The sequence below is a fragment of the Podarcis filfolensis genome (genome assembly GCF_964270895.1).
Source record: "Podarcis filfolensis genome assembly, chromosome: 5".
In the NCBI taxonomy this organism is placed as follows: Eukaryota; Metazoa; Chordata; class Lepidosauria; order Squamata; family Lacertidae; genus Podarcis; species Podarcis filfolensis.
The window spans coordinates 51316150-51388238 of record NC_139608.1 but is presented as its reverse complement, the minus strand read 5'-3'; the positions used below and the strand labels follow the sequence as shown (position 1 = coordinate 51388238).

General features: G+C 45.7%; 1 protein-coding gene and 1 long non-coding RNA gene across 2 annotated transcripts; one reads left to right on the top strand and one right to left on the bottom strand.

Moving 5' to 3' along the window:
- Positions 1 to 51851: 51851 nt before the first annotated feature.
- On the top strand, positions 51852 to 54887 carry LOC310763902. Its single transcript, XR_014548902.1, has 3 exons — positions 51852 to 52207; positions 54489 to 54739; positions 54778 to 54887. It is a non-coding gene; the product is annotated as an uncharacterized lncRNA (long non-coding RNA).
- Positions 54888 to 59616: 4729 nt separating this feature from the next.
- Positions 59617 to 71031, bottom strand: EMX2 (empty spiracles homeobox 2). The gene is made up of 3 exons (XM_083616755.1): positions 69807 to 71031; positions 66813 to 66997; positions 59617 to 61215 (listed from the first exon to the last, which is right to left on the bottom strand). The coding sequence occupies exons 1-3, from the start codon at positions 70201 to 70203 to the stop codon at positions 61048 to 61050; spliced, it is 750 nt and encodes a 249-aa protein (XP_083472881.1). The 5' UTR covers positions 70204 to 71031; the 3' UTR covers positions 59617 to 61047.
- Positions 71032 to 72089: the final 1058 nt, after the last annotated feature.

Here is a 72089-nt window from a genome sequence, read left to right as displayed (position 1 = left end):
GGAATCAACCCAAACTCCCTGGTGAGAGTCTGATAGTACAAACTCAAGAGCACCTAAAATGTATTAGTTGCCACTTAACACCATTTTCACCTTCCTGTCATGGTCACACACAATCACGACACCATGTAAGGAGCTGCTAAATCAGATCAACAATCCCTCTAACTCAGGACTGTCAAGCATAATCAAGCAGCTGCTCTCCAAAGCTTGTATGCTTCCCCAGAGCCTTTCACCAGAGATGTTAGGAACTTAACCTGGGACCTCATCAACTTAAAATACAAGCTCATCTACTGAGCTGCAGCCTCCTGCCAATGCTCATCTTTGAAGGGTTAGTGATTTGCTTGTTCTGCTGCTGGCATCAAGTGTGCATGTTCTGCTGGTTTCAGATGAATGGATCTCTGCTATTGTCTTGCACCAGTACTGCATGCTGTGGCAACCACGCATGAGGCGACTTGAAGCCATTTGCCTCAGGTAGCAGATCTGCCCCCCCCATCCAGCTAGGGCTTCCTGCACCACCCAGCACCGTTGTCCTTGTGACTGCTGCACCCTTGAGGCTGTTGTGATGTCATGGGGGCAGCCACAGGTGAGGCTACAGTTGCAGTGATGGGGCTGGTGACAGCATTGGCATGATGGTGAGGACGGGGTGAGGACCTGGATCTGCAGGGGCCCTTCAGGGCTCACTGACCACCTTTTTCATGTCGTGTTAAATGCATACACACACACACATCCAGCTGAAGAAAATGGCAGGAGAGAGGCTGTAGAAGTAGCTTTTACATGTTCTGAAGAATTACCCTGTGGGGTAGCTACCTGAATGCGTGCGCGTGCACACACACACACAGCTCTTTTCCCTCCTCAAATAATGGCAGGCAGTAATTCAACCGATGGATCTAAGAAACCAAGCTGCTTCAGCCATCCCTATCACAAACCATGAAGCTGTCCCACAGGGATTTTGCTAAATTTAAGATGAACAGATTCCATAGGTGGTGTGGCAAGGTTCACACATGTGATACAACAGCCAAAGGACAATTCCCAGGGCAGCAAGACAAGAAAATGTGCACACATGGAGCACTATCGGCATACATGTTCCCACATGGATGTACCTGGAGAAAAATATTTAATTGGCAAAAAGAACCAGGATAACATTCAAATTGGAGACAAGTATGCCCCATCCTAGTTTTGGTATTTTTAAGTTGATGCCCTATTTTCAGAAAGAATGGTGCTAGCACATAGCAACACGAATATAGGCAGAGATGCATTCTGTGCCTTCCAAATCAGAGCAGCTGTAGAACAAAAGCAGGATAGTTTCATTGGTAAAAACTACAACTATAAATGCCTGGTATGCCCTCATCCTAATTATGATCCACTTTCTCCAGTTCTCTCCAGGGATGGGAGACTTGTTTGTTGCAGGAGACATATCTGTTATTAATCTTAAAGTAGCTAGTGGGATCATTTGCAATGTTCATTAACCAGTATCACCTTATGGATTACTAAACGGCATCTATGCTTTTGCTAATGAGCCCCAGTAGTGAAATATTTTACATATATTATAGTGAGACAATTAGGGAATGTCTTGCTTTTAAAGTAGATCTTAAAATAAATTGTTTCGGACATTAAGCAGATACAGAGACAGATAGCTAATATGTAAGTGGCTAACCCTCTAATGAGACATAGAATAAAGCACGTAAAAAATATGTCATTTCCTATTTTTCTTTCTAAATTCCTGTAAGCTACTATAATGGGAAACAGGGACCAGCCTGATGCTCTAAGGACACAGCTATCTTCCTGATGTATTACTCAATCACTTGGCTAGGCTTGCTGTAATATACTATGACATCATCCACTCACACTTGCTAGTTCCCAATTGGTAAATATGATCAGAGGCCTGCAGCTGATTGGTTGCAACATCGCCCACTCACTGTCTCACTCTCTATCTGTCTTCCTCTCTGGCCCCAGCATTAAATCATCACCTGGTCCTTTAATTCTTTCATGTTTCTTCAGTTTTGCTGTTAAGTCTGTGGACTGAGTGCAAGAGTCAGAATATGGACTGACTCATGATGTTTATTCCGAAGATGGTAAAGTGTCTGCACTACACAGTGATTTTACCACCTCATGTTTAGGTGGGCAGGTGTTTGTGTCAAACCAGAGATTTTCACATGAGAGCGATTTCTCGGAAACACCTCCCCCGTGTAAATAAAATAAAATAAAATGAGGCAATAAGATCACAGTTGTGCAATCTTTGCCACCTCAAAGTATAATGAGGCCTGAGACAAGATTGCCAAGGATAAACACAGCAAACTGCAAGAGCTCCATTTTTATTGCTCTGAGGGCACACGAACAAGAAGCAGAACTGTTTGTCCAAGAGAGAAACATGCACGGAGAGAGAACATTTAAACATATAACATCATACTGTCAAACATATGCAGCAAAAAGTTCCATTTGCAAAATAAAGGATGTCCACATTTTACCAATTTTTGGATACTTAAATAAACAGCCATAAATATTATCATATCAAGGACTGATTATATTAAGATTTAAGATGTGGTCCTAAGGTAGCGAGGGGTGGGAAACCAAAGGCACTTTATAACAGCAGGTAGGGAGAATCTAACATCAGTTAACCCTCACAGAGGGCAGATCTCTTTCTTTCTTTCTTTCTTTCTTTCTTTCTTTCTTTCTTTCTTTCTTTCTTTCTCTCTCTCTCTCTCTCTCTCTCTCTCTCTTTGCCCTTGGAGAAGGAGATCCCCTGTTTCTCTGGCTTCCCAGGGACCACAGCATACCCTCCAACACATTGAAAACAAAAACTGGGATGCCATCTTCTGGGACACGATCTACCTGTTTTTTCTCACAAGAGGACAGTGGCCATTTTGGATGCTATGATCTTGCATGATTTCGCACTGCAATTTCCCCCCCCCCCAAAAAAAAAAATAAATCACTTTTTTCAGGTATGGTGGCCAAAAACATACGTTTTGGGGCACCATGTGAGATTGCAGCCCCCAAAAGGCACTTTTTCAGGGGGGAATCACGGTGTAAAATCGTGTGAAATCAAGATGCCCAAAATGGCTGCCATCTTCTCACGAGAAAAAGCAGGATGTCCTCGTTTATCTGGGACACTTGTGGGGTATGCCACAGGATATGCAGGTTGGTTGAATTCTGTGGAAGAAGTTAGATAGGCCAACCCTTTACTAAGCTTGAAACCACGTGGCTTTCTAGAAAGTAAATCTGTGAATGGCTTTCTAGAGTTTATTTCCCCTGACAGCAGTTCAAATGTCAGTCAGCCTATTATGAATGGCCATAAGAACATTGATGCTTCTTCATAATTGAAGACAATAGCCTCTGCAGCAGCCAGATCGTGTTGAGCACTGAGAGCTCCATAAAGCTGTGCTGAATGAGCCACTTTGCAGGTTTGCATGTCCCACGTGCATATTAATTCATCATATTATCCCTTAAAATATGTTTTCAATGTTTGCTATAAATACAAAGTGTACTTGAGATTCACTTGACTGGCAGGCAGACAGAGAGGAGTAAGATTACCCTCTGAAGAACAATCTGCTTGATTCTTAACAGGATGCTTGAGCCGTTTCCAGTTTGGAATCCAAGCCTATTTTTGTTCGCTTTGCCATGTGGCAAGATGCCAAATGACCACAAACTGCTGAATCAGTATCAAGCTCGTAATTTCGGGTACAAAATTAACATAGATTTAGTTAATGGGAAGCAGTTTTGTAAAATGATGGCAAGGCTTTTCCAAAACCAGCAGTGTGGTTTTGAATTAAGAAATCGCTCTTCGCATCAAACATTATTTACCCAAATACTGGATGTTTTTCAGGGTTGAGATGTTTTGAGTGCTTGAAGTCAAGGACTCCAGCTTCATTTGCTGCTTGAAGTGCCTCCCCCATGGCTGCTCATTGTGTCTCTTTTATTATTGTTGTGTGGCGTTTCATGTTTTGGACTCAGTGCTTTGCTGAACAACCGCAATGCCAGATCAAACGCCTTACCTTTCCTCCTCAGTACTCCACCCCATGATGTTGCAAAGCAGCTCCAGAGAGATTACTTCAAGCCAGGAGGGAATCATTCATTCTCAATTCCCATTAAAATCCTCTTTCTCCCTAGCTAACAGGAGCTGCCAACAGGGGTACCAATTAATATTATCTCTAGTGATAACTGGGGTGGTAGGGAGGCTCCATCTCTCTCTCTTTTTTCCCAAGAAAAAAATATTATTTCGTAAACTCTTCGACAGGAACAAAAGACAAAAATCATGGACAATTTTGATACAATGGAATACATCAGAATTATTTAAGATATTACATCTGCTATACATCTAAAAGCCCAAACTATATTGCTATATGTTGAAATAACCCTGCCATGAAGATGACTGAATCGCTGGAGGACATCTAAACCTGCCCCCATCATTAATAAACATAAAAAGAAGTACCATTTTTTAATCAAACTAATTGAGTTCAGAGTCCCCTTGAATAACTTCATGGTAGTTAAGTTAGATCAGGGGTAGGCAACCTAAGACCCATGGGCTGGATGTGGCCCAATCGCTTTCTCAATCCGGCCTGCAGATGGTCCAGGAATCAGCGTGTTTTTACATGAGTAGAATGTGTCCATTTATTTAAAATGCATCTCTGGGTTATTTGTGGGGCATAAGAATTCATTCACTTTTTCCCCAAAATATAGTCTGGCCCATCACATGGTCTGAGGGACGGTGGACCAGCCCACGGCTGAAAAAGGTTGCTGACCCCTGAGTTAGATGTTCTAAAAGAGCTATATCCCATACACTGCTATACTACAACTCCCTCTCTGTAATGCAGGTTCCAGTATATAAACTGATAGCATTGCGTGTTAAGATCACCAAAACTGCCTAGAAATAAATTCACACATGACTCAAATTTTAGTTTGAGGTTTGGCATAATTTTGGCCTCAACTTTATTGATTACAGGCTGTGATTGGTTTGCTTAGGCATTGGTTCAGACTATCTGAACCTGTCCCAGACTATCCAGGACAGGAACAGAACTGACAACTGCCAGTTGCAGAGGTCAGTCAAGGTAAGCACCCCGGGAGATCGATTGGGATGGGTGCAGATCCCTAAGATCACACACAGAATGCTTCCAGGGGCTCTTGCGCGGCCCTATCCCCCTTTCAGGGGTCGGGCAAATGCATGGCGAGCCCCTGGATTCCTTTAATGGAATATCTACACAGCAACCATTGGAGGGACCTGTCACAGCCACGCCTCGTCCCCTCCACACACATTAACCAATGCCTGACCGCAAACCTTACAAAGTTGTGACGATTTGCTACACGGTAGGCAAAACCCAAAAGGCACCAGCCAATCAGCCAAGTGGGAAAAACTCCTACCGGGCCCCTGCCCCAAAAGCAAACGACCCATGACGGTATAGCAAGGACAACACAGACCCTAAATATAGGGAGGGTAGGCAGGTGATCCGGTGGACGAAGCGAAACAGAAGAATCTCAACGGAACATGCAGCGGTATATATGTATCCCTCAGAAGCAATTTCTGCAGCCCCACTGGCCGGAACAGGTCCCATGCTTCCGAGGGACCAATCGGGTAGCTGTGGCAATCCAAACTTATCCATCCCAGCAACAGAGAGTCAGTTGTGGTGACCTCACTGCAACACATGCTCTCTGGGAGGAGAACCTGACTTCCAGGAACTCTTCTGATGCTGCAGTATTAGGTGCAGCTGCTACACCAACACCCTAATCCAGTGATGATATAATTGTATTTCTTTTTTAAAAAAAGAAATCCTGGAACCCTAGAGGGCACATGGAGCGTTACCCTTCTCCAAAAGTTTATTATTATTGAATCATATAAGTGCTGGAGATGCAAAGAGGTGGAGGCAAGGTTCTTTCATATGTGTTGGACTTGCAAAAGGGTAAAAGAGTATTGGGAAATGATCCATAGTGAATTGGGGGGGGGGAAATGTTTAAAAGTAATTCTCTCCCCCCCCCAAAACCAGAATCCTTTCTGTTGGGGATAACTCAGACTGAAATTCCCAGGTGTCAAAAAAGGTTATTTATGTATGCTACTACTGCAGCCCGTGTTTGTTAGCCCAAAAATGAAAAACGAGCACGGTCCCAACTAAAGAAGAATGGCAACTTAAGTTGACGGAATATGCACAACTCACAGACTTAACATATAGAATAAGAGAACAAGAAGAACATACGTTTAAAGAAGATTGGAAAACGTTTATTGAATATAATTGTGTACAGCTGAAAATGCTGGCAGCATTAAGATACATTCAACAGTGTAAAAACGTTTTGAGGGATGCAATAACGGAATACAGAATGGTATAGTTTTTGTAAAATATGCAGGGATTTATGATATGTAAAATGAACCATGGAAAGAGAAGAATGGGAGTCACTGATATCTTAAGGATGTAAAATGAGTATCTTAGACTGTAAAACAGAAAACATAATAAAAATTATATACAAAAGTTTATTATTATTATTATTATTATTATTATTATTATTATTATTATTAATAATAATTTCAGTGGAGAGAGTAGTTCTCACCCATGAATCAACATCTGTAATTACATTGATTTAAATGTATACTCTGTATTGACTTTCTTTTTAAATAAAAAATATTGATATAAACACATACATGACTTTCTTCAGTCATGTTTTACTCTGGATTGTTTTATTTGATGTTTGAATTTGTTGTAAACTGCTTTGAGATTTTTTTTCTTTATAAAGCAGTATAGAAATGAAATTAATGAAATTAATAATAATAATAGCAACTGAATGAATAGGGCAGCTGGCATGTGCAAGAGCATCACGTACATATAAGATTCCTCACAGGGCTCTGAAATGGGGTAAATATGCCCACCATTTGGTAGCCAGCCGATTCCATGATATTAGATTATAAAACTAGCCATGGTGGCTATATGAAACCTCTAGGTTCAGATATACAAGTTGCTGGAGAACAACAGTGGACTATTGCCTTGATATTCCCCTTGTGGCTTCTCAGAGGCATCTGGTTAGCTCTTGTGGGAAACGAGATGTTGGACTAGGTGGGCTGTTGGTGCAAACCAGCTGTTCTCTTCTTAAGTTCATTGGTTTCAAAGGAGACTTCCTTTTCATGCAATTATCCAGGTTCTGTGACCTTTCTCTTTCAGCACAGCTAACTGTAGATATTTTTACTCTTAGCAAGCTTGCAGGAATCGCTGCCACATCTGTAGCTGTTCCATATGCAACTTTGTGGGTCAGTAGGCACAAGCTACAGTCTGTGTGACTACCAAAGAAAGAATCCAATTTCTTGTTCAGCTTGCCAAAATAAAAGGAGAGAGGTGGGAGGGAGTAAAAATCTGGCTATTTGCCTTGAATATGTCAGTATTCTAGTGTATCAGAGGGCAGTTTGTTCAGGTGGAAATTCCTCTGAATACGGCCAAATGCCAAACTTCTGTCTCATTATTATTATTATTTTATAATAAAAAAACCCTCATACAAAATGACCAGTTCCCTTCCCTGGACTCTGCAGAAAACAGTTCTGAGCCAAGATCTACAAATGGGCAAGGAGATGAGAGAAATAAGCTCCTAGCAGGTATGCTAATGGCACTGGTGAACTGTAATCTATACGTGAAACCTCCAAGAAATCAAAATCTCAGAATCGAGGATTTGATAGGAACAATAGAAAATAACAGTATTTTCTTGGGTGCTCTTGATGCTATGATAAAAGGTAAAGGTACCCCTGCCCGTACTAGCCAGTCTTGACAGACTCTAGGGTTGTGCGCTCATCTCACTCTAGAGGCCGGGAGCCAGCGCTGTCCGCAGACACTTCCGGGTCACGTGGCCAGCATGACTAAGCTGCTCTGGCGAGCCGGCACCAGAGCAGCACATGGAACGCCATTTACCTTCCCGCTATAAAGTGATACCTATTTATCTACTTGCACTTAAGGGTGCTTTCGAACTGCTAGGTGGGCAGGAGCTGGGACCGAACGATGGGAGCTCACCCCACCGCGGGGATTTGAACCGCCGACCATGCGATCGACAAGTCCTAGGCGCTGAGGTTTTACCCACAGCGCCACCCACGTCCCGCGATGCTATGATGCCACAGAGCAAATGAACCATCTGTACATTGTTATCACCATTTCAGTTCTCATTGGGATATTCCCAACCAGCGCTGCTACAAATTCTTGCACCAAATGCTTCTCCTTCATAGTACTTGCCAGGAGAATGCTATTAGTTGGTGGTATTCACAGTCTAGTCCTCCAAGCATGGGGGGGGGGGGGCTAGAGTGTTTAGCTACCTGCCATTCTTTGGTGATCCCAGTGGGATGAAAGGTGCATTGTAGGACATAATCAGGAAATGTACATGGTGACTGAAATATCTATGGGAAGCTTTGGGAAGACACCACGAGAGCCAGGGGGTGCCAAATTTTGGCCTCACATAAGGCGCCATATTACCAGGGTCTGCCCCTGTTTATGTGCATACTTTACCCTAATATGTGCATTTCGGTACACATTACTTGGTTTGAGAACTGCATTGCAAAATTCAGAAAAGTGTGAGTTTTCAAGGCTGGCTGTTTTTTGGTTTGTGTATTGTTTCTGATAGATGGTTGCCAACAATAGCAAAAAAGAAAAATCAGAATGTGCAAATTAAATAGGTTCACCTCTAAATGAGAACTGAATCAGATTTCTCCCCTCACTCTGAGTGCTCACTGATGGTTCTGGGCTGCAATCCTAACCTCAGTTACCTGAGAGTAAGCCCTGTTTAATTAAATGTGATTTTGAGTAGACCTGGGTTGCAGCCTTAGGCAAAATTCATATGTGTGTGCATGCAATCCAGAGCCGTCAGCTTGTTTTTAATGCAGACAATCATGCTAATAGATGGCTCCTGATCTTCTGCTTTGCATCCATCTGTTTATTTGCCTGCCATCTAAAGATATTATTGAATGGTAGCGCACAAATATGTCACTGAGTGTGTGGTGTAATTATTGCATTTTTCTCTGTTCTGAGTAATGACTTTCTGCCATTCTCCTGAGATAATTATAAAGGTGCTGATGAGTTAGGCATCTGTGGGAATGAGATTGTGTTCGGCAAGGAGATTCTTTGAAACATCAAAGATTTCCAAGGTTGAAATACAGGAGAAGAAAGGACCCTCCTTTGAAATTAATGTTAGTTACTTCACATATTGAAATGCATGCACACATTCACAGAAGGGAGGCAGGAGACAAGAAAGGTCTGCATAATTCATTTCAACTGTAAGCACCTCAGGGCTGCGACCTATGTTGCTGTACCCCCATCTTGAACCATATCAGTGAATAAATAGCAATAATGAAACCGGTTTAATGAAGTGCTGTATCTTTTGTATCATCACTCACAATCATAAAGCAGTCGCTTCTTGGTTTCGTAGGCAAACTCCTAAGCAGTAAAGACAATATTTCTGTGTGAGTGTCTAGGTTCTCTTCCTCATCCCCAAATAATCACGAGCGTTCCCCAGTGTTTCAAAAGCAAACCTACCAGGAGCACAATATGGTGTAGGTTATTTGTTGCCATTGTTTTAGATGGTTGGCAAAGAATGTAAGAAAATGAACTGGTGCTCATGCTGTATTGTGGGAAAGTGGGGAAAATACTGGACAGAGAATAAACTTCCTACTGCACAGTTACTGGCACATATACACAGCCTCCCCTCTCTACCTTGTTTAGCAATTTCCCTGCACGCTTGTGGCAGTTGCTTCATTTCCATAAGCACTTTGAAGTGGGGTTTTTTTAATGTGTGTGTGTGTGTTTAATGACTGCACGATACAAGAACATCCCTTTAGTCTGGCAATCAACCATTATTTAACCAATCAGAGTCAAAGCATATGAATAATGACTGCGGTTATTTCTCAATAGCTATTGCTATGAATGGGCAAATCCTCATATTCTAATTGGTCGCCATAATCCCTTTGCTCGCATTAGTTCTTGTGCTTTTATTTTCCTAGCCTTTGCCTGAGAGGAGACTCTTTTGACTACAGCTTATTGAAGATCAACCTGAAAATGAGGTGGTAAAATAGAGATACTGGGGGGGAAAAGAAAATTATGATTACCTTTTAAAAACTACCTCTATTTTCAAAACTGCTCTGCTTCTAATGGCCTTTTAGCTTAAGATGAATGCTGCAGTCTTCTGAAAAAATACAGAACTTCAACCCCTGTATGTCTACATAAGCTACCTTAATATGAGCTTGTCTGAAAATATTTTCCTGTTTCGGAAAGGTTATGCCAGTGGGTTTCAGACAACTAGTGTTGCAGACAGTGACCTCCAAGGGTGTTTGTCTATCATGAATTAGTAGAATAGCAAACGGCAGAGCAAGGTGTGTGATGCTCCACTTAGATAACTTTTTATAACAATGGAAGAAAGGCTTGCACCACCATAGTCAGCTGTTGTGTGATAGATCAGCCAAGTCAGACTCGGTGGCTGTTTTGTAACTAACGGGGATATTGCTGCAGGCTGTTCTGTGATCATATTATGATTATGATTATTATTCATTGTATTTCTTAATCACTTTTCTCACAAAGGTAACTCAAAGTGGTTAAAAACAATAAAAACCTAAAAACACAGTTCAGATAAAGGCTAAAACACAGTTAAACTAAAAGAGGCCACAAAATCCTTCAAATAAAAGGCCAAAAGGTCTGCGGGAAAGGAAAAGTATTTTCCTGGTGCCTAAAACTAGGGCATGCCACAAGCAGGGAGTCATCACCGAAAAGGCCCGTTCTCATGTTGCCACCCTCTGAACCTCCCTGGGAGGGGGCACACAAAGAAGCTTCTCAGGTGATGATTGCAGAGTCTAGGTTGGACTGAACACCAGGGGAAATGACCTAACTAACAATCATACCTGTATATTATGCAAGATGTCATGATGCACAGAGCTGAAAGGAGTACTGCATTACACATGTCGCTTTCCCAACATTCAAAGAGATTTCAAAATCTTATAGTGACAGAGACCTTTTCTCCAAGATGAGACAGCTGGATTCCTAACTCAGTGGGCAAATTCCAAACTATGATGAAGTCAGTTTTCCCATCGCTACTTGGAACTTCCTGCGTGCAGAGAATGTGCAGTTGACAGTTCCAAAAATGCATTGTTTTTATTATTCTGAAAGATAACTGTAAGAAACGTGAAATGAGGATTCCAGTAATCTCCAAAACACAGATCTCTGTCCAGGTAAAGGTTTCGGATTTTCTTCAAGGAGAAAATATTCTGTACAGATTCCTGTGCCATCCTCACTGTATACCCAAAGAATGGGATATATACATAAAAGTAGATGTATAAGTTCACTCTGCTTGAGTCAAAACAAAGAAACCTAAATTTATGTTATACAAGGCCTTGTTGCAAAAAAAAAAAGCCAAAGGGAAATAAATCACATAAGATGTGTCACAGAATTATTTTCCCATTGGCACAGAAGTCCATTAATGACCTAGGAGCCATATTTTTATATTGTATATCCTGAACTATCGTCTATAAATCTCTTGTCCAAATCTGCTTAACTATATGTTATTGTCAGCATCACTGCTATTGTGGAAAACTCTTGCCATTCAGCAGGTATTTTAATGTTTCTGTTCTTTAGACATTTGCAGATCAGCCCTAGGAAGAATTACGCTGAAGGCAAAAAGTTGACTTTATTGCTGTCTGTAATAGGCAGATATTTCTTGCAAGGGATTTCCTGCAATAAATACCTGTGTCATTCCAACTAGGGAAAGTTGTTGCCCTGAAACACCTTGCGGTTGAAATATGGCCTTTGTTAAACTAATGATTACGTAAGTACTACAGGTCTTGTACTAGCATTGCAAAGGGGGAAAACCCGGGGCTTTGCTGTTTTACATCAAGTGGTTCTGGTAGAAGGAAAACATGTCTTTGTCAGAACATGGCTGATTGGATACAACTGCTGGGCACATGCCAGAAGCGAAAGAAAGCATCAAACTAGCTCACTTCAAAAGCCACAGGCTGATTTTTTAGCAGAGATGCCATTAAGGATGGCAGGATCAGTCCATTTCAATCCACTCACATTTTTCCAAACATTCTCCAAATTTCTGTGCAATTTGCAATTTCTTTTAAAAAATATCTTCATGAAAATTCTCCAGCATATTAGTGTGAATTTCTCCTAACAGGCACATTTTAATACTTTTTTCTTTTACTCAAGTCCACACCTTTGCAAGCAATTTCCCCTAGTGCGTTGTTGTGAAACATTGATTCGTCTGAGAACTGCATCGTGAAATTCTGATAAGCATCAATTTCAAAAGACAGCTGTGTTTCAATTCGCAATTTGAAAGGGCAAATTTGACAGATGCAAAATGAATGAGATTTCTTCCCCTTCCCAGTTGCCAGTATCCAAAGTGTTCATAAAACGAAAACAGCGTGGAAAATATCAAATATAAAGTGTAATATGGAGGGCCAGTTCTGCACCTGTGTCTTTTAAGTCAAGGATGGTATTCTAGGGTCTCATTCCATGCACAGAAAGCACCCTCCAGGCACAGATGGAAGTGTATTTTACTGCACAACTCTCTATGGGAGTCAAGTTAGAGCAAAAGTCATGCTACCCACCAGTGAGAGCCTCACATTGATGGAGTCCATTTGCCCTCTCAGTACAAAGTCAATGGTACTTAAGAATGAAATGAGTTTCTCCAAATATCCCTTTAAGAAGCAGATTTGAAATTATCCTGGGTCTTTCCAGAGGACACAGAACAGTAAAAGAAATGTGTAAGAAACATACCCGATGTTTCACAGCTACATGTAAATCCCTAAGAGAGATTAATGTGTGTGTGGCATCTCTCTTCCCTCTCATAACTTTTGAAAGCAGTTTTCCTCTTATAAATACCAGTAAGCAGAGGAACAGGATTTTCGAACACACTTTGATTGAAATTTGGTAGAGGAGAGATGGAATTAGCACAGATATCCACAGCTTGGGTTTGTTGCTTCCAGTTCTTGTTCAGGTTCCAGTGGGATACTCGCTCACATTCAAAAGCAGGGGTGAGGAACCTTAAATCTGAGGGCCAAAAGTGGCCCTGATACCTCTCTATCTAGCCTTCAAGACCCTCCCTAGGCCACACCTCCTCTCCGTGGTCACACGCCCCACAGGCCCAGCTCCATGCCCTCCTTGAGAGCCTTTTCCTGTCTAGAATGTGTCTGTGGCATACCCCTAAACATTTTGTGAATCTAAGTTTGGCTTCATTGAGGGGAAGTATTTCAATATGAGTAGGAAAATGAGAGTACCTCTAAACATTTTTTTAGAAAAAAGCACCTTGTGATCTTGTGAGGAACAGATTTTAAATTCTGGAACAGGCAGCCACATATAGAACAGAATAGGCAGCCACATATAGAACCGATAGCTAAGGGGGGCTGCATTAGCTAACCAACTAATGGTGGCTGAAAATATGACTAAATAAGGAAAGGAATGTTCAGAGGGTAAGAGGAAAAACAAGATAAGGTACCAGGCAGAGTAACAGGTACCAAGCATTTAGCAGCACCACATACGTAATGATCACGTGCACACAGGTACCAATGAATGTATAGCACATGAACTGATCACGCGTTGCACAGGGCTGGGGAGGGGTACTGGGGAGGGGTACGTAGTTAGGGGGGAAGTGAAAGGTATAAATATCACTGTTTTGATACTATGTGGCGCAGCCATCTTTGCAGAACTTATCTGCTGGTTGCCCCTGCATGCAGAGCTACTGAATAAATCTCTTTTCTTCGACTGAGAAGTCTCTGGAGTCATTCCTTCCCCTGAGGTCTTGGGGGGGTTGAGGGACAGCTGAACAGCCGGACTTTTTAACTAAGTCTTCATTTTGGGGGCTCCTGTCCGGGATATGTCCCCGCCCCTCGCGTAGGACCAGGGGCCAGGCTCGACCGGTGAACAGCCAGGCGCGGCGTCTGCAACCTCCAGCGCGCACCCTGCCAGTTCGTAGGGGGAGATCACTGCACCGTCCCTGCGTGGAGACACCTGGTCGAGGGAGAAAAGAGAGAGGCCGGCCGGAGGGGTGACAGTCCGCAGCGGAACAGGTAAGCCCTGGGGAAGGAAAAGGCAGGGCGTGAGGCCTGATCAGCCTCGACTGGCCGTGGCAGTAAAGTGCCGCCAGTAAAAGGTAAAAAGGGTGGTACAAGGGGGAAAGGTTTTGGGTGGTGGGGCATTAGGAATGAAGGATACTCCAGTGAAAGGATGAATGTGTGAGTGGCCGGGGCTTAGCGTCCCCTTGGCTAAGCGTGTGTAGGGCTGTGCGGTTCTTGGCAGCGAGAGCTCGACCAAGCCACAGCCTGTAGCGAAGTTGTGAGTGCTTGTAAAAAAAACCCTGTGCAGGAGCGGAGTATCCTATTAGGAGATGGGGTCAGGAGGCAGTAAATGCACCCCTCTGCAATGCTTTCTGGATAACTGGAAAGCGGCCACGAAGGACGATGATTGGGGCTTTAAGCTAAGAAAAGAACGCCTACGAACTTTGTGCGAAGTGGACTGGCCCTCTCAGGGAACTAGGTGGCCCTCGGAGGGAACCTTTGATTTGCAGTTAATAAATCCTTTGTGGCGAAATATAGTGAGCATCCACCCAGACCAAATCCCCTATATTTCCACTTGGAAAAGGAACACAGAGAATAATCCACCTTGGCTACAGAATTGCCGAATGTCCCTGGGGCGTGGCGCCCAAGAGGCTCGGGTCTGTGCAGTAAAAGAAAAGCCTGTACCCCCAGTCCTCCCAGAGCCAGAAGAGGAAGAAGGAGGAATCTTGAAGCCCCCTCCCCCGTATGCCCCGCCAACGGCGCCGCCACCACCAGGCGCGCCGCTGCCGGATCCGCAAATACCAGAGGAGGCAGGGGCGGGAGGAGGAACAGGAGGGACCCCTGCAAAACAAGACACCTCAGATGATGAGGAGGAGGATGAAGTACAGTTTAGAGGAAAGCTTGAGGACTGTAACAAGAGGGGGGGAAGGTGGTTGAAAAAGGACAACCGGAGAGTGAGGAGGGAGATTGACCCATGGAAAGATGCGGTAGACGTGGCACCGCACTTGCTAAAGGCAGCAACGTGCACGTCAGGAAGAGCAACAAAAGAACAGAGGCATTTATTAGAAGCATGGGATAGAGCGAAGCTGCATGAGGCAGCAGAGAAACAAAAGGAAAAAGCAAGCACAATAGCCCCTTTGCGCCGAGTTTATGACCCACCAGGACCCCCGGGGCAAGATGGGGCGATACCACCTCGGACATATACCGTCCAGCATGTCCCTTTTACTAGTTCTGATGTGTGCAATTGGCGCAACCAGAATCCCTCTTTTGAGGAAAACCCAGCAAAAATTATAAAGTTGTTTGAGGGGATTTTTCAAACATATAACCCCACTTATGATGATGTGCAGTACCTCTTAAACTCTTTGCTGACTACAGAGGAGGTCCGAAGAGTTCATACAGAAGCCAGGGCACATTTGCGGGCCCAAAATGTAAATGAAGATCTTGCCTATCCCCTTCAAACCCCTAATTGGGACTACCAGGAAACAAATGGTCAAAACACCCTGAATACTTACCGTCAGTATGTTCTGATTGGGATGAGGAGGGCCTCCCGAAAACCCATTAACTTAATGAAGGTCAGGGAGGTGGTTCAGAAACCTGAGGAACCCCCAGGAGCCTTTTTGGAACGATTAAAGGAGGCGTACAGGCAATACACCCCCTTTGACCCAGATGAAGGAGTAAATGCTCCCATCATAAAAGCGGCCTTTGTGGCTCAGGCGGCGCCAGATATTCGAAGAAAAGTTCAAAAACACGAGGGGTTCATGGGGCACACCCTAGAATGGATGTTGGAAATAGCGCAGACTACCTATAACCAGAGAGATGAGGAGGCCCAGAAGAAAAAGGAAAAATACAAAGTTAAGAAATTGATGGCACTTCAGGCAGGGGCCACAGGGGGAGGCGCCCGGGGAGGAGGGCGCGCCCGACTCGGCAGAAACCAGTGCGCTATTTGCAAGCAGGATGGGCATTGGAAGAGAGAATGCCCCCAAGCAAATTCCAAAGGGAGGGGCCAAGGAAGAGGAAATCCAATGAATCCAGCAGCTGAATCTTGGGTGCCGGGAAGGGGAAGAGGTCGTGGACAGGGACCGCCCTGGTACCCCCCCACTCCAGGAGGACCTGCTGGAGCCATGAGTCTCCAAGAGGACCAGTATTAGGACAGACCGGGCCCAACTGACTTAGGTTCCCATGAGCCCACGGTCAAAATGAAAACAGGGAACCGGACTTTTTCTTTCTTGGTGGACACAGGAGCTGCCCATTCGGTTTTACCTACAGCTATATCCAAACCAACCCAACAAGCAATCACCATTGTAGGGGCCACGGGCGAACCACAAAAGGCACCATTCCTGCAACCTGTCTGCTGCAAGCTGGGAGGACATACAGTCCTGCACAAGTTCCTTTATATCCCTGAATGCCCCATTCCATTATTGGGCCGGGACATGTTAGCTAAATTGCAAGCTCAGATCACCTTTACCCCAAGTGGAGAAGTAACTATGAACACGGGTGTAAAGGGTGAATTGTCTTTAGAAGTACCCCTAAGGGAGCATTGGAGGCTGATGGTGGTACAAAAAGAGGAGGGGCAGATCCCTGAGGTGATTTTACGGGAAGCAGACCCTCGTGTATGGGCTGAGGACAACCCACCAGGAATGGCCAAAAACATCCCACCCATTATCATAAAGACCAAGCCCTTTGCCAACCCAGTGGCAGTAAACCAGTACCCCATCCCACGAGCGGCAGCAGAAGGAGTGTGGATTCATTTGGAACGATTGTTGAAACATGGAATTTTAAAACCTTGCCAATCCCAGTGGAATACGCCCCTACTGCCAGTAAAGAAGGAAGGGGGAGGGTTTAGACCAGTTCAAGACCTTAGAATGGTAAACCAGGCCGTGGAGACCCTCCACCCGAATGTGCCAAACCCATATACTTTGCTCAGCCTTATACCACCCACTGCACAGTATTTTACTGTACTGGACTTGAAGGATGCGTTCTTTTGCTGCCGCCTAGCGGAGGAAAGCCAACCCTTGTTTGCCTTTCAGTGGACTGACCCGGGAACTGGCACCAAAGTACAATATACCTGGACCAGACTTCCCCAAGGTTTTAAGAACTCACCTACCCTTTTTGGGGTAGCTTTGGCATCTGATTTGGCAAGCTTCCCTACTGACCCCACTAGGGCTCTTCTACAGTATGTAGATGACCTTTTACTGATTTCTCCTGATAAGGACACGTGTCTCAGGGCAACTATAGAGCTGTTAAATCACTTGGCAGAAGCTGGATACCGTGTCTCAAAGAAAAAGGCACAAATTTGTCAGCCTACAGTCAGGTATCTGGGGTTTGACATATCTCACCAGCAGCGTAAGCTAAGGGATGAAAGGAAGCAGGCCATAATCCAAATACCTGAACCTAAGAACCGCCGGGAACTTCGCGGATTCCTGGGATCTGCAGGGTTTTGTAGAATATGGATTCCCAATTATAGTGGTATAGCGCGCCCCCTGCATGAATCCACAAGAGGAACAGAGAAGGATCTATTTGTGTGGGGACCTGAGCAACAGCAAGCCTTCCAGGATCTTAAAGCTGCATTACAACAAGCCCCAGCACTTGGCATCCCCAACCCAGAGAAGCCGTTTACCTTGTATACAGATGAGGATCAGGGGGTGGCCAAGGGAGTGTTGTGCCAAAGACTGGGAAGTTGGCAGCAGCCTGTTGCCTATTTATCAGAGCAATTGACCCCAACGGAACAGGGCTTGCCCCCTTGCATGAGGGCAGTAGTGGCTGTGGCTACCCTGCTTGAGAAAGCAGACAAGTTTACATTTGGACAAGAGACTACTTGTGTGACACCACATGCGGTTCCGGCCCTGCTTGATATGAAAGGCACTTATTTTCTGTCTCAAGCGAAGATGAGGAAGTGCCAGGTGCTGCTATTGCACCCATGCTTGAAGTTTCAGGTTACAGCAGCCCTCAACCCAGCGACCCTATTACCGGTTGGAGAAGGTGAGGAGCCGACTCACGATTGTGTAGAAGTCATGGACGAAGTGTATTCCAGCAGACCTGATTTGAAGGATGAGGCCAACCCACACTGGCCCACCTGGTTTGTGGATGGAAGTAGCTTTGTGGAAAATGGCCAGCGGAAAGCAGGGTATGCAGTGGTAGCCTTGGAAGACCAGGTTATTGAGGCGAAGCCCCTTCCGCCCGGTACTTCAGCGCAGCTTGCAGAGATCACAGCACTCACTAGAGCTTTGTGCCTGGCAAAAGGACAGCAGATTAATATATATACGGACTCCAAATACGCCTTCCTGACTCTGCATGCCCATGGAGCACTATGGAAAGAGCGAGGCCTACTCACTTCCAAGGGAAACCAGGTAGCCCATCCCCAGGCACTCTTGGACCTTTTGGATGCCGTTTGGGAGCCAGAAGCAGTGGCAGTAGTACATTGTTATGGGCACAAGACTGGACCGGGTGAAGAAGCTAGAGGAAACCGTTTGGCTGACCGAATAGCAAAGGAAGCAGCCCGGACCCCATTTCCAGCACCTTTTATTGGCGCTCTAGTGCCAGAGAAGATTTTGGACAACTCATCGAAACCAAGGTACTCTGCACGTGAGGAAGCTACTGCATCAGCCGAGGAATTCAGGCTTTCTGAAGAAGGATGGTACCTTACCCCTGATGATCGAATATGGATTCCAGCCTCTCTATCTCGCCAGATCATTCAGCGATATCACGAGTCCACACACACAGGACCAGATGCCATCGCCCAGCAGCTGGGAAAATGCTTTTATATGGCTAACTTATATCAACTAGCGGCACAAGTGTCAAGAGGATGCACTTTGTGTCAGGCAAACAACCCTAGGACTGGGCCCTTGGTGCCCCCAGGCACCCAACACGCAGGGAGTGCCCCTATGGAGGACCTTGTAGTGGACTTCACTGAGCTGCCCCGTTGTGGATTTTACCGCTACTTGCTAGTGGCAGTGTGTACCTACACAGGGTGGGTGGAGGCATGGCCAACTAAGACTGAGCGATCTACCGAAGTGACTCGGTGCCTCCTGAAAGAAATCATACCCCGTTACGGGCTACCTAGAACAATTGGCTCAGATAATGGGCCAGCATTTGTACATTCAGTATTGCAAGAACTGGCAAAAGCCTTACATATTGGTTGGAAATTACACACAGCGTACAGGCCCCAAAGTTCTGGGAAGGTTGAAAGAATGAATAGGACATTGAAAAACCAATTAGCAAACCTCACTCAGGAGACGGGTTCAAATTGGGTGTCTATGTTGCCATTGGCCCTACTCCGGGTACGGAGTCTGCCCCTGAAGCGCACCCATTTGTCCCCTTTTGAAGTAATGTTTGGGAGACCGGTCCCTTACGTTAGGATGATAACACCATACGCGAGCAGAGATGTCCAGTTAGACAATTATGTGCAATCACTCTCCCGAGTCTTTTCCTCTCTCAACAGGTGGACCCAGGCTCGCACGCCTTGTGTTTTAATCGAGTCTCTGCATCAATTTGAGCCAGGCGACGAAGTGTGGATCAAGGACTGGGCCCAGACACCCCTGCAACCGTGCTGGAGAGGCCCGCATACTGTATTGATATCCACACCCACTGCTGTTAAAGTCGCTGGCATCACTCCATGGGTCCACCACACTCGTGTTAAGAAGGTCGTGTCAAACTGGACAGCTACACCGAATCCTGACGATCCCCTGAGGCTGACCATCTCCAGGAAGGCACCTGACAACCGCCCTGCTGATACCACTCCGGAGGCTGGTGTCTCTTCGCACGGCTGAAGCAGTGGATGGGAGGAGCGCCCGCTGGCAGCGCTCCCAACGTACCCGAGACTAATACTGTTATAGTTTGGGACTACTCCCCTAATTTTAAATAATGTTCAGTTTCTGGGATAGTTGGCCCTGGTGGGTGGGTGCCTTAGTAGTTACCCTCATTCTTTGGATGTTCTTCTATTTTTGCTGGCATGAGCGCCATCATTTCTGGGGACGGAAGAAGCCCACTTCCCTCCCCTTGCTTCTAGCACTCTTGGCCTTAGTTGGCCTAGGGTGTGGGAAGCCTACCCCAGCAGCCCCTCCAACTAATGTATGGGAGTCCTTTGCACAAACCCTTAACGTGTCATCTTTTTGCCTAACACAGCAGGTTTCCATAGGCGAACTTTTGGGGTCTTGCTTGATCCCTGTATGCCATGATCCTGGTGACATTACTAATGATACATGGTTCTATTCATCCCTACCCCAAAATGACTCCCTCCGGGGCCTCGGATATCCCGGATACCACCATTGGGGTAGGCAGTCTCAACGCCGTCCGCCTTTGGCTATTGATCTGTTGACCCCTTACGTGGCTTCTTTTAATAATACCTGTGCCAGGATGGTAAATTGTACAAAATCTAACTGCATAAGGCTCGGCCGAGACAACTTTAACTGCTCTAAGTATGTGAATATTTCCTACGTGTACAAATACACTGAATTGCCAGGAGGGTGGTTTTGGTCCTGCCCCGGGTACACATTTAATTACATTCCTGCAAACATAAGCCATGGAACACCATGTTGTCTGAGCCGTCTCTCAATGATTTTACCAGAGAAGCACCACTTCTTTAACCATACACCAAGGACTAGGCGCTCTGTGGAATTAACCAATGACTGTGATGATTCTGTTGCTCTTCCCAGCAAAGCTGAATATGTTTCTTTAGCAGTTTCCCTTGTAGGAGTCCCTGGATTGGCAACCCGAAATAGCAGAAATATAAATGGGTTAGCTTGCTCTGCTGCAAAAGCTCTCAATTCTACGTCACAGGCCCTTCACCTGTTGACTAAGGAGCAAAGTGAATTAAGACATGGGCTCCTACAGAACCGTGCAGCCATCGATTATTTACTTATGCTCCATCATTATGGCTGTGAGCAGATGGAGGGGATGTGCTGTTTCAATTTGACTGATAATTCCAAGGCGATAGAGCAGCAGGTATCCCACTTGCAAAATTTGACTCACCACATGAAAATGGACACTGGAGCAGATCTATGGAGTTGGTTGTATTCTTGGCTGCCGGACGGCAGCTGGCTTCGACACCTTGTGGTCCTGGTGGCTGGCCCTCTTTTAATTTCGTTGCTAATTTTGTTGCTACTTTGCTTCTGTATACCCTGCTTAATGCAATGCTTGCAAAACATGATACGCCGTGTAACATCTCAGTTGCTAGGACCGAAGGTTGTAGCTTTCATGCGTGGTTACCATGAGCTACCGGTGGATGCGCTTAATAGCGATCCACAAAAAGAGGAGGGAGTGTGAGGAACAGATTTTAAATTCTGGAACAGGCAGCCACATATAGAACAGAATAGGCAGCCACATATAGAACCGATAGCTAAGGGGGGCTGCATTAGCTAACCAACTAATGGTGGCTGAAAATATGACTAAATAAGGAAAGGAATGTTCAGAGGGTAAGAGGAAAAACAAGATAAGGTACCAGGCAGAGTAACAGGTACCAAGCATTTAGCAGCACCACATACGTAATGATCACGTGCACACAGGTACCAATGAATGTATAGCACATGAACTGATCACGCGTTGCACAGGGCTGGGGAGGGGTACTGGGGAGGGGTACGTAGTTAGGGGGGAAGTGAAAGGTATAAATATCACTGTTTTGATACTATGTGGCGCAGCCATCTTTGCAGAACTTATCTGCTGGTTGCCCCTGCATGCAGAGCTACTGAATAAATCTCTTTTCTTCGACTGAGAAGTCTCTGGAGTCATTCCTTCCCCTGAGGTCTTGGGGGGGTTGAGGGACAGCTGAACAGCCGGACTTTTTAACTAAGTCTTCAATCTTAGGGTGAAGGGTGGGCTATGAATGTTGTTGTTGCTGTTAAGCTATAGCTGAACTTTTCCCCCAGGGGGACTCAAGGCAGCTTACAGATGAAAACAAGAACCACATAGGAAACATAGGAAAAAACCTATCATTAAAAACAAATGAAGATTTATAGAGTTGAAACTATATAAAATCTGTTTAAAACACAGAAGTAATTACAATAAAAACAGCACGGCACCAGCCCTTTCATTAAAAGCAGCCAGTTCCCAAAAGCAAGAAGGTATTCACCTGCTGGCGGAAGGACAGCAAGGAGGGAGCCAGTCTGGTTCATCCAGGGAAAGAATTCCAAAGTCTGGGAGCAGCCACCAAGAAGGCCCTTTCCTGTGTCCACCCTAAGCGTGCCTGTAAGAGTGGCAGAACCAAGAGAAAAGCCTGACCTGAAGATCTCAAAACCCGAACGGGTTCATATGAGGGAATATGTTATTTCATATAGCTTGGATCAAATAAATAAATAAATAAATACGCCTGGGCTCTGCTTTGGAAAATGAACTTATATTGCTTCTTATTTGTGGGTTGGCTCCGCACAGACAAACATCAAGTTCTGCTTCAGATTGAAGGTAGAGGAAATGCATGACAGAAAATGTCCCTACAAAAAAAAAGGTAGCGGGGGGCGGGGTTCAGTTTAGTGCCACTTCTCTGCACCATTCCAGTTTTCTATGCTAGGAGGTTTTGTGTGTTTATCTTAATAGGAGGGAATATTTAGTTATATGACACACACCCCCTCCCTGCAGTCTGAAATGGTACAAGTTCATGAGCAGCCCAGTCCATCATCAAGAATAGCCAAACTGTATTTAGTCAGACCTGAAGCCCCTCAAATGATTTTTCAAAACTTAGTGATTATGCTAATTACATAAATCAGAATTTGCTTTTCTTATTTTCTCTTCAGACCAAAACCTTGAACAACACATGCATTCATGCACCATAGTTGCTGCTGTTCCAGTTGTTGTTAATATTACTATCCATCTGCTATGGATACAATCCTGTATCCGTACGAAGCCCTACGAAATTCAGTGTGGCTAACTTCCTAGGCAGATGTTTGTAGGATTGCTGCCTTAGGTTTTAAAGTCAGGGATTACCTGGAAATTTACAGGTTTATATACTTCGGTGCAGCCTTACGGCAGCCCTTTGTTCATGTGTATTTATTTATTTATAACAAATAAAATGTATGTTCTTTTTCATATAAGTGGTCTGCCTCATTTGCTGCCCTAGATGGAGTCATGATGAATCAGAATTAGAGCTCCCCAAGAGCCATAAATTAAACCATAAATTAACTTTTGAGAAACAACCTTTAATAATGTTCTTTTCACATAGTTTTCCTGCATGTAATATATATTTCACACTCGTACCGCTCCTGTGATTTATAAGCCTAAATCCACGTGCAAAGCTTTTGTTTGGATTTGACTTGAAAACTGTGTAAAGTAACACTTTGACTAAGATTGGAAAGTTAGGTTAAATCAGGTTCACGTTTCTGAGGGCTCGTTTACACACAGCCGTAGTGTGTATATGGAAACAGAGTATGGCAACAAGCATTAAGCTCTCGGATCCCAACTGCATGTTACATTGTTCCATAGTGAGTCTTTTGTCTCTCTGTGTGTTTTAATGCAAATATGTTTCAGGTGGCTTTTGGCCGAGTGAAGGCACCAAGGGCAGAAAGGGGCTGCTTAACTCTCCTCACTGATCAGTCACCCACTGAATATTTACCCGTTATAATTGCTTTTGCTTTCAGAGAAAAAAATACTGAAGGACCTGCATCCTATTCCCTCTAGATAGGAAAGCCAAGACGCTGGGGTGCAGTTTTGAGCAAACAGTTGGCACAGGAAGGGATACACAGCCCCTTCTCATGCCCACCCATCCTCATCCAAGTTCTTTGCTCATGGATCCCTGCCATTTTAAATGTTTAGAAATACAGTGGTACCTCTGGTTTAAGAACTTAATTCATTCCGGAGGTCCGTTCTTAACCTGAAACTGTTCTTAACCTGAAGCACCACTTTAGCTAATGGGGCCTCCCACTGCGGCTGCTGCGCGATTTCTGTTCTCATCCTGAAGCAAAGTTCTTAATCCAAGGTACTATTTCTGGGTTAGTGGAGTCTGTAACCTGAAGCGTCTGTAACCCGAGGTACCACTGTAATCATCACAGAACTAGATCTGACTGAGCCGGCCCAGTCATTAGGCAAGGTGATGCCACTGCTTCAGGCAGCAGAAACCCCACAGGAAGCATGCCCATGGGTGCTCCGCCTGCCCCACTGCCTCTGCCAGTGGCGGAGAAGTGCTGCCACCATCGGCACTGATTTTTAGCAAGGTTGTGTCCTTTTGGAGCAAGATCTCACCCCAATTCAGCACGAACTTACCCCAAATTGATGCTGATGACAGTGCTGCTTTTCTACCAGCAGCTGATGCAGCAGCGGCAGCAGAGCAGGCAGGGGCAGCAGGGGCAGGGAGGTGGTGGTGGGAGTGCTGGGTGCAGCAGGGCAAAACAGCACTTTCCATCTTGCTTCTAGCCACAAAGTGGGATGCACACACCCCTGCCAAGACATGATATGCAGTTTGTTCCACACACTCCACAAGCACAGAATGGAAGATAGGATTGCTGCAGAGGAGAAACAGCCTGCACATCACTAAGAACACAGGTTTATACAAAACACGGAACTATTAAACAGAACAAATTAAAATAAAATGCCTCTTAGGGGCATATGATGTGGGCAAATCCAGTGTTGTTTTCTTTTCGGTCAGAAATCATTGCTTATATCAACATGGTCTTGGAGAAATCAATGATATTTGCAGATGTTGACACGCTCTTAAATTATATTCTGTGCTCCTGGGACTAACACATGGACAACAAACCCAGATTCTGAATCCTTGTGGTGTGTAAGAAGTTTATACTGCAAGACTAGAAAGACAACAATCCACCATCTATCATCCACTGGTGATGAGTGTGAACATATGGCTTATAATCATCCATTTCATTTAGACACCTGTTTGGACACTTGGACTGCCTACTGAATTTTATTATTGTCAATGTCAGCTGGCAATGGATTTGTTCATTACTACTATTGTTCATTTTTGTTTCTCTTCCTTTTTTCTGGTACAGTTGTAAATAAATTTGGGGGGCAGGGATACATGTTAAAATACGAAGAAAGATTAGCTAAATCAAGAGGGGGGCACTCTCCCACATGGGTCAACTTTGACATGTAAGTGGGACTCCCCACCTGTCAAGCAGCTGGCATCAGGTGATTGACATCTGTCAATGTTCAAATGAGATTTCTGTAACTCCTGGCCAGCAGACCAATGGTTAAACCAACCTCCTTTGGAGACTTGCTTTCAGCACCAATCAGCTGATTGGCACTGGGACTGCACCTTCAAAGAAGCTCCCTATAACCATTGATTAAACTGATTGACAATTACAGGAACACCCCTGAAGTCCCAGCAGAGAGAAAAACGATCCTCAAAGTGGTGGATTTTCCCCTCTGCTGAGAAAGTGGTTTGCATTCAAAGCACTTCCTCCAGCTCTTTAAATACAAACTGATTCCTCTGGAAAGGAAAAGAAAAAGTTCTGTTCAAAAATGGCTAAATGGTTTAGCAGCTAAATGGTGAAGCATTGCTGTCAAGGATGGAGGTAATCGTGCAGATGTGCACAAAACTTTCCTACTGTAGATTAGGCTTTCGGGTTGCCAGAATGTAATGCATGAGAAAGATAAAGTAAATGTGCAGATGAATATTTTCTTCTGTTCTTGCTGCAGTTGGTACTTCTTGTTTCATATGAATCACCAAACATTTTTAAAAACTGAGCGCAAGGTTAAAAACAAAAAAAAAATCTGATCAGGCACTGAAAATGAGATTTGGGTTGTTTTCTGATATGGGAATCAGAAAGAAATGCTGGCTGAATATATATATCTGATACCCAAGGTTTTATGAATCAGAGTGTTTGTGTATAAACAAATCTCACAGAATATCAGAGTGAGCTGCATCCAAATTATTTCTTAAGAATCAAGGTGAAAACTGTTATTTATATAACACACTGTGTTCCTGGTTTGGGAAATGATAGTTTCACACCTAAATCATTTTATATTTATGCAATATAAAACATTAATTGAATAGGTTGTTTTTTGGAATAAAAATAGCAAAGGTACCTTTTATTCCCCAGCCACCTCAAATACTTAGATTTTGTAGATGCTCACATTTTTCCACCTCTGTTTAGCTCAGTTGTTTCTATATAATCACTGTGTCGGGTCATCATCCCCCCCCCCTTATTTCTGGATTAATCCTATTGATGATTCCACCCATTCAGGGATAATGTAGTAAATGGGATAATGCTACTTTCAGATTTGTCTGCATAGCCAATCAGATTTGGCTTTGTGATGAAGTCATTGAGGGCAAGGGAAAGAGGGGGGCAATTTCACTCAATACACAAACATTTAAAAAACAATTGAAAGGGGGGAGGGTTTCAAGCACTGCTTAAAATGTTTGTGATAAACTGTGAGTAGTTTTGAGATAGACAAAGTTCTGAATGTAGAACTTTGCAAATGGAAATTTCCCTATATCTATTTTTTTTAAAAAAATCCACACTTTTTGTGTGTATGTCAGATGTTAGAGAAAATATTTGATTTGTGCTCATCTGGTGGATATCTTGGCATGCCGGAAAGCATTATTTAATGGAAAAAATCAAATATTTTTCACAGCATCTCTAATTTACACTGCATCTGGTTGCTTTCAAAGGATTTCTTTGCAGAAAGAATGACCTAAATCAGAAATGTTGCCATTTCTGGCTTGCTTTCTCATACAGACACCCTCGTCCACATCTTCTTGAACTCTGAAAGAACATAAAGTCAGACCCCAGAAATCAGGTCATATAAATCATGGATGATTACCACTGAGTGATGAAATGAATATTTTTGTGTAATGAAATATACACATTTGACTTTTTGAGTTTCTGTAGTTACGTTCATTTCAGTTGAGTTGCTAAATTCAAAACACATGCCAAAGCCAAGGATTAAAGTTTACAAAGACAGATTTTCACATTTCTTTTGGTGAGTGTTTTTGTCAATAACACACATGAAAAGGATCTGAGAAGGTTTATTGCATTCATTTAGCTGCCATAAATCAACAGATAATGAAAAGTTTATTTAAATTAACCACCTTTGAAATGACATAATAAGCACAGGAGTTTTAAACTTACATCCTAACCATGAGAGGATAAGATTCTGGGTCTGACATTTAATATAATGCTCATTAGCTAGCAAAACTGGAGTTTACTGTTAAATTACTGTTTTTTAAATGGAAATAAATGTTGAGTTGGTCAGTTGCAGTTCAGCTGCCGAGCAACTTTATGCCAGGTGTACAGTGTTCTTACATGGGGCATTTTTACCTATGTACAAAGAGAAAGATGTGGTGTAGTAGTAGTCTTTCAGCCTTGCTCAGAGAAGTCCAGGAAACCTTGGGTGTGCCACTGTCTCTCAGATCACAGATAAGTGATGGAAAACAGGCTTTGTATGCAGAATGTCCCAGGTTCAGTTCCCTGACCTCTCCAATGAAAATGATCAGACACCAGGTGATGTGCAAGACGTCTACCTGAAACATGAAAAGCTGCTACTCTGAGCAGATGATAGTGTTACACAGACAAATAAGGAGAACAGGTATAAGGCAGCTTTCTTGATTCCAACCATTCCGGGAAGCACTGTACCTTAGTAGTAGAACACCTGCTATGCTTGCTTAAAGTCCTTGGTGTTAATTGTGAGGTAGCAAGTAGTAGGAAAGACTATCAGACACATCAGGGAGCCACTGCTAGTCAAAGTAAGCAATACTAGACTAGACAGATAAATAGTTTGACATGGTATAACCTCCATCTATGCCTTCCTGAACAATTTAAAAGAAAGGTTGCATAAAAATATGATAAATAAAAACAGTTTTACATGGGAAAAAACGCTTATCCATGTGTACACAGGCTTCTGTGCCAAAGTAGACAGAATTTCTGGTTTCAATAATAAAGCAAGTTCAAGCCTTTCTTGCCCAGTTCTCATTGGAGCCCTGAGCAAATAATGATCTCTAAACCTAACTCTTGTCAAAGGGTTACAGTAAGTCCACAACTTATATGTGGGGTACGTTTTGGGGATCGCACCTAAAACCAAACATGCATATAGTCAAAACACATGGTGGGTGGGATTGCCAAACTCATTCTTCCCAGAACCCCACTCCTTCTTTTCCTTTTTCCTTTTTTGGCCACATGCATAAAGTGGAATGTGCACAAGTTGAATGCAGGTAAATTTCAGACTTACTGTATTTTGATCTCAAAACACCACTGTAGTGCAATAGCTTCTGTTTTGCCTGTAAAACTTGAGTTTTGATACCTCTTTTACCATATAAACATTCGCTGGGAATTTGCCGCCAAGCACACTTTTCCGCTGGGGACGCGGGTGGCGCTGTGGGTAAAACCTCAGTGCCTAGGACTTGCCAATCGCATGGTCGGCGGTTCGAATCCCCACGGCGGGGTGCTCTCCCGTTGCTTGGTCCCAGCGCCTGCCAACCTAGCAGTTTGAAAGCACCCCCGGGTGCAAGTAGATAAATAGGGACCGCTTACTAGCGGGAAGGTAAACAGCGTTCCGTGTGCTGCTCTGGTGCCGGTTCGCCAGAGCTGCTTCATCACACTGGCCATGTGACCCGGAAGTGTCTGCGGACAGCGCTGGCTCCCGCCCTCTAGAGTGAGATGAGCGCACAACCCTAGAGTCTGTCAAGACTGGCCCGTACGGGCAGGGGTACCTTTACCTTTACCTTTACACTTTTCCATTGCCCCCAAAAGGGCACGTGTCTCATTTCCACACATTTTTTTCCAAAGCAAATTGCCATATGTGAACAACCATGATAGCAGTCAATCAAGAGTCATAGGAACATAGGAAGTTGCCGGAATGAGACCATGGGTCCGCCTAACTCAGAACAGTCCCCTAGCAGTGGCCTTCCGTGATTTTAGGGTTCTTTCCCAGCCTTACCTGCAGATGCCAGGGTTTGAACCTGGGACATTCTGCATACAAAGCAGATGCCCAACCAACTGAGGTGGCTCAGGAACCTTTTCTACACAGGTCAGAACTGTGATTCTCCACTGACTCAGAGGAGTCTGGGGGCATCGAGCACTGTGTGGCCCTCATCCTGAACCCTGTGAGACTTGTTCTGTGAGCTGCAGGGGGCTTTAGATTTGTTCATGAAAATCCACAGCTTTTATGCAACATGACAAACCGCATTTCAAACTGAGGGAAGAGAGTCTGTGACATGGCATGGTGGTCTATTATTTAAGGGGGGGGGGGAACCTTCCACAGTTCAAGTCTCTTATATCAGCCTAAGCAGCTATTTGGAACCTAGTCATATTTTCTGTGCACTGTTGCCCATCTGGAGCCTTTGACATTGGGTGGGCTAAAAGAAAAGAAAACTCTCAAGCAATGCCAGGGTGCACAGTGTGAAAAGCATTAGCACAAGCATTTGTGTTTATTTTGCTAATAGTGCAGTAAGCTGCGGATGAGGTTTCCTGCCACTGGAGGGTGAAGGGGTGGAGATGTCTATGCTAGGAAGATCAGTTTACCTGTTTCCTCTATAATTTAGACACTGAGAATTCAATTGCACACTTGCAGGACCAATCTAAAAATGCGCTGTCTTGGCTTTGAATTGTGTCAAATTATAAATGGAGGCTGGGCTGGTTGTTTGGTTCGGCTCCAAATTTGTAGCACAATAAAAATGCATAAAGCTGTAGAGTTTCCCACATTCTGCTTTCAGTTATGATGAAAGTGAAAAGTAGTTCCTCACAGGGATAGTGCCCACATGGCTGTCAAATATTTGTCGCTCTCTGACTGGGTCATAAAGTAGGGACATGCATTTATTTCAGGTGAATCGTGAACCATAGGAGCAGTGGCGTAGCGTAGGTTGTCAGCACCCGGGGCAAGGCAAGTAATTTGCACCCCCTAACTTGTGGATTTGCGCCCCCTAACCCGTGGATTTGCGCCCCCTAACCCTAACCCCCAGATGTTGCGCCCGGTGCGGCCAGCCCCCCCTGCACCCCCCACGCTACGCCACTGCATAGGAGGCTACATCAGAAAGATTTAGGGTTGTCTGAAGCAAGATCTGTCTGACACACCTGAACAAAAGCAAGAGCCTCCTAAGCGATTTGAGGTGCTTCAGAAATTCAGGTTTTTTTAAAAAAATACAGGGAGTGCAATTGTCAAAAGTGAAACCTCTGCCATATAAAAGGTAACATGAGAATTGGAGGTGGGGCTCTTTTGTGACTGACAAGTCTAGCTTCTAATCAGGAAGAATGATTTTAGTAGGGGTCTCCAATCACAGTGCTTCGGGGAAGATATGTTGAAACAATGTAGGTTCTTGTCTCCTCTGGGCTCTTTGCAAATCAGCAGTGGATGGGTCCAAGGTCCTCCGCCAGGGATGGTCCAATGTCTCTCCTCTCACCAACACGTTATCTTTTCTTTAAACATTAGACAAGCACTGTCTCTGCTGTTTTGTTTTGTTTTGTTTTGTTTTGTTTTGTTTTGTTTTGTTTTGTTTTGTTTTGTTTTGTTTTGTTTGTTTTGTTTTGTTTTGTTTTGTTGTTTTGGGCACCTACTGAATACCTTCCTCTTCCAACAAGCCTTGGTTTTTATGATGCTTTATAATTTGTTGTTTGTCATCCTTGGGCCCTTTTTGGAGTGAGGATGTGATATAACTTTAAAAAATAATAAGAATTCTGAAAAAAGTACACAAGAGAATCTTGACTATAGGCTATCCTCTCCTTGGAAAGGTTGGTGTGTTATGGCCTATCTACATTTCTGATTTATAGCATTTCCATACTTGCAATAACAGTCACGGCTTTCTCCAAAGACTATTGGGTATTGAGATTTGGTAAGCAGTTTCTATTAGAGATCTCAAGCTTCTCCACGCTCCCTTGCAAAACTACAATTCCCAATGTTCCCCAGCGAAAGGGGAACTTCTCTCTGTGGGGCAAAATCTATGCCATTTGACTCTCAGTTACTTTCAAGTTCTATGTATATTTGGAGGGCGGTGTTCCCAGAGTTCTTTAATGTGTTTTTTCCCCTCAAACGTATTTGAGGGAAAACACTGATATGAATCTCAGCAGTTAACAATTACTTTGAATGAAGCAGTCTTAGCCTCTCAGTTTGCAGTGTTTTCCTCATATATGTGATAAAAGTTTACTTTAGATAGAATGAGTGCTGGGATGGGATTTTAGTTTTTTTTAATAGTGCAATCCTATATATGTCTACTCAAAGGTAAGCGCCACCAAATTAAATGGTAAGTGTGTATAGGATTGTAGCCTTACCATGCAGTTCTGTTCATGACTACTCAGAAGTAAGCCCCGTCAAGTTCAGTAGGACTTATTCCTAGGAAAGTTAGTATAGGATTGCAGTCCCAGTCAGCTCTCAGAGGGAAGTTAATGGCTGCTATATTCCAAAAATCAGTACAGTGGTACCTCGGGTTAAGAACTTAATTCATTCTGGAGATCTGTTCTTAACCTGAAACTGTTCTTAACCTGAGGTACCACTTTAGCTAATGGGGCCTCCTGCTGCCGCCACACGATTTCTGTTCTCATCCTGAAGCAAAGTTCTTAACCCGAGGTACTATTTCTGAGTTAGAGTCAGGTTAGAGTCTGTAACCAGGTTAGAGTCAGGTTAGAGTCTGTAACCTGAAGCATCTGTAACCTGAAGCGTCTGTAACCCGAGGTACCACTGTATCCATATCTGTGTCCATATCTCAAAGCCCAAGGTGTTTAATTTAGAAAATCTGATCTGCATCCCAGTTGGAAAGGCAAGGCTTTTGTTTTGTAAATTTGTATGTCAGTCAAAGGCACTTGGGGGTAGAGTTTTCCTAGCAGAAAATCTTGGAGGCATTTACTCTTAAATCTGGCTAGATTCCACAGTAGGAAAAGCTGGCTCTATATTCCACACAGCCATAAACAACAACATCATAAAGATGATGACTCAATGTTTTGACAAGGTTTTTTAAAAATATTTTTCACATGAGCATATGAAGAAATTTTAATCTGGGCTTCATATTGGAATAAACGTGTTCTTCTCAGACACAAGTCTGCCATTCTTTGCCTTCTGGGCCCTATTAATATAATGTTTATGCATTTCATAGCGGAGCAAAATAAAATACTTTGAGCCGATCCCTACAATTTGGGTGTGACTTCAAACAAACAAGAACAATGTTCTTAGGATAATGAAACCGGAGAAAAAATAGACAACCGAGGCACAATGGAAACATGAAATTATGTATCTGTCTTTCTCCCTTATCCTTCTATTACTTTCTCCCTCCACAGCTCTATGTCTGCTTCATAACTAAATTTTGAAACTCTAGAATGAATGATAATACAATACTAGCATGAGAAAGGCGCAGAAAAGATTATTGTGGCCATAGCAGGGTAGGGAATAAGTGATCTCAGTAAAATAAGGCTAGCTACTGGGGCTGTGTGTGCCGCCACCCCCATCTAACTCAGGGCTCAATCAATACTTTGGGGTGTCCCCAAACAAGCCTGGAATGATCCGGGGCCCACCTGCCCCACACCTGGACACCATATCAAATCATAGAACCTCACACAGTGTTTCATTGGGGTTTAAAACTGTGTTTAAACATGCTGTCAAGGGGAGGGGGGTAGAAAAGATGTAGGCAGTCTGCCTGCATCTCCTCCTCTCCCCCCACCCCTGCACATTTACTGTAATTACAGTTTTACTATGGTTACCAGACATCCCCATTTCCCAGGGACAGTCCCCGGATTTACAAATTTGTCCCCGGACAAAATCCGTTCCCGGAATGTCCCTGGATTTCATTTAACATCCCCAGATTTATATTTTAAGTGTTGTAGATTTATTAGTGGGGAATGAATGCTGCATGATTGGTTCAACGGCACAAGATGCATCATATGGAGACTTCCGGCAAGGCAAAATGGCGGGCACCATGGCAGCAAGCAGCTCCTGAAGCCAGCCAGAGCCAACTGCGCTACCAGGCTGGCTCCAGGCTGCAGAGACTGCCACTGCCAAGGGGGAACCGGGGACGCCCAGCACGTCAACTGGTGGAACCGCTGACACACACACCCCACACACACAACCCAAATCAAGCCAGGAGCAAGAGTGTCCAGCCACCCAGCCAACTGCCCGGTGGCACTCCGGGGCCAGGAAAACCCCGTAGCCGATGCAGGGAGGAGAAGGAAGAGAGAAAAAGAGGAAGGAGAAAAAAGAGGGGTGCCCTGACCTTGCCGCACCACTGCCGCCACTGAGGAAGAAAGGTAGGAGAGCACCGGGAGGGCAAGGACACGTGGTCGAGTCCAGGCCCAACCTGAGCCTACTCCATGGTGGCTAGCACTGCAAGAGAGCAGGCCGGGGCCCAGAGGAAGGCCGTGTGACAGAGGAGACCACAAAGAGAAGATATTACTTCTTAATTTAAAAAACAAAACTTTTTTAATAACTTTTTTCTCTTTTCAAAAAAAAAAAGTGTGTCCCTGGATTATTTGAAAAAAATCTGGTAACCTTATTTTAAACCCTAATTAAACACCTGCTTGGTAGGAAGGAAGACAGTTCAGGCAAGTCTCCTTCATCCCCTCCCTCCTCGCCATCCAACCATTCCAGAGGGACCCAATCCTTCCTGGGGTCATCTGGGGCTGCCTTAACCCACCCTGGCTGCATTTTTAGCCCCCCCCCCCAATTCAGCCTGACTCAATTTGGGATCTGGAATTCAGCCAGAATAGTTGCATGGCCCTAGTGAACATCAGTGTTGCACTAGAGGTCTTCTGCTTTGTGCAACAGGACTTCATCTACCTCTTGTCACTCCTGCAGCCCCCAAGAAGGGTTTCTCCAACCCTCCAGAGCACACTTTGAGGGCACATGGAGGACAGCAGTGGGAAAGATTATGAAGTCCCATTGCATGAGCAGAAGTTTCCTCATGCAGCGCTGGATTCTAATGTCAATGATGATGTCATTGTTGTTTCATTTATATCCCACCTTTCTTCCAAGGAGCTCAAGGTGATGTACATGATTCTCCCTCTCTCCACTCACAACAACCTTTTGAGGTAGGTTAGGCTGAGAGTCTGTGACTGGCCCAGGTCACCCAGTGAGCCTCATGCTTGAGTGAGGATTTGAACCCTGGTCTTCCAGGTCCTGACAGCCTAATCACTGTGCCACAATGGCTGGAACCATTTATAGCATGTCTTTCGACTGCTAAAGGGATTTTATGCATGTTCCTGTCATGCTAGTTCAGTAAAACAGTAAGAATCCCTGAGAAGTTTCTGAGAAACCCAGAGGAATTCAGGAATGCTAGAAATATGGTTTAAAGAGTATTGTGATCCAGTACTACACTAAGCACATTGAATTGTTGATAGACTCGCCTGAAGGCAGACTGCAGTCCATTCTTGCTCACAGACTCAAGAGGAACACAATCCCTTACAAACCCCTATTGTTGCCCCGGGCCCTATAACCTTTCCATTAGGAGCAAAAACAGTTCCAGGCTCTCCTTTTTCAGAATCTCATTCTCTCCTGAATGCTCAGCTGGTAGAGGGCTTTTAATTCAGATACATAACCAACAAAAAGGTCAGATGCATAGGTGATATGTAAAGCAGTGTGAGTTACACATTAACTCTTGGGGAGTTTGTGTCGGTGTAATTTAGATGCACAAAGGAGCCAGCATTGTGATCAATGCCAAGCATTCTATCTGGCAGCAATCGCGGGGCTCGCACAGTGTGTGTTGTGTTGTTCATCTGCACTGCCCTGTTGTGTAACTCGACCCCCAAACATCTGCACATTTGCAATGCTGATCTGCATTAGAGGTTGTAATTCGCTGCACCTTACTGGCTGTCCTAGAATCTTTGCTTGCACAACCCACTCAAGAATTATCACATGGGGGGGTACTATTCTTGATTATCCACTGTTTGAATTCATCTTCATATCAGTTTCTTTGTAGTGTTTCTGAAGGCTGTGTGCAAGACTCAAGCATCATAACAGTGATAACCTAGAGGTGGTGGAAGTCAACCAACATATTTCCAAATGAATAGTTGAAGGAAATTGCACAACTTCCTCACAACACGTGGCTTTAAGGATGAAAGCAGTGTGGTAAAAAATTGCCCTTCTCCACAAAAAAATTGTATGTTAATTAAACTGAGTACCCTGGCAAACTGAACCATTCTTCCCACAAATCTATATACAGTCGTACCTTGGATCCCAAACACCCTGGAACTCGGATATTTTGGCTCCTGAACGCCACAAACCCAGAAGTGAGTGTTCTGGCTTGCGAACATTTGTTTGGAACCCGAATGTCTGACGGGGCTTCCACAGCGTCTGATTGGCTACAGGAACTTCCTGTAGCCAATCAGACGCTGTGATTTGGTTTTCAAATGTTTTGGAAGTTGAATGGACTTCTGGAACAGATTCCGTTCAACTTCCAAGGTACAACTGTATCAAACATTTCTATTTCCTCAATACACTGCTTTGCTGTTCTGAGGTGACTTACCAAACGATTATGGCAATGCTTATGGTGGTGGGCTATTACAGTAGTACCTTGGGTTAAGTACTTAATTCGTTCCAGAGGTCTGTTCTTAACCTGAAGCACCACTTTAGCTAATGGGGCCTCCTGCTGCTGCTGCGCAGCCACTGCACAATTTCTGTTCTCATCCTAAAGCAAAGTTCTTAACCCGAGGTACTATTTCTGGGTTAGCGGAGTCTGTAACCTGAAGCATATGTAACCCGAGGTACCACTGTAATAGATTCTAGAGACATTGAAAGCTCATGTAGGTGCAGGGCCATCCAGAAGGGACAATTCACACAATCACATTGACATGGTGATGACAAAGCAAAAGGAAGAACTCTACCTGCTTCTGACAGGTGTCAAGAATGCTGCTGAGTACCTGTTGGGCTCAGCCCACAAGTCAAAAGTTTTCTAAAAGGGACTGAGCCAGCTCCTCTAGACAAGCATCAGCGACACATTGGGAAATTGTGGTGATGCTACCAAGACATGTAATTACCTGTTCTGCAATACAAATCAAACCTCTTTCTAAATTCTCATATGTAAAACAAGCTCCGATTCCAATAGGTCTCAAAATGGTAATATGTTCATAATTAAAAACAAGATTCATTACCAATAAAGGACTCTTTTTTGTGTCTGCACAGCTGACATGACCAAGCGACTGTCATCAGGTGACATTAGCCGCCATCAAGGAACATGCTCAGATGTTGTGTACATACTTAACTGTTTGGTCACTCAAAGAAATGACACTGTCTGCCATTGGCACCTGCTTTGAATGGTTTTACTTTAACCCTTTTGTTACTCTTTCCTAAATCAATTCATTTAAAAGTTTGGATCCAAACCAGAAACACCCAATTTTGACAGAGGAACCAGGTATGTTAATCTATCCAAGGCAGCGGCTATGATGGAGCAGCAGATGTATTTGACACTGCTTCTGGTGCCTCTTCCTTCACAGCCACTGTCTCTGCCTGCAGTTCCAGTTTGTAATGCCATCACTTTGTAAACAAAAGACATGTGGCCTCAGGATACACCTGGAAGAAGGAGCGATGCATTAAGCACACCATGTTGCCAAGGTGTCCCCAATTAACATACATGCACTAATGACATGACCTTGGTTTGGGTGTTCTTTTTAGGCAACTTTCAGTTTAGTATTCTCTTATTTTAATGATGAGGATTATTTTTATTTTTATCAGTGCTGGATTCTGCAAGCTACTTTGAGTACCTCTTTGGAGAACAAGAGTCAAGTAGAAACTTAAATATGAAAAAAAAAAACCTAAGGAAAACTTTCACCTGAGCTTTCATTCACTAAGGCTTGTAAATTGTGCCTTTTTCTAATTGCCATGGGGTCACCCATCTCTTTTTTAAAAAATTAATAAGCGTGATCTTCACACCAAAAACATCAAGCTAATTATAGCTCAATCATCTGACCACCATCATGCCACAATTATGTGAACTGTCCCTAAATCCAAGCAGGATCATGCCAGGTGTGAGCACCAATAAGCAAGGAAAGCAGGTGATAACTGATGTCCAAATTCTGGACTCAGAATCATAATCAGACACAAGAATTTAAACAGGGAGAAGGGATGGGGACTAACCAGGCTGATGCTTGTAGGTGAACAAAAAGGAGAAAGACCAAGTACATGTGTTTCCCACCTTCTCCTATTAAGAATCCAGGTCCAAAGTTATAATAGAACTAGAACTCTCTTGCCAACTGTGTATCAGTGCTCCACAACAAATATATCCTTATAAGATCTCATACCATTGTCTTCAACTGGGTGGAGCCCTGTCCTTTAAGTTCAAACCTACATAAAGTAGATGGAAGGATGGATTTGTCAGCATTTGAAATTTATGCAGTGGTGTACATTTAGAAGCCTACTGAGCCACATGGTACAGAACACAGCAGTGCAGTGTAAATCACTCGGGAGCCTAAGAACCTTCCTGTACCTTTTAATTATTTCATTGCAAGTTTCTAGCCTTCCAGGCTGCTGAGAAAAGACTGAATGCCTTCAGGAAATAACTGCTCAAGGCTCAGAAACCAATGAGTCAGGAGGACAGAACTTCTAAATGCAGCTCATTAGATATCCATTTTGTTACCTACCCCACGTTCTTTAATCTGCACCTCTGCTTCTTCAACAAGATCTCTGTGTAGTTTATAATTCCATTATCACTCTGTGGCAGGGATGGGAAACCTTTGGCCCTGCAGATGTTGTTAGACTCCATCTGCCATCAGTCCTAGACAGCATGGTCAATGGGCAGGGAAGATGAGTTTGTAGTACAACATCTGGAGGGTCACAAGTTCCCTATCCATATGCTGTAGAATGGCAGAAAGTGGGAAAGGAAGGGAAAGGAAGAGCAATTTCTTTTGAGAATCTTTGCTTTCATTTCTAGTGAAACAAGATTCTGTCTAGTCCTGAAGGCTAACACGGGGTATGGAAATGTGGCCAATGCCCAGTGAAGGCTCTGGATGCAGAAGGGGTTTGAGATGGAACAAGACTGCTATGGCACAGGACTTTGGTGCACATGCAATTCGCACCATACATAGCAGGACCAGGATGAAATACGATGAAATGTTGCAAGACTGCACTCCCTAAGCTAATCAAGCACCAAAAAATTGAAATCAAGTTGATTTTCATCAAATTTTATTTTCTTGCATTTATTTCTCTCCTTTCTTCCATTGTGGAATCCAAGGTTCCCAGGAGGTATCCCAACCAAGCACTGTCCAGTCCCAGACCTCCTTAGCTTCACCAAGGTGCAGTGGCGTAGCGTGGGTTGTCAGCACCCGGGGCAAGGCAAGTAATTTGCGCCCCCTAACCCGTGGATTTGCGCCCCCTAACCCATGGATTTGCCCTAACCCCAGATGTTGCGCCCGGTGCGGCCGGCCCTCCCTGCACCCCCCACGCTACGCCACTGCCAAGGTGGCAGCTTCATACGACTTCAGAAAATAAAGGTTTGAATGTCACTTTTAACAGGCACAGGTGCCTTATTTGGAGAGACACACCTGTTCCTCAAGACTGCAAAAATGAAAAAGTGAGAGGTCAAGAAGGGAAAACAAGTGATATAGTCCACCACAGTGGTAGACCCATTACTCATACTTTAGTGTTAATGCATCATGCTGCCTTGATCACCCTCACTTTCAAGGCTTCTTCTAAAGAGGCCTGATAATTTGCTATTGCAAGGCTCTGATTTCTGTACATCTCTGGCCTTTTCTGTTTGCATTTTGAAGGTGGTGATTTCTAGCAATTGCTGCTATGATTTCTCATTCATATTCCTGGGAGGAAATCCTGAGCTGTTCTTCTCAGAATTGTTCTGACTCCTCCCTTTCTATCCTAATGAGCGCAATACAGTTATACAACTGCATGCAGCAAGTATGGAAACAATGAAACCCATATGTGCAATTTGTTCATGAATTTGGCCTTTAATTCAAAGAAGCCTGCTGAGAAGCAGAGAGAAAGAAAGAAAGAAAGAAAGAAAGAAAGAAAGAAAGAAAGAAAGAAAGAAAGAGAAAGACCCTTGGAGGGAAAATATAAAAGCAATGACCATGAGCATTTCTCAAAGCAAGCTACCCATATAGCAAATGAAAGAGTAAGATGGCCTTGATTTTCTATCACTGGGCATGTATGTTATTATTTATTAAATTTACACCCCACCTTTACTCCAAAGGAACTCTCATCTTGTCTCGTCTCTTCACACTCTTTCACTCATAGCCCTTTTCCCCCTACTGACTGACCCAATGTTGTTGTTAAGGTCCAGCAGGAATTTTTCCTCTCCCTGCAATCCATCTTGTGTTGCTCAGCTGACGGGAACAGCTGATCATGACTGACTGGGGCTGCACTGCAGGGAAAAGGTGCCTTCAGAGAAATTGTAGGATGGTAATAATAATATCATTATCTGGAGCCCTTCCCTGCCTTTTTGCTGCTCAGCTAAGCAGTGGTAGGGTATGTTGTGGGTCATGTAAGATAAGGCAGTGATCCAGAAACAGCGGAGTGGGCACAGACTGCACACTTCTAGAGAGTGACACAGCAGAAAAGTGCAGAGGTTGCCTCAACTCGAACTCATGTACAGCTCCGAATTTAAAGCTTGATAAATGGAGTTGACTGATCAGGAGGGGTGTCACTTCCCAACACAAAAACGGAATTTCGGTTCAAGTTAACAAGCTGGCTGTCGAATGCTGGCAACTCAGACTAACAAACAGTCAGTTCTTGCCGTTTGAATCCCCATGACGGGGTGAGCTCCCATTGCTCGGTCCCAGCTCCTACCAACCTAGCAGTTCGAAAGCATGAAGTGCAAGTAGATAAACAGGTACCACTCCAGCGGGAAGGTAAACGGCATTTCTGTGCGCTGCTCTGGTTCGCCAGAAGTGGCTCAGTCATGCTGGCCACATGACCCGGAAGCTGTACGCCAGTATAGTGAGATGAGCGCCACAACCCCAGAGTCATCCTCAACTGGACCTAATGGTCAGGGGTCTCTTTACCTTTACGTTGTCATTGCTTGGGGCAACGCAGTCCACTAAAAGCCCTGCCCTGTCAGGTAGGAGGTTCACCAAGAGGTTCCATTGATCCAAAATAGCAAGTAGCATCCCTCAAATGTTCCAATGCCCTTTTCAAGTCACATAAGCTAGTGACTGTCTCCACATCCTGTGGCATAAAATGGAAGAAGGGGTTTATGTGTTGTGCAAAAAATGCCACATCTCTCCCTTGTATGCTCTGGAACCTACTTCTGATCAATTCCGCTGGGTTCCAAGTTCCAGTTGTTAGCGACAGAAGGCAAAGAGACTACATCATCATCCAACCTGCATTTTCCTCCATTTTCCTGCATTATTTTTTTTTTGTTATCACATGCCAGGTGATAACAATCCAATATAACGCCTGATTGATGAACAGGTGCATGGGAGCTACATGCATGTTATGCTTACAGCCATATGTTGCTGTTGTTCGGGTGCAAGGGCTCAACAGCTCTGCAGTAGCCTCTTCCAACTGAGTCCCATGCCTTTTCCCTTCTCCATTCCTTCCCTGCACCATCCCCTTTCTCTGCATAGTATAATCAGGTTTGAAGGAAGACTATTTGTTCAGGATTCATCAAAACCTCATTATCAGACTTTCAACCTGTTCAAACAATGAATCGGTGGCAGTCCGTTTGGAGCTGGTTCTATGGAGCTGCAGAGCTGCTCTCCTCCTTTCTCCCCGCCCCACCTCTTATTTTGGCAAAGGCCCCATGTATTGCCGAAGCCCAGCTGAAATGAAAGACACCTCCCCTCCCTCATCTTCACCCTGTTTCAATAAATCAGTCCCAAATCAACGTCTCCTCCTAAGCCTCGGAGACTGACTGGGGTTTAGCCTGTGAGCTTTTCCCTCCAGACAACAATTATGGGGAGAAACATCTGAATAAACACAGGATCATTTACTTAAAGAATTGACAGACCTTCCACTTGAACTGCTTTAAATTATTTGACGCCGCTTTTTGTGTTGTTGGGGGGGTTTCCCCCCTCCATAGAAACATATAATTACAGTCATTTACCAAACTGGAGCAGGAATGGCTATAAGGGGGGAGGAAGGAAAAGAAGCTTCAGTAGACAGACACACAGGCATTGACACAGACATGTACAAGCACATATGCACAGCATAGTTTTCTGGCACTCTGTCCAAATAGCCACCCAGCACTTCTATAATGTTGCCTTTCTTTGCTCTGGCATTTCTTGGGCTCCTGTGGAATTAATGTGGCCACCTCTTAGATTTGCCTTGATTTTGTTTTGTGGAAGGTGCAGCATTTTCCATTAAAAACTGCATAGGAAAATAGCTATTTCCCCCCTTCCAATAATTCCATTGCCTCTAAAGGTGATCAACAGATCATTGGGTAGGTGGGAGATATGGAAGTGTCCTTTTGCAGAAAATAAGCTGTATATATGCTGTCTTGGTCCTGCAGCCCACCACCACCACAATGGACCCCCTCACTTTCCAACATCATTCCATTGGTTTGAAATTCTGATTAGCCAGATTAGGGATGGGATTGCAAATTCAAGGTAGGGATGGGGAGAAATTTGATTCAGTTTGTGCTTAAAGGCAAACTTACGGTACCTAATACACCCTTTCCGAAACAAGATGCAAACCAAACCACAGCTGTCCTTTGAAATTCACACATCTGTGAATTTTGCAATGCAGCTCTCCAACCAAGTAATGTGTACATAATTGCATATAGCTAAAATAAAATGTGAACTTAACACATATATGAGTGAAGTATACAAAAAAAATACATTATATTAGACGGGAAAGCTTTGCAAAACAAATGTGTCTATGGGTGCAAACCTGCGTGCCAAAATGTTCATATTAGGATAAATTTGCACTCAAATGATGATGAGCTTTCATAAGATTTTGTTTAATTGCAATTTTGATGTAGAAATGTAGAAAGTGGAAAAATTAGAAACTGAGAGAAACCAAAACTGACATAGTTACACATCCCTAATTGGGAAGAACCTACAGCTGCAATCCTCAACACACCTACACGTCATTACACTCAAAAAAATGATTTACTCCTGAATACACATCCTTAAGAGACAGTGGCTAGAGGGGAAAGGAGACCACGTGTGACCCTGATTTTAAAGGGAAGGTAACTCAGCAACAGAAAGGAAAGTTAAGGCCACAGGCCTTAAAAAGTATATTGAAAGCATACCGCTTGAATTCAGTGCGACTTACTTCTGAGCCGGCATGCATAGGATATCACTGTAAACTCAGCTGGTGGCTTGATTGAGTTGGTTTAAAATGGTTTGTTCCATGGCTCTCACCAGTAGAAGTGATAGCGGTAGGGGGAAAAGAACATGGAAGAGGACTGGGTAACATACAGGAAGTTGTTAATAGGGGTGGAAGGGGAGGTTAAACTAAAGAAGTTTGAAGAAATAAGTGGAATATTAACAAGTTGGCTACAATATCACCAACTAAATGAGATATTCAAGATTGATAAGAAAAATGGTTTTACAACTCAAACCTCTCAATTAGAAAAAGACCTGCTAAAGAATAATCAAAAGGTAATGTCTAAAATGTATTATCATTAGAATGGCAAACAAAGGATTAAATAGTCAAATCATCAATGATACATTGCACAATGGATATAGGTCATAATATTGATATGACAGTGTGGGAAAGACTCTGGAATGGAGATTGAAAATCTACAGTGTGCTATGCATTAAAAGACAATTATATGAAGATGAGATATAGATGGTACTTAACGCCAAGTATGTTGGCTAAAATGTATAAGTCTGAATCCAATATTTGTTGGAAATGTAAAGAGAAAGAAGATACCTTTTTCATATGTGGTGGTCCTGTAAGATTGCAACAGCTTTCTGGGAAATGATCCATAATGAATTGAAAAAAAATGTTGAAAATAACCTTTGTTTTAAAAAAACCCAGAAGCTTTTCTTCTAGGTATACTCAGAGAAGAGGTGCTGAAAGACCAGAAAAAACTATGCACGCAACTACAACTGCCTGAATGATATATGCCCAGAACTGGACCCAAATAGAGACAATAGGCAATTAAAACTGATGGAATACACAGAAATGGGGAGACTTACCAGAAGATTAAGAGAACAAGATGATAGACTTTTTGTAACAGAATGGGGAAAATTTATTGAAGATATGAAAACAAATTGTAAACAATTAAAAACGTTAGCAGGATTGATGTAAACATGAACAGTAAGAAATTTAAAGGAATTATACTTGATAAATTTGTAAAAAGGATAATTTTTGATATGCAGTAAGAAAATGATAGAAAAATAAGAAACCATAGAAAGGGAGGGAGGGAAGTTGCAGTAAATAATATTTGATTTGAGTATATTTATATCCATTGCTGAATGCTATAAAATGGAAAAACGGAAAATATAATATTTTTAAAAATAAATAAATAAAATTGCTTGTTCCCGCTTCCACCAGTCACATTCTTCTCAGTAAGACCAACATATAGCATATAACCTTGAAGACTAACAGAGTCATTCTAACCAAGTCCTACTGAACTCAGTGGGGCTTACTCCCAGGTAAGAAGGGTGTCTGAATCAGTTAGGCGAAGTTAGCTAAGTGAAAGAAGGTCAATGATGATTTGGAATTTCCAAGGTCAGGTTCTGTGGTTGGAAGATTGTTGATACCTTTGAGCAAGGCGACCCTGAAGCTCCTAAGTAGAAAGAGAGAGAGACCTTCCAAACAAGCTTTGATCACCACTGAGCTTGTCACTTATGATCCATATAGCTATGCCATTGACCAAATGGGTAGCCATTGTCCCAGAAGTCTCCCAAGTTTGCCTCTGCTTTGCAAAGCCCAAGCACACACAAAGCCCTGCAAGAAGATAATTTCTGCTGCATCTTCATTGGAGTAATTCCTTTCCACCTGGATCTTAATCCTAGCCCAGCAGAAATTACTCCAGTGTTAACTTCGTAGTAGTAGCAGTGGCAGTTTTCTAGAAATGGTAATTACAGTGTATAGAATGCCAGCTTTGTACAGAACACAGGTAATACTATCTGCATTGGGCACGTTTACAATCTAGGTCAGCTGAATACAAGTGAGTATCGCTCACCAGCACCTACACAGCTGTTGCTTTTTAACCACCTTCTCCCACAAACCATGTGCTCCAGATTATGAGTGATTCATGGTGGATTTCAGTGGATTTTCAGTAACAGCATTTTTTGAATGTGTGGATTGGACTGAAGACCTCAGCAGTCCTAGCTGCCTCTTGGAGTGGGAGCAGGAAATCAGCAAGTGGAAATAGTTGTGGACTAACTGATTATACAGGTGAGAGGCCCAAGTCCTCCCCTATTTTTCTTCAGTTTATTCCTCATCCACCTCCAACAGCACTTCACATCATACATTTAATGCACATCCCCCTACCCCAAAGAACTGTGAAAACTGGGTGCTGGGATGGGTAAACTACAGTTCCCATGATTCTTGGGTGTGGTATGTGATTTAAATGTATGATGTGTGGACAGCCCTTGTCTTTTCAATATCCTAACTCTGAACAACTTTTGGATTTTCCCATAACACTGAAGACAGGAATTTTTTCCTGTTTTATGGGAAATTCCCAAGCATGTTTATGCATTTAAGAATGAATGGGCAGAACTTACTTCCAGCAAAAGGTCAATGAGACTGGGAGGCTTAAAGGTTGGGGTTTTTTTCTATGGGGCTTCTTTCTAAGCCTCTGTGATAGTCCTGAGGAGGACACAATCCTCTCTACCATCACCAGAGTGTCAAAAATTGCTGACGTCTTCTAATAAATCAAGGACTGGACCATATATTTTCCCAATCAGAAGGTCAGCAGTATTGAATGTTGTTGCTCCCTTGACTTAAAGGAGATGCCTCCTAAAATAGCTATGCTATACTCAAAATGCCCCCAAGGTCATTAGGATCCATGTAAGAGAGGAATTTGGAGGGTGAGGAAGGACTGGGAGAGCCCCCACCCACCCAAAAATATTTCCAAATCAAAGGAGCAAGGACCAATCACCAAGAAGTGGTGGGGCATCTCAGTCTCCTCCTCCCTCGCCTCACATGCCTGTGTTCTGCTGCTACCTGTTTGTCAAAGGCAGCGGTTCTTTAGGACTCAGATAGTCAATGAAGACCACCAATGTTTCTCTTTAACAGGTTTTATTTACAAGATGAGGAGAGTAAAGAGCAAAGCAAGAGCAAACAGACAGATCATCTTATGGTCTCCTCTGCTAGTGAAGAACCCCTTCCCTTTGGGGAAAAGACAATGAGTCAAATGCCTCACAGGCAGTTGGTGCAGCACCCAGTGGTGACAACAAGGTCTGCATTGAGACTCCCAGTGGCCCAGGTAGGCTTCAACCTTATATACTCTCCAGAAATGCTGGTGACACTTGATCATCTGTGTTTGGGGTCACATCCCCATGACCTGTCAATGTTTACATCTGGCAAGAAGCCGACTCCAAAGAGTTGTGATGTCCTAGATATCCCCATGTTACTTTACATGGTGCTGAGTAAGTGACGCAGATCTCAGGTGGAGATGCATGGCCTCATATCTCCCATTCCATCAGTCAGCTGGCTTTCTATAGTAAGTGCTGATTCCAGTAAACTCTGGTTAATTCTTACAGAGCTCTAATCTATGAAACTGCAATGGTCTAACTACAGGCAAGTGCCAGTTCCAGGCCTGGGCCTGGGCCTGGGCCTGGGCCTGGGCCTGGGCCTGGGCCTGGGCCTGGGCCTGGGCCTGGGCCTGGGCCTGGGCCTGGGCCCCACTGACTGTATCCAATGGGGAAGTTGTCTAGCACCACTCCTAAGTCCTCATATGTCCCAAGACAACCTCCATGTATGGAACTGGATAGGAGCATGCCTCTTGCTTGGTACTGCACACACTCACCTGCCTGATGTTGCTCCGAGGCGCTTCAGGAACAGGTCCACATTTAAACTGCAGTGGCTTTGTGGGCAACAACGGGCTATCTAATCTGCAGTTGTTAAGTCCAGCCCACTTCCCTAAAAGCGAAGGAGGTGGACCATTTGCATCCCACAATCAACAGAATAGCATCATATTGAGACTCCCAATGATATGCGCCAGAGACTTTAACAGTACAGTCCTATGCATTTCTACTCCAAAGCAAAACTCAAAGGAACTTATTCCCAGGGAAGTGTATATAGGATTGCAGCCTAAAGTTACTTTGCCCCCAGAGGCATAAAAGAAGGAATACTGTCATTCAATTTATGCAAATTCCAATGGAGGGGTTGGCTGGAGTCAGAGTGCAATCCCAGGAGAAGCTTGTAAATGTGCTTAACACATCAAGTGCTTAACACACCAAGAAGGCAATTCTATAATAAATAATAATAATTTATTATTTGTACCCCATCTGGCTGGGCTTCCCTAGCCACTCTGGGAAGTTTCCAACAAAGATTAAAAATACATTAAAATGTCACACATTAAAAACTTCCCTAAACAGGGCTGCCTTCAGATGTCTTCTAAATGTCAGGTAGTTATTTATCGCTTTGACATCTGGTGGGAGGGCATTCCACAGGGCGGACGCCACTACCGAGAAGGCCCTCTGCTTGGTTCCCTGTAGCTTTGCTTCTCGCAGTGAGGGAACTGCCAGAAGGCCCTTGGCGCTGGACCTCCGTGTCCATGCAGAATGATGGGGTGGAGACACTCCTTCAGGTATACTGAACCGAGGCCGTTTAGGGCTTTAAAGGTCAGCACCAACACTTTGAATTGTGCTTGGAAACCCCAGGGTGTAAGTCTCACAGAGTTCAACTGCTGCGTTCAGGTTGTCATTCTGAACACCCTTAAAGCACAATCTTTATTAACAAGTCCCACTAAATTCAGTAAACTTATGTGGCTTACTCACAAGTAAGTCTGCTTGGGCTTCCATAGAATTAACCCTCACTGAAATCCACAGAGTAAAAACAAGAATATTTTTATTTATTTTTTAATTTACAAGCCTGTTGGGATGCAGGTTCAGTAGGACTATAATTTAGGATTGGAAAAATCTCAATCCGCTGCGTGTTTACATGGAAATAACCTCTATTGTGTTCAATGGGGCTTATTTCCAAGAAACTGTGGCTGAGGCTGCAACCTCGTGCTACACTGAACACAGTGAACTTTCAGAGTCAGTAAACATACAGTTGGATGGGACTATACATTTGGTTGTGGACTCCCACTTCACTCGAACCCCACCGACCTTAAGACCTCCAGCACTTTATTCTCTGCAGTACATCTTCGGATTCTGTTTTTCCCATACCATAACAGAGTGTTACTCCCAGACGCTTGGAACCAGCAGCTGGTTTGGGGCCTCTTGACGTTCATCAGCAAGGGTAAATATTGTGGCTCTTGGCGGGCGAGGAAGGGGTGGAGAGTTCAGGTTTTAAAAAAAAAATAGAGGCACAAATCTAACTTCTTCTCCCTCCGCCCCACCACCACACACCATTCTTCTGCGCGCACTTAATTTAGGAAAAAGCACAACACACTAAACGCAGTGGGACTTACTTCCACGTAAACGTGCATAAGATTGGGCTGCAAGAGGGAGCGGAGAAAGCAGGATCCCAAAGCTTAAATGGTTTTTTTAATTAAAAAAATCCAAAGGAGTTTTGTTTTTCCCTCCCACTGGATACGACCAAAACAACCTTTCTGAGAGAAGTTTACGGTTTGGGTTGAATTTCGCCCGCAAGAGTAAGGAACACCAACCTGCCAAGTAAAATAACAGCGATTAGCGAGATTATGAATGGAACTCGCCGGGGAGTTTTATCTGGGAATCTCTCTCTCTTTGGAGTCCTCGAGACTGCTGTGTCTTCTCTGGCTCTAGTACCTACTGCGATCAAATGCTAGAATAATAAGCAGAACGCTCTCCGTTCCCTCTTTCCCCTCATTCTCGAGGAAGAAAGTCAAGCCCTGTGGTTTTGCTTTCTAAACAGAGCCCCCACCCCTGAGAAGTTTGCTCAAATAATGAGCGAGCTAGATGAATGAGATCCAGATTCCCAAGACCGTCTGGAAATGCCCTGCCGCCTTCTTTTGGTGAGCCAAGCAAGCGCAGGCCACGGGCCCACGGACAGCTCTCCCCTTCCGGAACACGGCTTCACCTCTCCAAACCCACCTCCTCCTGCGCTCAAGCCAGGTGCGCAACCGGATCTTTACCTGAAAGCGAGTCTGCAAACCCGACTACCCGCCACCAGGACTCACTCGTGAGGAAGTCCTGTTGAGTGAAGCGGAACCTACTTCCGTGGAAGCGTGCATAGGATCCGGCTCTGCGTCTTTAGTTCATTTCCACGGGGTTTTCTTCCGATGAAGTGCGCTTAGGGCTTCGTCTCCAGAGCACATTTACGCGCGCGGAAAAGTCGTTCCCACGGCCACACACAGGAATCTAAGGGAGGTGGGCGGCACTTCTATAGTATCAGGCCTGCTTACTTGGGTGTAAGCCCCATTAAAACCCACCGAACTTGCCGCTGCAGTATTTGAGGAGGCTGCCGGGCTTGGACCAGTTACTATGACTGATCTCCTGCGGCTCCCCCTCAACTGTAGTCCTATCTAGGATTTTCTCTTTTGTCCCCTCCGCCATCCCCCCATTTTTATTATTATTATCCATACTGAACAACAGTGAAGAAATGGAAAGCTTGCTTGCTATTTTGCAAGGCTTTCGTTTATTCTAATAAAGGTATTACCTTACTGATGCTTGGGGGAGGGGAGTCTTTCCTCTCCTCTACCATCTTCTTTTTAAAAGGCCCCAAATAAAAAAAAAGTCTTTCATCTCTACATTGCCCAGCATTCACGTGAACTAGGGGGAGGTAGACTATTTAGAGCAAAAGTACAAAAATGAGAGGGGAGGGGACCGTATTGGAGAAAAAAATGTTAAGATTCCCCCCCGTTTTCCTTTCAACGTCTTTCCTTGCTCCTATGCAATTATCTCCGCTATATGGAACCTTATTCTGGTCTCTTGTTTCCCACCCCGTATGCTTGGCAGAACTTTCCAACGCAACTTCTTCCTGTCTTTTCGTGCGAATTGCTCCTGAATACAGTGGTACCTCGGGTTAAGTACTTAATTCGTTCCGGAGGTCCGTACTTAACCTGAAACTGTTCTTAACCTGAAGCACCACTTTAGCTAATGGGGCCTCCTGCTGCCGCCGCGCCGCCGGAGCCCGATTTCTGTCCTTATCCTGAAGCAAAGTTCTTAACCTGAAGCACTATTTCTGACTTAGTGGAGTGTATAACCTGAAGCGTATGTAACCCGAGGTACCACTGTATTTCTTCCATAATTAAGATCAGAGCAGCTTACGATCTCTCGGCATGGAAATCTTTTAAAAAATAAGTTTCTTCAATGCAACTTCGTCGCCTTCAACTCAGCCTTTTTTTAAACTTGTTACCATCCTTTGCACATTTTCCCTATGGTAAACCAGGCTTGACCCTAAGGGCAACTACTCCAGAGTAAATGCATTCAAGGTTCTGGTATGTTAGAAAAAACCCTCCCCTCCCCCACCATGTGGTTTGAAAAGCTAAGGCATACACCGATTTGCTAGGAAGTTTGAGATCTACGTGGGGAAACACGTCGGAAGGATGTGAGAATCGCGACTGTATGAGGTTTACGAGCGCTAGGTCTGTGCCTGCGCTCATTTGATAACCAGGAATTGAAAACCTTTTGTTCAGGGGTGGGGCGAGTGGCACGGGCTTCCTTTACAGGCCAATGACTAATTTAAAGCACATTAAATGTCATCAATGAAAACCAACAAACGGCAAGAAATTCAAGAGTTAGGAGCGAAACATTTCTCTTCTCCTTCCTTATTTACATGGGTCCTGGCCCAGGAACCCTACAGCAAAATATTTTGCGGATAGAAAATTTCATGGGATACGATGCAGCCTAAGTGAAATGCCATGGGGTGGGGGGTGGGGAATGAAAGGCAAGTTTAGGCTGCAATCCTCCGCTCACTTACCTGGGAATAAACCCCACTGAACTCAGAGCGGCTTAACTTCTCAGGAAGCATTATAGGATTGCGCCACTATTCTCTCCGGGTATAATCGAATGGATCCCGACCTGTTTCATTGTGGCTGGATCGAGCCCATTGGGTCCACCGGGAATGAGCAGAGGCAGCCTGCTCACACGCCCCATAAGTGGCAGCTTGGGTCAGCCTCTCAAAGCATTTGCTGTGGGTCAGTCCCCCAAAAAAACCTAGAACGGCTCTTTTGCGTTCCCAGATCCCCGTGTCAATGAACGATTGATCTGAATTGAATGTTGCTGGCTTAAAAAATGTGGGGTAGGCAAGTTCCGCAGAACTAAAAACAGCCAAGACGTGGCCACTTTCCCTTCTCTCCCACCACGACTTCAAGTTGAATTTCCAAAACCTTTCTCCTTCGCTCCGCTGCATCGACGACGATGAAAGCAGACCTCGGAAAAAGAAAGGCATTCACAAACGACCCAAAGAGAGAAAAGAACCAGTCTGGAATCCCCACTTTCCCCCCAAACTTTGCAAGCTAGTGGATCGGCAGTTGCTCAAAGTCCCACACCCCAGGCTCCCCCCCCTCGCTCTTTTGGGCCGTAGGACGGCCCTTAAGGCGCCCCTCAGCGGCCGGCGGACGTTGAGAGGCTCCTTTTAGTCCGCCTCCCCATTTCAAAGAAGCTTCGCTGATCTTTCATTGTCCTGGTGGAAAGGAGAAGAAAAGAAACATACGCACAACATTCCGACGGGGAGGGGGCGCCTGGTACCTCCAGCCTTTGATGTTGATTAAGGCTTTTTGCAAGGAAATAAATAACAGTTCAGGGTGGGACGGGCGGGCCGGACTGAGAAACCTGGAAGATGTTTGAGCCTTAAAGCGCACCGACCACGTGCAAAATTCTCTTTCTCAGAGCCAAGTAACATAAATGAGAAGCTCCTGGACGGTTAAGCCTGACCGTCTGGAAGACTCTCACTTTCTCTCCTAAATTAGAGATGGGAGAAGCAGAGCGACGGGGTGGCCGGTACCTTTCCGGTAGAATTTCCTGCTAGGCTAGTGGTAACAAACCAGCGAATAACTTTTTTCCCCCTCTTTAAAGCCCCAAAGGAGGACATGATATGAATGTCTAATAACCCCAACAGAAAATTCCCTATCTCATTTGATATTTGGTGCTAGGCAGAAGCTAGCCTTCGTAAATAATATACAAAGTAAGAAACCTAATCCAGCCGGCTAGAATGTTTAATTCATCATTATGCGAACTAATTGGAAGGTGATTATATGGTAATTGCTCATTAGTGGTGTATATTTATCGCTGTACCTTATGTCAAGGCCATGGGAATTGTGTAGAGTCTGTTCTCTCATTTCAAGATCAGTTTCAGAAGCAGGCCGGATCAAGTGTGTGTGTGTGTGTGTGTGTGTGTGTGTGTGTGAGAGAGAGAGAGAGAGAGAGAGTTTCCTTTTTCCTGACGTCAGGTCCAGCCAAGTGCAATGGAGAGCTGAGCTATAAATATTAGCCGGTTTTCCCCAGGCAGGGAAGGGAAGGCTGGAAGGCCTGGGGCTGGGGCGGGTCACCCCCTCAAAAAAAAAAAAAGGCCCTTCGGGGGATCCTGACAGCGACTGAAACTGCTCCAACAAATACGTTGCAGTGGACATCAAGGATAAGACCCCTCTGCACTCGGAATGTTGATCAACACCGGCGCGAGAGAAAGGTTGCGGAGGGGAAGAGGCGAAAGGGAGCAGCCCAAGTGATGGGGGAGTTGGTTAGGAGGCGGATTCTCCTTCAGCCGCTAGAGATGGGGGGGGCAAAGATGGAGGAGGAATCGACGCCTGGGAAATCCTGTCTCTGATCGAACTGGAGCGTGCATGAGTGGGATGAGAACAGAGTGAAAGTGACTGGCCAGAGTCAGTGAATGAATGAAAATTATGTTAATTGTAATCATACAGCCAAAGAAGGGGAAGGTGTCAATGAAGAAATTATCTATCTATATATGGAAAGATTGGCTGCCGTGACTGAGAAACAGCTGGATGAGTGGAGATTCCTAAACTTTTAATGGAGAAGTCTCGTTAGTTTCAGGGGATCGCCTGCTTGCGGGTTAGAAGAGAAAATCCTGCAGTTAGAATATCAAGATGAGGACGTTGCCCGGTTTCCCCACACTGTTTTAACCCTTCCTTTAAAAATATGCCTTTAAAGCACTTTAAAGAACAGCCCAAGTCCCAGCGCTCAAATAAGGATGCTGTTCCGCAAACAGACGATGCCCAAAGAAGGTGGCAAAAGTCCGTGGATTTCTCCCCAAACAATGCTCAAATGCGCGTCAGGTGCTGATGTGGCGAAAGCCGCTCCCAGACCAGAGACTCGTCCGAGCCGTGTTGATTTGGAAAAGAAAAGGCTTTTGTGAGCTCATGGGTCAGCCAGGCACCTGCCGGCGTATTAAATTCAGGCGAGGCGTCAAATGACAGCCGCCTCTTTGACACTCTCCCCTCTGCACTTCAGGTTAGAATTTTCCAGGGTACCAGGCAGCACCCAGGTAAGCCAAGAGTTGCGTCCTGGGCCTACGGCGACCCTAAACCCACCTATTTACACGCATCGCTCCTTGATTTCGCTCCTATTCCTTTCCCAGAAGACTTCCGTGCATTCTTGGATTCGAAGCACATGGGAACCTCCCTCCCCCCCCCCCCGTCGTTTTCAGGGAAACTTGTTGTCAAGTATGCTCCGATCCTAGGTAGATTTATTCAACAGAAATCAAAGTAAGTCCGACAGCTTTTCCTCCCATTAATTTCAAGGGGGCTTGCCCGATCCTTCTAACCCACTTATGTCCTTGTTAAGCCCACATTCGTACCAGCGAACACGGTACGAATCCGGTTTAAGTCTCCGGAGGAAGCAAGCGCCTTTGATTAGCGCACGCTGTGACAATCAGTTTATGAAATCGGCTTAAGTGATTTGCAGATCGAGCTTCTAGGAACATTTATCGCTTCCTTGAACAGCTTTTACTTGAAAGCAGGCCCCCACTGGTGTAAGTGGAACTTCATTCCGTGGAAAGTGAGCTTGGAGAGATGGTCCACTTGGAACGCCCATCATAGGGAGACTTACCTCTGAGTAAAAGGTACATAGAAGAGGACTGCACGTTGTTCAATTTCCTGTTTCAGACTGAAGGGTGTCAAACTTCACTCCTCAAGCCACTTACGCCGAAGATATTGGGCATAAGCAAATGATTGACATCCCAGATCCTTTACACGTTAACCTGAAGGTAAACGCCAGGGATGTTCAAGAACTTTGCTGTCATTCCTCAGGTGGCGGTGAGAGACTTAACAGCGAGTTTAAGAAGCTCTGGAGTCCCAGCCAATCTAAAAGGGAGAATTAGTATATTGGCCAAAGCTGGAGGGGGTCCTGGGATCCGCTCTGTGCTGTTTGACATCTCGCTTCCCTGGCTCAAGCGCTAATCACAAAAGGCCAATTAAAAGCCCATTGCCTCCGATTAATCAGACCTTTCGCTTTCAAGTGCTGCTTCTCTTCCCTCCGCGCTGCGCTTTAATGGCTGAGAGCGTCCTAGCAGGACAAGCTCCGGCAAGGAGCGAGGTTATTGCTCGGGGTCACCAGGTCCTCTAAACTCCGACTTCCACGGCGCAGCGGGGGCTATTTGGAGAAGTAAATCAATTGATATATGATGAGCTCTAAGTAGTTATGAAACACTGGAGGGGAAAGAGGGGAGAGCGGCGGGGCTGGATCAATGGGATGGGCGCGGGAAGAGGCGAGCCGAGCTTCCCGTCTCATTTCCTAACCTCACGCCTAAGCGGTTCGCCTTTGGGGCTGGGGGCGAAGATCATTCATTACCCAGAGGTGACCGGCCAGCGCGCTCAGAGAAGCTGAGCGCTCGGGAGATGTCGGTCCAGCCTCTCTGCACACGCTGAGGAACATCTCGTTTACTTCCGAGAAAGCAGGCGGAAGGGGAACTGGAATGAAAGGAAGCCCCACTTTAGAATCCGGAGTCCACCCCCCTCCCCCCCCCCCCCACACACACACAAACGAATCTGGAGCCGACAGAGTAAAGCCTAAATCATCAGGGGCTCTCCGGAGTCCAAACCACAAAAGACTAGGGAACAAAGGTGTTTCCACACCGACGGCACCTTAAAGGGTACACTCCCATGAACACGTGTTAAGTGCAGGCATAGAATCGTTGGAAGGGACTCCGGGGTCATCACAGCATCATAGAATTGTGGTTTTGGAAGGGATCCAAGGCTCATCTAGTCCACCCTCCTGGAATGCAGGAATCTCAGCTAAAGCATCCATAACATATTGGGGCTCGAACTCACGATCTGAGAGAGTCTCCTGCTCTACCGACAGAGCTACCCCAGTCGTCTGAGCCTAGGCATGTGTACTAGGGAATAAGTCTGTTTGAATTGGGTGAGGCTTCGTCCGAGAGACCCGCGTATGCGTTGGTCTGCAGGCAGCTGAACTTCCAAGCACATACGGTTTTCCGGTCGGATCCCACTCTGACGTGCTCACCTCATAGCAAGGCATACCCAAATGAAAGGGAATCAGTCTGGGATCGCGATCCTAACCTCTGCCGCTCATTTCTGGATTTTATTTTTATTATAATCACAAGCATTCACATTCTTTGCCACAAAACCGGGCTCTGCCTTGGTTGTAGAGTTGCCATCTCCAGCCTCAATATCGCAAGACCGTCTCCAAGCTCAAGCAAGGGGACGCGGTCAGAGCAGGAAACTTTTAATCTCAGGGTTCGTGAGTTCGAGTCCCATGTTGGGCGAAAAGATTCCCGCTTCTAACTCTAAGATTCTATACTTCCTCAGATCCACGCGACTTACTCCCAGGTAAGCAAAGGTTTGCGCCACTGGGTTTAGGATCAGAGCGAGAACGGCAAAAGCTACTGATGGGAGTGGCCTCCGTGAGATCGCACCCAGGCCTGTGTACCCAGACGACCGAAAAATATCAAGGCAGTATCCGAGATGGGCAGCGCTGGAGTGGGTGTATATTTGAGCATGCGCACAGACCCCTGGAGAAAACCCGCCACTGGGGCCTCGCAATAGCCTTTGTATACATTGTTCCGTTTCTGCAGATATAGTTAACATCCAACCCGAGTTGGAAAATAATCGAAGTGGGAAACGCTCCATAATTCTCTCCATGCGCCCGTCCATTAGGCTGCAATCCTAAACATACTTAATAACAAGCCGCAATCCTAAACATGCATACTGCACATTGGGAGTGACTTCTGCAGAAATATGTATTCGGTTGCCCTGCTAGAAGTCAGTCCACTGGAATTAACCCGAACACTAGGGGAAGCAAGCCAGGAAGCGGAAGGTTCTGATCTTGCTTTCTCCTTGACATGCTAGTTGTCTACGTGCAGGGAGCGTTAGCTTTATCTGGAAGAGCATTTAGTCGCAAGGTACACAGGTTTACCACCTCTGGGAAAACTAGGCCAGAACTTGGGAAGAACTTCAGTCTCAAAAGACCAGTCTAACTGGAGTGACAACCTGCTCGGGCTCTTTTCACCCCAGTTAGACCTGTCTTCTGAGACTGAGGTTTGATTCCTGGCTGACCCCCCCCCCCCGAAGCCTGTTTAAAGCACTCCAAACTTCCTAGGAAGCGCGTGTGGAGGTGGCGGGGTGGAATTCTTGGTGAACCTCGCCCCACTTCCGAGTCTAGGCCTGACGTCCCAGGAGCAACCTCTTCTGGGTAAGAAGTTGACTGGTGCACGTTTGCGCCCCAGAACGAAACCGAACCAGATCAAAGCCCCCCCCCCCCCGCAATGCAACCAAGGCCTCCAGCCTTGGTTTGAACCTGCCCTGCAGACTGAACCTGCCCTGCAGACTGAAAAGGGGGCGCGCGGACCCGGCGACGGCGCAAGACACAGGTTTTTAAGAACACACATTCGGGACCGTGGCTTGGTGATCCGAAGTAAGACGAGAATTATCCTCACAGTATCACAAGCACGCACCACCGCCCCATTCAGAAGAGAACCACGCATGCGCACTCATTTCAACTTTTTTTTTTAAAGGAAAATCAGTGGGACGAGAAAGGAGACCTAAGGAAATAGAGGAGGGATGGAATGGGAGAGAGGTGAAAAAGCAAGGTGAGCCATAAGTGTCAACTGGAATAAAATATGGGGGGTGGCAGGTAAACCAGGCCATGCATAATCGATCACATGACGCAGTGCACAAACACTATTTGAATGGATCTGACAACTTCTGTTTCAGTGTATCTGAAGAAGTGTGCATGCACACGAAAGCTCATACCAAGAACTAACTTAGTTGGTCTTTAAGGTGCTACTGGAAGGAAAAAAAATTTTTTGTTTTGACTATGGCAGACCAACACGGCTACCTATCTGTAACTGGAACTATTTGAATGGGAATGCCCATCAACTCTGTGGGGGCCAGCCGCCACAAATATTTCATTGTGGGGGCTGAATCCCCCACGGCCCCTAGGAGTTGGCTCCTATGAGATGAGCTTAGTGGAAATGAAGCCCCATTTGGCTCAAGGGGTGTATAAACCGTCTGGAACTGGATTGGGCTGTTAGTGTTTGGGTGTGTATAAAGCAACGAGGGCTTAGCCCCCAGTTACATCAATGGAACCTATTTGCACGGCATTGGATCGCCCTTTGTAGGTCTGTGTGCGTCACGGAGAGGAACAAAAGCCAGGTGCGCTTCCTCGGGAGTAAGTCTTATTGAAAGGATTTATTAGTCAACCAAGTATTGGAGCGGGCTAAAAGAGAGAGGGCGAGAGGGAGGGCGAGAGACGGCAGAGCCAGGGAGAAAAGCATTTTCTAGACACCAGGAGTGAAGGCGACCGAAGTCGTTCCAGCACCTACTTTGGGAAAGCGCCCGGTCAGCCCCGTCGCGGTCCTCCTCCTCCTCCCCGCACCGCCTCCCCTAGCCTCCGTTTCCCGCTTCCCACCTCCGCCACTGTCACGTCCCCGACCTCGCTTTCCTCTCCCCCCCCCCGGAGTCCGGCCCATCGGGTCGCATCTTTTTTTGCGGAGGGGGGCGCAAAGTTGGTCCCCTCCCCGCCTTCGGACGCCAGCGCCGGGCGCAGCAGCCGCAGCGCGGCCTGCGTAATCCGGCCGCACTTTAAAAGAGATGAATTAATAAAGCAAATGAGGACTTAATATTTCCGAGCGTCCTGCTTCTTATGGAAACGGGGGCGGAGGGGGGTGGAGAGAGAGAGGGAGAGGGAGGGAGAGAGAGAGAGAGAAAAGTGCGCCCAAATTGTTTGCAGTGGATCAAGGCGAGCCGCCTTTTGCTTCACTTTCTTTATCTTAATTCCGACTTGAAAAGATATAATTATCTAGTTTGAACAGAGCTGCTATCAAATCCTTCTTTAGGCAGGAAAGGGGGAAGCTGGAGTGGGCTGCAGTGTTCTGAGCCGCTCGGTGGAGCCTGAGATAGCGAGTAATGAAGTTGTGGAGTCCTCAGATACAAAGGGCATTAACCTCATTAGCATGAAACCTTTTCTTCTAGCCATTGTGGGACTCTTTCAGACTCCTAATCCCCCCTATTTTCAAAGCTTGGTTTGTAATAAAGCTTTTAGGGGTTTCCCTCCCCCCCCCAAAGCTAATAGCATTCTCTGAAGATTTTATTGCTGTTACGCTACATAGGACGCTTAATATATATTTTTTTCTTCTTCTCCCCTTTCCTTCAATCTCCTCTCTCTCCCCCCTTTTTTTGCGGTTTAAGGGAAGAAAGAGGGGGAATTTATTTATCCGAAGCGAGAAGCTCCTGCATCTCGCAGAGGGGGGAAAATAAGCTGTTCCCCCCAAAAAATTTTTTTAAAAGATCAAGATAGGAAACCATTTCGAGGACTAAAGCCTAAGAAGATGGGTAATGTGTGGAGAGGTTTTTTAAAAAAATGAAATGAAATGAAACAATTGTTTATTTTATAGCAGGGAATATTTTTTTAAGGTGCTAAAGAAATCAAACTCCCGTGGCCCGATTTTATTGGAAGAGGCGTTTTAAAAGGGAGAGACAGAGAGAGAAGGAGGAGGAGAGGAAAGGCTGGGGGAGGGGAAAGAATGAGAGATGGAGGAGGAGGAGGAGGAGGAGAAAGGAAAGAGAAAGGCGAAGAGAAGTTTACCTTAGGAGTTTGGCTCCTAGATGTGGAGTGGGAAACGGCGGGGTTGAAGGGACAGAAGAGGGAATTTCTCCCAGGGCACCTTCTCTTTCTCACTGCTCTCTGGGTGGAAAGTCACCCATTAGGATCGAAAGGAGAAACAAAGAACGGTCATTATAATTATTATGATTAATCATCATCATTGTTTTTTAAAGGCCTAAAAAAGAAAAGAACCCGACCCGGACCTTTTAAACCTAATTTCCATAGCGCCATATACTGGACAAGCACGTGCGCGGAATGCCTAATCTGAACTTTCAAGGCAGGATGCTGAACAAAGCTGGTATTTTCGCGACGCATTGTAACTTCGCCTTATCACAGTGTAAAGGGTAGTCAGATTGTCCTAAATTATGTCCAACTAGCCCCCCTGGATCCACGGATTAAGAGATTAAAGGAGACCACTGGGCAATGGCTCCTCTTTCCCCTTCATATTCCTGGTATGATAATTGCCTAAACTGATTTGCACTTCGACAAAAAAGTCTTTGTAGCTGGAACACTGCAGACGAGGTTTGCGCTGTCAATGGAAAGAAAACTGATTAATGCAGCCTATCAGGCTAAGGAGCAAATGAAGCATGAATTAATTTTTTTGTTGGGGGGTGGAGGGGGAAAAAACCAACAACCTGGGGCACCCCCAGAAAGCCAGCTAGCTTCCTCAAGGATTAGGGGAAACTTTTTACCCTTTTCTTTTTCAAGTTGGCAACCCTCCCTTCCCCTTCCTATGTCCCCACCTCGCTCTCTCTCGGAAAGTATAAACATTAATACGACAAGGAAACAAATAAAAATCCAAACAGCTTCTCCTACTCCCAAGGAATACTTGCAAGCCCGCTACAGCTGTGGAACGCCTCGTTTTAGACTTGCTTCTAAAGCCTCGTCCTACGCTTATCCTAAAAACATGCCAGAAGCAGCGCAATCCTATCCGCGTCTACTCAACAGTAAGCCCCACTGAGTCAGACCGGGGACGCATTCTCAAGTTAAGTGAGTGTAAAGCTGCAGGAAGTTCGGGTGGAATTGAAAAGAGTTTACTTGCGTGTGTTGGAGGCCAAGTTAAAAAGAAGAAACGGAACCGCGATGCCAGGTTTTAAAGAAAGAAAAATGACCAAATGAGCTCTATACTCGGAAATATATACGGAAGTAAATTCGCGTTGATTCAAGTGGAGCCTCCGATTTAACGAAGCTGTCCTTGACTAATAGGTACCTGGACTCGCCAGCAGAGCGATCAACAAGCCAGTGTTAGAGAGTATTTGGATTTCTACCGCAACTAAAACAGCAGCTATGCAAACGCGCCCACGAAGGAGAGCCCATTTATTTCCAGGAAAGATTACTTCCGATTACTGTGATTTGATAGGAGTACAATCACGGGGCCCTTTCACACACACACACACACACACACACACACACACACACACAACACAACACAAACAAACCCGCGTTTGCCACCGCGTAGGCGCTGCACAGTCAGGGCAGGCAGCTAATTCTGACTTTCTGGTGCCTGCACGTGCATGGCACACGAATTCACACCCACACGTTTTCGTGAAATCCATAATTCATTTTTAGATGCACACTTAGAATTTAGTTGGGCCGGTTCTGACATACTGTAGAAAAAGTCCTCCGTTTGGTCTGGGAACGGTTTGGGGGAGGAATGCGTTTGATGGTCAGGATGAGGAGATCTCTACTGGGCTTCCCTGTTATTCAAACGTCTCCTGAGGGGTGGGCTGCCTGTTGCTAGCATCAAATCAAGGTCATCGGGTCTATGGGCCAGCAGAGAAGAGATAAGTGGCAGGGACTTAACCTTTCCGAAGGGAAAAACTGTGCTTAAAGTTGTTAGGCCATATTGATAAATCTTTATTGACAAAATATTGACATTGAGATACTTCTTGGAAGTATATAGTGTGTTAGAATTCTAACAAATTAAACACAAAAAACACAAAAATATTTACATTCTGGTAAAGAAGACATTAAGGAAACATTTGTCATTTTTAGTAGCTCTATAATCTTGGATCATCAACATCAGTGCTTGAAATTTGTCCCCAATGAAAACGGGCCTGGGTCGAAATGATTTCTACAGAGGGATCTGCAAGATCCCTTGCTCCTTCTGAAGTCCTGCGGGAGTTTAAGTACAAACTCCCATCCAAGGAGGAGGGGGATTAAAAGGAGGAATCGAAGTTTTAGAATGTGGGGACTAGTTTCTTTAAATCTCTCTTTTTATTATTGTCTGTTTTTGCAGCGAAAGTTCCCTTCCCCACCCCTCCACCCTCAACAACCCATCCCCTTTTTTCTTCTTCAAAGGTTATATCCATTGGGGGGAGGGGGAAGCAAAAACAAAATTAAAAAAATAAAATAAAAAATTAGAATTTGTTACCGCTACTTCATTGAGTTTTCACAACCACGTTGACGCCAGAAGTTATCATAAAAAGGTTTACAGACTGCACAGTTTCTCGTAAAATAAATTTAAAAAGCACACAGAACCTGTCTCTGAGGAGGGGAGGGGGGGAGCGCAGTTCATGTCTGACTTTAGGGACCATTAAAAAAAAAAGGCCCTACCCCCCTCCTTCTTCCCCCTCCCTCGAGGTTTTTGAAATTTTTAAAAAGAAAGCATGCAGTTCAAGTTTCTCTGAAACAGGTGTGTCGATTTTGGCTGGGTATGGGATCCTCTCTCCTAAAAGCCTGGGAGACACTCAGAATCATCATTAATAAGAACAAAATCCCTCGTCAACTGCAAAGTGTCCCGGTACGGTTGCGTGTGTATGCGATCCCTTTAAAAATTTGGAGCGATCTGAGTTCGAATGGCGAGAAACGGAATATTGGTCAATCACCTCGTCTTGGTGGTTTGGCTTTGATTGACAGATTCCCCTCCCCCCTTCTCTTTTTTGCGCTTAAAACAAAATTGTACCAATGCAGGACCAGCCAAGGCCCCCACCCTTGATGGACTGACTTCTGGGCTGGCTTAAACTGGCCGGCCGGCTCTCGCCCCCTCTCAAACTGCCCCTCTCTAAAACAGAAACAAAAACAAACAAAAACAGAAAAACAGAAAAACGAGAATCGCCTGGTGGGATCCAGCCGCTTTGCTGTCCCTCGCCCTGGCCGCGCCACTCACTTTCCTGCGGTTGTCGCGAGCCTTTAACACTTGAGTTGTTCGTGGGAAAGTCTGTTAAGTGCCAGCCGGGAGTTTTGCCGCCGCCGCCGCCGCTTCGTCGTCGTCGTCTTTTTATTATTACTATTATTGTGTGTGTTTTTAAAGTGGGAGATGATTTAATCGTCCGACGTGACGTCGATCTCCTCCGGGCTGGCTTGTTTGGTGGCGATCCTCCACCGGTTAATATGATGAGTCCCCTTTTTCTTCTGTTGGGAGTCCGAGCCTTCCTCTTCCAACTTCTGCCGCTTGAACTTTGTCCTTCGGTTCTGAAACCAAACTTTTACCTGCAGAAAGGGAAACAACACAGGCAGGGCTGTCAGCTCCCGGGCGGCGGATGTGCGCGGCCTAAGGGTCTCTCGCTCACTCACTCACTTACACTCACACACACACTGGGCGGTTTCTGCACCTTTACCGGGTCCACTGCAGAAAGAGAATAAGCCTCGCTTCGGAAACAGGCCTCCTGTCTTCAGCTGAGGGTTTACACCAGGTAGACATGTCTGTCTCGGGTAAAATGAACACAGCATAGCAGCAGTGGGACATTCTCGCTCTAGCAGCACCCACTAACCCGACTACAACGACCCTGTGCGCGTGAACTCAGTAGGGGTTATTGTGATGATTATTTAATGTATTTGCATCCCGTCTTTTTTCTCCGCGAGCAGGAATTCAAGGCGGGTTACAACAGTTAAAATCTTCATTCTAAAACGCAAAGCGCGAAGACAAACTAATTGCTTCTGAGTAATTAGGCACAAGGTCGGGTTTGAAATCGATTTAAATAATAAAAAAAAGTATTTAGGTCAGGCACTCCAAGTTTCCTAATTTCCCCTCCCTGACTTCGATACCTTCTCCTTGGAAATGCCATGTGGCCACGCAGTGCGATCCTATGGCTGTTCGCTTGGAAGGGGCCGGGCTGTGTTTAGTCTGCTGTTAAGCAATCGCGTGGACTAAACACAGCTCTGTTCAGATTCGGAGAATCCTCTGGCTATAGCGGGACTGGAGGAGATATGGCGTTTCTCGCCTGTTTTGCATGCTTACTGGGAAGTAAACGCCATATAAATTAATGGGACTTCCTGTTGCTTAGACAGACAATGCCCGGATCAAAGGCAATCTCGTTGACTTCACGGGAGCTCACCTCCTGCCTCGCCTAGGACTCAGTTAAGCCGCAGTAATTGGGGTTTTAAGACTAATCCCCCACTTTGAGCGCAGCCCTTGGAAATGCGCCCCCACTGATTTCAACTTAGGACTGCAGCTTTTCACCCCGATTCTGAACTCATTTGTGGCATTACATTCCATATGAAATCAATAAGGGTTCACGTCCCAGGAAAAAAACAACAACAACAAATCGTTTAGGATCATCGTGCCGATGGATTGAAAATCCAAGCATCTCGCTTCAGCTCCACTGTGGATCGCACTGGGGGAACTGGATTTTGAAATTCAGTGTAAAGAAGTGACTACAGTGGAGATCTGGCCGCAAGCCTTTACTCCCAAGCAGAGGCTACAGCTATGGCGATCCTCTCTTTTTGCACGCGGTGGCCCCGTCGCGCTGAGAGCCGGAAGTGTAACTATGGAGACGCGAAGGCGGGGCACGGCCCAGACAAGGAGCCTCTCCCTTTTCCCTCCCCAGGTGCAGGCAGCCCTCGTGTGCAGAGGTTTACACGCGATCTGGAACCCCAGAAGATCCTGCCGGTGTCTCCGCCGTGGATGTATTTTCGCTCAACTCAGGAGAACACCGAGTCTATGCTCATCCACTTACTTACTCCAGAGTAATCATAAGAGCCCATCCTAATGCCTGGGGGATCTGCAACTTATAGGCAGCGCACGTCTGATCTTCCTTATAACCCCGGTCAACTGCAGGCCCAAAGGCTGCGCTCGGAAACAAGTCCCCTAGCCTTAAAAAGTTATTTTACTGCCATATAAGTTCGCTTGTTTACTGTATAGCCTTACATTCCGATCCTAAATAAGTTTGCTTGGAAACGAGCCCCGTAGATTCAGCCAGACTGACTTCCATTGTGAGCAGAAATTGAGATCGCCTCACTGGGCAATCCGTGCCCATTCCCATATGCACGCAGGTCTCTATCTCTATATACAGCCCTCTAATTTACACCGTCTGCCTGGCTTTAGAAAGACGCTGTGCATGTGACCTACTAGCAGAAAGGACAATATTTTGTGGCGTCCCGTCCCATCCCTCGTCCCCCCGCATCTGTATGTGTGTGATCTGCCACTCTGTGGCAGTCAGGTCTGCACGATGCTCCTATACATATATGCATTACAATGTACACTTTTTCTGCAGATGTGAACCCATTCGCCCATACTATCTGCTACAGATGTGTTTTAGAAACACCGCACGTACTCCGACTCGCTTTGCTCTCACACGTGTACAGTATTCCGTGCACCTATGAATGGTGCGTGTGTGAATCCCGTGTCCCGGTCTCGCCTCTCAAGCTCACGTATTTCCTCTCCAGGCAGCTCTCTCTTGATACTCGTGTCAACTGCACTTTGCATTACAAACGGTGGGATTGAGAAGGACACAGAGAGTTCTAAGGGCATTTCCCCCTTCCCCGCCCTCAAATATTAATCGCATCGGCAGCCATTCGAAATCAAGCAATTAACCAAACCGAGATGGTTGCATTTTTTAAATCTTCACCACCACTTATCTCATAACCGGTTTTATATAAATCTAACGTCCGTATTTATAAACTCATGGCTGTAAAACTCTTCTTTCAGCCTGGTCTTTAAAACCTACAGTATGGATATATTTTCCTAAGGAGCTGAACCCGGTTTCAGGTTTTAAAGGTGGAGGAGGGGGGAACTATTCAACCTTAATTAAATATAATAAAAGGGGGAAGCTGAAGAGCTGCGTTAATTAAGTAGGAGGTTCGAATTTTGCCTGCTCTAAATCGACGTGTCTTTTGTACCCCGAGCCTGCCTGCCTCATCATCAAAGGGGCAAGAAGAACATATTTCCCGGTGATGCTTCGGTGACAGCGGCCCGGGTTGCAAGCCATATGGGGAAGTCCTTCAAGTATCTCGGGGAAGGGGGTGGGAAGAAGGGAGAAGGGAAGCCCCCTACGAATTTGCTTTGGCTCGCCTAAATCTGAATTAAACATAACCAGCTGACCCTGTCAGTCATTTAATTGCAGATCTTATTGATCCCGAAATTATCTCCAAAGAGAGAGGGACACACACATACACACACACACACACGATCCTCGTTGCTGCCAAAGGTAAACACGGTTCGGCTTTTTTTTTTTAAAGCACTTTCTGCTCTGATTCGGCCTGAAAATGCCTGATAAAGACGCTGCCCGTAAAGGGAGGGGAGGACGTAAATCCGAAAACGGGACCATTTTAATAAGCTCCTTTAACCCGCTTCGCTGCCCCTTCAGAAGCCCTTCGCTGCCAGACGCCCCCCACCCTTCCCTCTCCCCACATCTCGGCCGCATTTTCATATTCTTAAAAAAAAAAAAAAAAAGCCTCCCATTTAAAATAGCTGAGCGGGGGATATACAAGGGCGAGTTTAATTCGCTTTTCAGTTTGCTAATTGAAGGGGACGACGGTTCATTTCTCCACGCCTGGTCTCCAAAGGGGCGCTCGTTTTGTCGGGGGCTGGAGGCCTGACACCGCCACAATAGACCCCGACCAGCTTCGGAATCAAGCGGGACAAAGACCACCTTAAATACGGCCTTTGCCAGTGGAAATCAGGCTGTGACCAGGCCCTTGTTCGGCGAACCTCATCAAAGGGGCGACCCATTTACTGGGGGTTTTGTTAGGGGAGACATCTTTAAAACAAAAGGCCCGGCCCTCTTTAAGGCACCCCCAAAGAAAGGCAGGAAAAGGGGACGGGGGGGGAGAGAGAGAGAGAATGAGGAGGGGGGCCCCGAAAGTGTTACAACTTAATCCGACCAAAGAACGTTACTGTTTACTGGGAACTTTGAACTAAGCTGCGCCTATTTTTCCTTCTTCTCTGCCTCGCTCCCCCCTCTTCGCTTCCTTGAAACGCAGAGTCCCGGAGAGAACATTCCTTTCGAAATAGCCCCGGCGTCTTGGAAAGAGAGAAAAGCGTTTGGAAAAGGCCATCGAACTTCTGTTAAGGGAGGAGAGCAGTAACAAAAGCCTCTGAAAATCGAGATATTTGAAAGGGGGGGGAGAGGCCAGAGAAGGAGCCCCTCAAGCAAACAAACAAACAGAAAAGAAGAACGACGGCATGCATCCTAAACAAAAAACCCGAGCAGCCAAACCAACCATCTGGTTTGAAACGTACGCACATATATACAGCAAGGCAGCTGGGCAGTCGAACAGATTAATTTGATCTGATCTCTCGCGCGCACACACTGCAAGGTTCACACAATTGATCTTTCTGCCTGGCACACTCTCCAAGAAACGAGCGCAAGTCTCATCTGGGCGACTGTCAAACAACGCCATTCTTCCCATCGCCGGATCGCCCTCCGCACCAGCTTTTTGATGTGTTCTCCTCCCCCCTCCCCAAACCTTATCATTCTATTTCACTGGCACAATTTGCTGGAGGGTCAGCGGGACATACGCCGTTGGCAGGGAAGGGCTTCAAAAAAGAAAAGGGGAGAGACAACGACCAATATTGCCAGCCCCCGGGAAATAAACCGTCCGGTCCGCAGCACACTTAAAGACGGGGGTTTTAAAGCGGTTTTGTTGCTCTGATGCAAAATGCAGGGGTTTTTTGGGGCGTCCAGTTAACACGCAAAGAACCTTACGGCTAACACGGTTGTTGGGGCATAAGCTCTCCTGGACTCAAGCCCGCTTCATCAAATTGAACACGTGAGTGTGTGTAGATATATATTTATCACACATTTAAAATGCGTGCTATTTAACGTCGGGCTGGGTCAATAGAACGTCACTAGAAAGTATTCGAAACACTTTCGCTCAGAGTCTACTTCTACCGAAATGGAAGCGAAATGTATTCAAGTTGGGACTGTGAAAGGGTTTCATTATTGTTACTTTGGTGTAAATGGGGGAATGGATTAAACTATATGGAGGGACCGACCATAGCGGAGTTAACTGTATGGAGGAACCTACTTTCAATTTCAGAAGTAAACAAGGCGGGGGGGGGGGGAGAGAGAGAGAACTCCCAACTTTCCGCTTGAGGTCTCTCTGTCTATAGTTTGAAATCGTTTAAATCCTACATTCAGGAAAAAAGACACAACGAACAGCACCCATTTCCCAAACCAAGTCTGCTCCTCGAACAACAAAGCAAACGCTCCCTTTGCACTGCGTAGCTTCACAAACTATAAAACCAAACCAAACCAAAAATCGATTGGATAGTTCTCAGCGATAAACACACATTAAATATTTCAAAACTCCTGATTTTCTTTAATTAAATGGAGTTCAATTTAGAAATGCAATTTATTTCTCCACCTTCAAATTTGACCCTGGATAATCCCAACGGTATGATCCGGAAGCTATTTAAACCGAACTACCTTGATAGAAGATGATAAAAATCTTGTTCATGCCGCTGGGGCGAAATATCCTGTTACTTTGGCTTAAACAGGTAGCCTCTAGATCTACAGTAATAATAATTGACATAACATACATTTTTCTAATACAGTAACAATACCAATAATACTCCACGAGCTTTCTGAAACAAAACAAAACAAATCTTTGGAAAAAGATCCAGAATGTTTTTGTGATGGGGAGGAAAGAAAGATTCGCGGCAGCCAACACACAGGGACAGAGTTTAGAATTCCCACGTTAGCCTACACCTCTATCTTCTTACACGCGAACCTGGCTTCTCCCGCCCCCCGCAGCCCTTGCAAACTCAACCCAGGGCGGTGGGGGTTTGTTCAGAGGCCCAGGCCTTGTCTTTGAGCGCGCGCCGGAGCGGCCGGCCGGGTAGAGACGCTCCTCCTGCACCTCACCTGAGTTTCTGTGAGACTGAGGCTGTGCGCCAGTTGCTTCCTCTCTGCCCCTACGACGTAGTGATTTTTCTCAAAAGCGTGCTCCAGTCTCAGTAACTGGGAAGGGGAAAAGGCGGTGCGGATCCGTTTGGGCTTCCTGGCTAGTGCATTGTGCAAGAGGAAACTCTCCGGGCTGGTTTCATTGCCTGGATCGCGAGACACAAAAAAAAAAGACATTCATGAGCCAAGCAAGCCAACTTATTAGCATTTTGCATCTCTAATCGAAGGTGGAGGGGAGGGGGGACCTTGAAGCGGAAAGTCTTCCCATTATTTTAAACCTTTCTCTCTTTGGCACCTTTGCTTGGAAGTGATTTCCCTACTTAACATGTGCTTAAATTCTCACCCAGCAGACTGACTTTTTTTGGGGGGGGGGAGGGAAGGAGAGAGGGAGAGAGACAAAAGGTGCAGACCCTGCAAGATCAGAACGAAACTAACATTCACTCAGAGAATGTCTCCCAGGGAAGAAAGCGACGGAGAGGAAACGCCAATTGGTCGGCTTCATATATCTTTAAAAAAACCAAAACTCTGGGTATTTGAAGGAACGCGTGGGGAGGGGGAGGTTAGGTGTGCAAGGGGGAGGGGGGACAGCTGACTTCCGATTAAGGGGGAAAGAGTCCCCTCAATACAAGAAAGCAACTAATTATTTCACAAGGAAATTAATCTCGCCAACATTCAGCGAGCTAAGGAGAAGAATTCGCAACCATCTTCTAGGAAACCCCAATTTCGAAAAATGGCACCCCCCTCTCTTCCTTCAAGGAGTTTCCTACCATCCTATTCTGACACCGCCTTTTACATGCAGGTAGTTACTTAAAAATAAAATAAAAATCCGCACAAGAATCATCTTTTCGAAGACCTGCACCAGGTATAAAGTCGCCACCTTCGACTGCCTTGAAAACTTCCCGCAGGAAGAGCTGCTTTGGCGAACATCTGACAAAGCAAAAAGAACCAGACTCGTCCTTTTAAATGGGGATGGGGGCTGAAAATGGGAGAAGAGGAGGGCGGGGGCTCTCTTTCCAGTGCCCACAGAGCCGCCGCGTTTGTCATCTGTCAATTGCTGGAATAGTTTCATCGCCAGGCTTTTTTGCAGATACACCCTCCATCCCCACAATCGCTCTACCTATTTTTGCGCCTCGGTCGTTTCATCCGACGCCGGGCCACAATAACAAGGCAGGCAAACCCCTCCTTTGCGATGGAGCCTCCTTCAGAAAGCTGCTCGCGACAGCGGGGGAAATGACTGGGTGAACGAAACCCCTCATTTCCCACCGAGAGGTTATAACGATAATACTAATAACCCTGATCGACTCTCTCCCTCCCTCCCTCCCCTCCGTCCCCTATCTTGGAAACCATTCCATTTCAAAAGAGGTGTTTGCATGGATTCCCAACCCCTTTGGTTACTCCTTATTGCACTTTGTAAAATTAATTGATTTTGGGGGGAACTTAGCAAGGAAGTTAATAAGACTAGTGGGATACAAACAAACGCGGTTTCTGGGTCTCCAGAAGCTCCAGGTCTTAGCAGGACAAATACCCCACAGTTAAAAGGCAGGTAGGAGGGTCTCCTTTGACTGAGTGAGGGCCACACTTCCTTATCACCCTTCAAACTCGTTTTTATAACGTTTGGCCTCCCGAAGACAAACGGCTTGTGCTCTCTCTCTTTCTTTCTCTCTGCTGAATTGGGGGGGGGGGCACACGAAAGCAATATTCTAGCCCTGCCCGTTTGTGCTCTCTCTCTTGTTTGTTTGCGCGTGTAAACCATGGAAAAGTGAAAGGAAGAAAGTTGTTTCTGTACGAAATCCTTTTCCAACTCTTTCCTTGTTTTCGTTATTCTTTTTTTCTGGAAGATGGTCGGGGTGGGCTTATGGGAGATGCAAAAAAAAAAAAATATTGGGAAAATATTCCAGCGCGATCCCTTTTAAAACAAAAACCACTGAGAATTTAGGAGTCATTGACTTCAAACTGAGCGTTCTTCCCCAGTAAAGTTTCACTGGAGCGTGAACGAGATGGCAGCTGCGGAAGTGCCTTGGAATGGCTATCGGTTTTGTTCCCAAGAAATAAAAGGGGAGCCCGTTTTTCTTTTTAAAAAATTAAACCATCATTAACTCTGCAATTTAGCCTTGTTTTGGGCTATCTTGGGAGCCTCTCAAAGAAAGCTCTTTGACTTGACTCCACATTTCTCTGCTGAAGTTGACTTTGGTTGGGAGGTTAAAAGGATAAATTTACCTGCGAGGTTTTTCTTTAAATCATTTTAAAGTCATAGAAAGAATCGTTTCTGCCCCGCCCACTCCTGCCTTTAGTATTATCAACCCCCTTTGCCCCCACTGTCTCTCTACCTGCCTTTCAGCTCTTATTTTTCTCGCAAGACCTTCGGTTGCTAATTCACTGGAGGGGGGTTGTGCTCTTGAACTCACTCTTTAGGGAAGATCTGGTTTTTAAAAAAAGTTTCAAGGAAAGGGCTGCTGAGACCGACTCATTCCTGAAGCCCCTCCATAACGATCCTCCTGAAGGGGATCAGGGAGACTGCGGAGGGAATCCATTAGACCAAACTGAGGGAGGGTTACACTGTCTTCCCCTTGATCCCAACCCTTCCTATTCTGCAGCGACAATCGCTCAAGTTAACAACATTCTAAAAAGGAGCACAAACTCGAATTCGCTTCCTCTGCAAATAGTCGCCTTTGCAACGGAACTAAGAGGTTCAGAATTTCTTCCCCCTCCCCCAGCCCCACACAGACACCCCTCCACGCCCATCCTCGACTCTCTTTTCGTTGCGTCGCCTAGACAAACGGCCTTTGGAAAACGAGACGTTTCCTTTCCCGTTTTCTCTGCCTTGGTCGGAGAGATTTCTGCACTTTTCCGGGTCTTCCCGACCCCTTCCCCTCCCTCCAATATGTGCAATAGGAAATCCAGCAGCTGAGGGGGGTGGGGTGGAGAGGGAGGCAACCCCCTCCGTCCGGCCCTTACCTTGGAACCGATGGCCCAGATATCTGTATCGGTGTATTAGCCAAGGGTAGAAAGTAGAGGGGTCCCTTTGCTGCGACGCAAAGAGCGGGTGCGGGGAGTGCGAGGCCGGCAGCGGATGCGCGGCCAGGGCGTGAGGCGGAGGCACCGGGTGCACCGGGACGGCGGCCGGATTGGGCGGGTGCGAGACGGCCTCTGCGAAGACCAAGTCCGGGTTGGAGTAGACGCCGCGGCCGCCCGAGTGGAAGCCGTTGAGGAAAGGGTTCATGGGACTTGCGTTGGCATAGCTCAGCGCCGCCGGCCGGATGGGATCCTCGGCGCGGGAGGCGGGCAACGCAGGGCTGTCTTTGGCCACCAGAGACTCGATGGTGAAGCAGCGCTTCGGCGCCGGTTGAAACATCCTGGCGGCCAAGCGCCCGGCACCGGGGCCTCCGGGCGGCGGGCGCGCCCTCCGCTGCGCCCGCGGCTCCTCCTCGGAGGCGTCGAGGTCCGGCAGAGACGATCGGGGCGCCGGGCCCGCCTAGATCCAGAGTCTGGCAGCCAGGCAGCCGCCCGCGGTGGCAGCGGCAGCAGCAAGAGAGCCGTGCGGCCACATGGAGAGGCGAGCGCCCTGCAAAGCTCTGCGCTCACTTCATCCGCCCGACAGGAAAGCGAAGTGGGGAAGAGAAAAAGTTGCTGGGCGAAGTTCTGCCTTTCTTCTTTTTGCCCCCTTCTCCTCCTCCGCCTCCTCCTCCCTTCCCTCCCGCACCTCCGTCTTGTCCTTTTTTGTGCAGCGCCCAAGGCGGCCCCGGCGAGGTCCAGCGGCAATCCAGCGAGAACGAGGCGAGAGCGCGAGCGAGAGAGCGAGCGAGCTTGCGATCGGGTCCCTTTGCCCAAAGTGGTGCAAACGATTTGTTAGTTCATGAGCCTAATTAGTGCCGAGGATCACATAAACAGCTTCCTCTGAAGCCTGGTAAATGGCTTGATGATTGGTCGCTATTACTCGCCCGGAGGTGGAAGGGGGAGACTCTTTAAAGTGCGTCAGAGGGGAGAGGCGAACTTGTGGCCGGCGCGATCCTGGAGGGATGGATCCGGGCCCGGACTGGAATGGACTCCACCGTTCTGTGCCGGGCGAGAACGGGAAGGAAAGGGGGGGGGTGAAAGTCACGAGAGAGAAGAGAGAGGGGGAAAGTGAGAGAGAGAGACGCAGCAGACGTAGCAGACGCAGCCTGCCAGAGGTCCCACCCGTGTGAGCGGAGTCGAAATCCCTCCAGGATGCAGGTAGGAGCGTGGGAGGTTTCACAACTTTGACGAGCGGGGGGGAGGGAGCGGGGGAGGAGGAGGAGGAGGAGGAAGAGGAAGAAGACGACGACTCTTCCTTGGGGTTCAACACCAAGCTCGCTCGCCGGAGCTGGCGAGGAAATCTGGCTTTCCCCAAACAGCCCAACTGGAGAATTGTGGCGAGGATTTTCTCTCGGTGCTGGAAGTGGTGGCAGATGTCTACCGCCCGCTCTCCTCTCCTTCTCCCAGCGCCTTTCGAGTCCGCCCTCTCTGTCGGTTCTGTTTGGGTGCCCCGAGCTGATCTTCAGCCATGGGGTGGCTCGCTTCCCCCTTTCCTCAGAACCGCCCTACAGAGCAGGAAGCCGTCGACTTACTGGAGCTGTTTTCGCCCAGGAAACCTCCAGGAGTTTTCTGCGCCCAGACAAACGCAAAACCCCAAACACCTTTTTGGCGGGGGTGGGGGGGAGCGGGGGTGTGGCTCGCCGCCTTCTGCTGATCTCCAGGGCAGCATGATGACGAGGGAGAAGGGTAGGTGTTGCAGACAAAGCTGGGACTCCGGCAGAGGGACGGGCGGCGAATCCGGCCTTGTCCGCATTTTCGAGATTACCGCGGCGTTTGGGGACGATTTTTAGGGCCGAGTCCTCCTGCTCCCATTGGCTGCTGCGGTCGAATAATTATGATCACATCCTAGTACTGCTGGCTGCTGCTTACTGTTTATTGGTAGTTAAGGATCTATTATCTATTCATCAACCTCCTATTTTTACCAATTACACTCTTCTAAAGTGAAGTACCAGCAGGTATTTTTCACGTTCTCAATTAATGATTAAAAAAAAATCTGGCGTATTTTAAATCTATTACGCTGCGGTGTGATTTATTTCGAAAGGTGCAGAGGATGCACAGTGGAGTCTACATGGAAATCTGGAGGGGAAAGCTTGTTTCCAAAAGCTTTTAAGTTTTCCCTTTCATGGTTTCTCCACCATCCCTTTAATATTATTAGTAAAAGCTATTTGATGGAATACTTCTTTT

Excerpts from the sequence above, each read along its gene's own strand:
- EMX2 (XM_083616755.1), bottom strand. The coding sequence starts at position 70,203 with ATGTTTCAACCGGCGCCGAAGCGCTGCTTCACCATCGAGTCTCTGGTG. Across the intron at positions 66,998-69,806 it reads TCTGGGCCATCGGTTCCAAG|GCAATGAAACCAGCCCGGAG; the intron begins GTAAGGGCCGGA and ends CTCGCGATCCAG. Across the intron at positions 61,216-66,812 it reads TCAGTCTCACAGAAACTCAG|GTAAAAGTTTGGTTTCAGAA; the intron begins GTGAGGTGCAGG and ends CCCTTTCTGCAG.